The sequence below is a fragment of the Triticum aestivum genome, chromosome 4D (genome assembly GCF_018294505.1).
Source record: "Triticum aestivum cultivar Chinese Spring chromosome 4D, IWGSC CS RefSeq v2.1, whole genome shotgun sequence".
Taxonomy (NCBI): Eukaryota; Viridiplantae; Streptophyta; class Magnoliopsida; order Poales; family Poaceae; genus Triticum; species Triticum aestivum.
In genome coordinates this window covers 42,467,146-42,538,026 of record NC_057805.1, presented here as the reverse complement: position 1 = coordinate 42,538,026, position 70,881 = coordinate 42,467,146, and the positions used below count along the sequence as shown (strand labels likewise).

Sequence of the window (70,881 nt, the reverse complement as noted above, 5' to 3'; positions counted from 1 at the left end):
GACGAAATTTTACAGTGTTGTTGTTGACTCAATTCCGCACAATTCCACCGAAGGAATCGTCAAAGCGATGCTCGAGGAGGTGGTGGTAGCGGATACAAGTTCGTTGTTCGAAAAAACAACACGGTCGCCCAAGGGCAATGTTGACGTTGAGCCCCCGAGCTCCATGGATGATTCCTCCATGATCTTGACAAAGATTGGAGTTGATGTTGATGAAGGTCATCGTCCGAACATGACGATCTAACGCAGAGTGCAGTCCTTAGTCGAATCAAGGTGACCAGTTGAGCCGGTGACGAAGATGCCGACGTCGCAGTTAATCTGCAGATGAGCCATCGATCCTTCGTTGATCTCACAGCGGAACTCTCAATGAAAGCACCATTGTCGGTGTCAAAACCGGCAGATCTCGGGTAGGGGGTCACAAGCTGTGTGTCATGGATCGATGGGTAACAGGAGACAGGGGACACGATGTTTACCCAGGTTCGGGCCCTCTTAATGGAGGTAATACCCTACTTCCTGCTTGATTGATCTTGATGAATATAGAGATTACAAGAGTTGATCTACCTCGAGATCATATGTTGTGGTCTAAGACCTAAGGGTATGATGAATAATATCATAATGATCTAGCATATCCCTATCGACTAGCCCGGCCTCGGCTTATATAATGTACCAGAGGCCTAGGATAACAAGAGTCCTAGTCGAATACGTCGGTGGAGAGGAGTCCTTGTCTTTGATCACCAAGTCTTGTGGAATCTTCCTCGTGTATACATCGGCTGTCCGAACTGGCCCATGAGTAAACGGCCATGGGGGTCCTCGACCCAATCCAACTGATCGGGAGACAACGTGTTGGGTACCCCCGAGTCCAGGACACCGTCACCAAGTGATTCATAATCAAGTGATTTCAAAAGTCCATCAGAATGGAGTTTCTTCATGCGCTTTACACAAATATGACCCAAACAGCAGTGCCACAAATAAGTTGCACTATCATTATCAACTCTATATCTTTTGGCTTCAATATAATGAATATGTGTGCCACTACTATCAAGATTCAACAAAAATAAACCACTCTTCAAGGGTGCATGACCATAAAAGATATTATTCATATAAATAGAACAACCATTATTCTCGGATTTAAATGAATAATCGTCTCGCATCAAACAAGATCCAGATATAATGTTCATGCTTAATGCCGGTAGCAAATAACAATCATTCAGGTCTAAAACTAATCCCGAAGGTAGATGTAGAGGTAGCGTGCCGACGGCGATCACATTGACTTTGGAACCATTTCCCACGCGCATCGTCACCTCGTCCTTAGCCAATCTTCGCTTAATCCGTAGTCCCTATTTCAAGTTGCAAATATTAGCAACAGAACCAGTATCAAATACCCAGGTACTACTGCGAGTATTAGTAAGGTACACATCAATAACATGTATATCACATATACCTTTGTTCACCTTGCCATCCTTCTTATCCGCCAAATACTTGGGGCAGTTCCGCTTCCAGTGACCAGTCCCTTTGCAGTAGAAGCACTCAGTCTCATGCTTAAGTCCAGACTTGGGCTTCTTCACTTGAGCAGCAACTTGCTTGCCGTTCTTCTTGAAGTTCCCCTTCTTCCCTTTGCCCTTTGACTTGGGTTTTACTGACCATCAACACTTGATGCTCCTTCTTGATTTCTACCTCTGCAGCCTTTAGCATTGCGAAGAGCTCGGGAATCGTCTTATCCATCCCTTGCATGTTATAGTTCATCACGAAGCTTTTGTGGCTTGGTGGCAGTGATTGAAGAACTCTGACAATGACACTATCAACTGGAAGATTAACTCCCAGCTGAGTCAAGTGATTATGATACCCAGACATTTTGAGTATATGCTCACTGACAGAACTATTCTCCTCCATTTTGCAGCTATAGAACTTATTGGAGACTTCATATCTCTCAATCCGGGCATTTGCTTGAAATATTAACTTCAACTCCTGGAACATCTCATATGCTCCATGACGTTCAAAATGCCGTTGAAGTCCCGGTTCTAAGCCGTAAAGCATGGCACACTGAACTATCGAGTAGTCGTCAGCTTTGCTTTGCCAGGCGTTCACAACGTCCGGCGTTGCTCCTGCAGCGGGTCTTGCACCTAGCGATGCTTCCAAGACGTAATTCTTCTGTGCAGCAATGAGGATAATCCTCAAGTTACGGACCCAGTCCGTGTAGTTGCTACCATCATCTTTCAACATAGCTTTCTCTATAAACGCATTAAAATTCAAAGGAACAGTAGCATGGGCCATTGATCTACAACAACATAGACAGGCAAAATACTATCAGGTAGTAAGTTCATGATAAATTAAAGTTCAATTAATCATATTACTTAAGAACTCGTACTTAGATTGACATCCCTCGAATCATCTAAGTGATCACGTGATCCATCTCAACTAAACCATGTCCGATCATCACGTGAGATGGAGTAGTTTTCAATGGTGAAAATCACTATGTTGATCATATCTACTATATGATTCACGCTCAACCTTTCGGTCTCAGTGTTCCGAGGCCATATCTGCATATGCTAGGCTCGTCAAGTTTAACCCGAGTATTCTGCATGTGCAACACTGGCTTGCACCCGTTGTATGTGAATGTAGAGCTTATCACACCCGATCATCACGTGGTGTCTCGGCACGACGAACTGTAGCAACGGCGCATACTCAGGGAGAACACTTGTACCTTGAAATTTAGTGAGAGATCATCTTATAATGCTACTGCCGAACTAAGCAAAATAAGATGCATAAAGGATAAACATCACATGCAATCAATATAAGTGATATGATATGGCCATCATCATCTTGTGCCTTTGATCTCCATCTCCAAAGCACCGTCATGATCACCATTGTCACCGGTTTGACACCTTGATCTCCATCGAAGCATCGTTGTCGTCTCGCCAACTATTGCTACTACGACTATCGCTACCGCTTAGTGATAAAGTAAAGCAATTACATGGCGATTGCATTTCATACAATAAAGAGACAACCATATGGCTCCTGCCAATTGCCGATAACTGTGTTACAAAACATGATCATCTCATACAACAATTTATATAATCACGTCTTGACCATATCACATCACAACATGCCCTGCAAAAACAAGTTAGACGTCCTCTACTTTGTTGTTGCAAGTTTTACGTGGCTACTATGGGCTGAGCAAGAACCGTTCTTACCTGCGCATCAAAACGACAACGATTTTTCGTCAAGTGTGTTGTTTTAACCTTCAACAAGGACTGGGCGTAGTCACACTCAATTCAACTAAAGTTGGAGAAACTGACACCCGCCAGCCACCTGTGTGCAAAGCACGTCGGTAGAACCAGTCTCGCGTAAGCGTACGCGTAATGTCCGTCCGGGTTGCTTTATCCAACAATACCGCCGAATCAAAGTATGACATGCTGGTAAGCAGTATGAGTATTATCACCCACAACTCTTTGTGTTCTACTCGTGCATATAACATCTACGCATAGACGTGGCTCGGATGCCACTGTTGGGGAATGCAGTAATTTCAAGAAAAATCCTACGCACACGCAAGATCCATCTAGGTGATGCATAGCAACGAGAGGGGAGAGTGTTGTCCACGTACCCTCATAGACAGAAAGCGGAAGCATTATGACAACGCGGTTGATGTAGTCGCACGTCTTCACGATCCGACCGATCCTAGTATTGAAAGTACGGCACCTCCATGATATGCACACGTTTGGCTCGGTGACGTCCCACGAACTCTCGATCCAGCTGAGTGTCGAGGGAGAGCTTCGTCAGCACGACGGCGTGATGACGGTGATGATGAAGTTACCGATGCAGGGCTTCGCCTAAGCACTACAACGATATGACCGAGGTGGAATCTGTGGAGGGGGGCATCGCACACGGCTAAGACAACTATCAACTTTGTGTCTATGGGGTGCCCCCTCCCCCGTATATAAAGGAGTGGAGGAGGGGGAGGGTCGGCCCTCTATGGCGCGCCCAATGGGCGTCCTACTCCCACTATGGCCCTTCTTCTCTCTTCCACTATGGCCCAATAAGGCCCATATACTTCCCGGGGGTTTCCGGTAACCTCCCGGTACTCCGGTAAATGCCCGAACTCACCCGGAACCATTCCTATGTCCAAACATATTCATCCAATATATCGATCTTTATGTCTCGACCATTTCGAGACTCCTTGTCATGTCCATGATCATATCCGGGACTCCGAACTACCTTCGGTACATCAAAACACATAAACTCATAATACCGATCATCACCGAACGTTAAGTGTGCGGACCCTACGAGTTCGAGAACTATGTAGATATGACCGAGACTCATCTCCAGTCAATAACCAATAGCGGAACCTGGATGCTCATATTGGTTCCTACATATTCTACGAAGATCTTTATCGGTCAAACCGCATAACAACATACATTGTTCCCTTTGTCATCGGTATGTTACTTGCCCGAGATTCAATCGTCGGTATCTCAATACCTAGTTCAATCTCGTTACCGGCAAGTCTCTTTACTCGTTCCATAATGCATCATCCCGCAACTAACTCATTAGTCACATTGCTTGCAAGGCTTATAGTGATGTGCATTACCGAGAGGGCCCAGAGATACCTCTCCGACAATCGGAGTGACAAATCCTAATCTCGATCTATGCCAACTCAACAAACACCATTGGAGACACCTGTAGAGCATCTTTATAATCACCCAGTCACGTTGTGACGTTTGATAGCACTCTAAGTGTTCCTCTGGTATTCGGGAGTTGCATAATCTCATAGTCATAGGAACATGTATAAGTCATGAAGAAAGCAATAGCAACAAACTAAACGATCAAGTGCTAAGCTAACGGAATGGGTCAAGTCAATCACATCGTTCTCTAATGATGTGATCCGGTTAATCAAATGACAACTCGTGTCTATGGCTAGGAAACTTAACCATCTTTGATTCAACGAGCTAGTCAAGTAGAGGCATACTAGTGACACTATGTTTGTCTATGTATTGACACATGTACTAAGTTTCTGGTTAATACAATTCTAGCATGAATAATAAATATTTATCATGATATAAGGAAATATAAATAACAACTTTATTATTGCCTCTAGGGCATATTTCCTTCAAGAAATGCTACAGAGCTCCCACTCACTTTCTTGTAAATACAGGCTTCACCGTAAGTCTGTATAAAACCATATGCTTTGATCACCTCATCAAAGCGTGTATTCCAACTCTGAGATGCTTGCACCAGTCCATAGATGGACCGCCGAAGTTTGCACACTTTGTTAGCACCTTTAGGATCGACAAAACTTTTGGTTGCATCATATACAACTCTTCTTTCAGATATCCATTAAGGAATGCAGTTTTGACATCCATTTGCTAGATTTCATAATCATAAATGTGGCAATGGCTAACATGATTCGGATGGACTTAAGCATCGCTATGGGTGAGAAAGTCTCATCGTAGTCAACCCCTTGAACTTGTCGAAAACCTTTTTGCGACAAGTCGAGCTTTGTAGAAAGTAACATTACCATCAGCATCAGTCTTCTTCTTGAAGATCCCTTAATTCTCTATGGCTTGCTGATCATTGGGAAAGTCCACCAAAGTCCATACTTTGTTCTCATACATGGATCCTATCTCAGATTTCATGGCTTCAAGCCATCTGTCAAAATCTGGGCTCACATAGCTTCTTCATAGTTCGTAGGTTCGCCATGGTCTAGTAACATGACTTCCAGAACAGGATTGCCGTACCACTCTGGTGTGGATCGTGCTCTGGTTGAGCTACGAGGCTCAGTAGTAACTTGATCTAAAGTTTCATGATCATCATCATTAGTTTCCTCTCTAGTTGGTGTAGGCATCACGGGAACAGATTTCACTGATGTGCTACTTTCCAATTCGAGAGAATGTACAATTACCTCATCAAGTTCTACTTTCCTCCCACTCACTTCTTTCGAGAGAAACTCCTTCTCTAGAAAGGTTCCATTCTCGGCAACAAAGATCTTGCCTTAGGGTATCCTATGAAGATGCACTTCTCCGATCTGGGTTCAAGCTTATTAGGCTAAAGCCTTTTGACATAGGTGTCGCAACCCCGAACTTTAAGAAACGACAGCTTAGTTTCTTGCCAAACCATAGTTCATACGGTGTCATCTCAATGGATTTAGACGGTGCCCTATTTAACATGAATGCCGCTGTCTCTAATGCATAACCCCAAAACGATAGTGGTAAATCGGTAAGAGACATCATAGAATGCACCATATCTAATAAAGTACGGTTACGACGTTCGGACACACCATTATGTTGTGGTGTTCCAGGTGGCGTGAGTTGTGAAACTATTCCACTTTGTTTTTAATGAAGGCCAAACTCGTAACTCAAATATTTGCCTCCGCGATTAGATCATAGATATTTTATTTTCTTTTTACGATGATTCTCCACTTCACTCTGAAATTCTTTGAACTTGTCAAATGTTTCAGACTTGTGTTTCATTAAGTAGATATGCCCATATCTGCTCAAATCATCTGTGAAGGTCAGAAAATAACGATACCCGCCGTGAGCCTCAACACTCATCGGACAGCATACATTGATATGTATTATATCCAATAAGTCATCAGTTCGCTCCATTGTTCCAGAGAATGGAGTTTTAGTCATCTTGCCCATGAGGCATGGTTCGCAAGTATCAAATGATTCATAATAAAGTGATTCCAAAAGTCCATCTACATGGAGTTTCTTCATGCGCTTTACACCAATATGACCAAAAATGGCAGTGCCACAAGTATGTTGCACTATCATTATCAACTTCGCATCTTTTGGCATCAATATTATGAATATGTGTATCACTACGATCGAGATTCAATAAACCATTCACATTGGGTGTATGACCATAGAAGGTTTTATTCATGTAAACAGAACAACAATTATTCTCTGACTTAAATGAATAACCTTGTCGCAATAAACATGATCCAATCATATTCATGCTCAACGCAAACACCAAATAACATTTATTTAGGTCCAACACTAATCCCGAAGGTAGAGTGTCACGCCCAAGATGCGACCCTATGCTAAAGGAACTCGAAGGTCCCACCAAGGATAGAAGCGCATCTTGAAGACGCTTTTGCAAGGTGGATACCATTACATCAACATTACATAAAAGATGGGGATACATACAAGGCATACAAATGCCGCAAGAATACATCAATACATCATACACATGATCAACATCCGACTACGGATGAAACACAAACATGAAGCTCAAACGACATCCACCCTGCTAGCCCAGGCTGCCGACCTGGAACCTATCCCCTGATCGAAGAAGAAGCAGGAGAAGAAGTCCAAAACAAGAAACATCGCTCTCGCGTCATGGTCATCGCAAAACCTATACCTGCAAGTGGTGTTGTAGTAATCTGTGAGCCACGAGGACTCAGCAATCCCATTACCATGGGTATCAAGACTAGCAAAGCTTAAAGGGTAAGGAAGGGGTAAAGTGGTGAGGTTGCAGCAGCGACTAAGCAAGTATGGTGGCTAACTTACGCAAATAAGAGCGAGAAGAGAAGCAACGGAACGGTCGTGAAACTAGCAATGATCAAGAAGTGATCATGAACTCCTACTTACGTCAAACATAACCCATAAACCGTGTTCACTTTCCAGACTCCGCCGAAAAGAGACCATCACGGCTACACACGCGGTTGATGCGTTTTAATTATGGTCAAGTGTTAAGTTCTCTACAATCGGATATTAACAAATTCCCATCTGCCACATAACCGCGGGCACGGCTCTCGAAAGTTTATACCCTGCAGGGGTGTCCCAACTTAGCCCATTATAAGCTCTCACGGTCAACGAAGGATATTCCTTCTCCCGGGAAGACCCGATCAGTCTCGGAATCCCAGTTACAAGACATTTCGACAATGGTAAAACAAGACCAGCAAAGCCGCCCAGATGTGCCGACAAATCCCGATAGGAGCTGCACATATCTCGTTCTCAGGGCACACCGGATGAGCCAGACGTCGGGTTGGCATAGACCCTGGTTGCCCAGGGGGCGCCGGACATCGCTCGGTTTGGACTAGCACTCGAAGGAGCACTGGCCCGGGGGGGTAAATAAAGATGACCCTCGGGCTCCGGAAACCCAAGGGAAAAAGGCTAGGTGAGGCAAATGTAAAACCAAGGTTGGGCCTCGCTGGAAGAGTTTTATTCAAAGCGAACTGTCAAGGGGGTCCCATAAATCACCCAACCGCGTAAGGGACGCAAAATCAAGGAACATAACACCGGTATGACGGGAACTAGGGCGGCAAGAGTGGAACAAAACACCAGGCATAAGGCCGAGCCTTCCACCCTTTACCAAGTATATAGATGCATTAATAATATAAGAGATATTGTGATATCCCAACATAAACATAATCCAACATGGAGCAATCTTCATCTTCACCTGCAACTAGCAACGCTATAAGAGGGGCTGAGCAAAGCGGTAACATAGCCAAACAACGGTTTGCTAGGAAGGGTGACAAAGGTTAGAGGTTCATGGCAATTTGGGAGGCTTGAAGAGCAAGTGATGGTAGCGCAGCATAGCGATAGAACGAAGCAACTAGCATAGCAATGATAGTAATGAGATCCAAGGTGACGGTCATCTTGCCTGAAATCCCGCTAGGAAGAAGAACGAATCCATGAAGAAGATGAAGCCACGAAGACGAACGAATCCTCACGATCGCAACAACATGGGAACTATCGAGAAGCACACAACATGGTAAACACACCACACATGAACAAGGCATGATGCTCAATCAAGTATGATGCATCACAAGGCTACATGAAGCTACACACGGCAAGAGAGGATGCATACAAGAACAACACATCAAAGCAAGTTTAAATGAGGCCGGAAACGACCTATAACAATTCCTGAAAGTCCTCATATGCAAATTTCGAAATTGGTCCAGATCTGAATAAATCTTATGTTCAAGTTGTTAAACAGAAAGTTAAGATGCACCAAGATGATCTACACGAAATTCTAGTCAAGTTACATATAAATTCATTAGATTCGGAGCTACGGCCTAGAAGATATGAGCAAAACAAGTTAAACACGGCATTGATGCAAAAAGCATTCAAACATCAAGCAAACACACTCAAAACATGGGTGCAACAAGGTAACATGAAACTACATGCAAAACTAAGCAAGTTCCATATAGAGCACACTCCAAACGGAGCAACGGTGCAACACATACACTCCAAACAAGATATAACAACAATCTGTCCAAAACAGCAACTAGGCATCTAGCAAGCATCAAACCAATATGCTACAGCACCTCAACATGAAAACAAAAGGCATGGACATGATGTACAGGTAAAACATGACAAAACATGAACACTGAGCTATCTCCAGAAATCACTAGAACATGCTCAAAAGGACATGGCAAGATTGCAAATAATAACAGATTCACAGACTTAGCAGAAATCACTGGACATGGCAGAAATAACATCAGGTTGCAAAGTTTAGAGCTATCAAACAACATGCTACAGGAACATATCATAGCAAACAAAGCCATGGCATGATTCTACTACTTGCATAGAACAAAAATCCCTTACTGATCACGAGCCAAAAAGGCACAGAAGATATGATGGCACCCATGTAAACATAGCAAGTTCCATAAACAGATTCAGACTTGGAAGAAAAACAGAGCATGGCAGAAATAACGATAAGTAGACATGTTGGTGAGCTTGAATGACTTGTAGAAGCAGGTTTACATGGCATCACAACATAACAGACTCAGACTTAGCAGAAATGACCAAGTCACAGAAATCAGCAACATCACGGAGGCTACTTTGCATGCTTGTGCTAGTCACCATAAGGATCACAAAAATACAAGACAAGCACCACTGTAGAGATGGCATGATGCAGTTCAAAACACATGTAGAGCTCATGCTCATAGGATGCACACACAAAATGCAACGAAAAAGACAATTCATCAAGGATATTCCTTCTCCCGGGAAGACCCGATCAGTCTCGGAATCCCGGTTACAAGACATTTCGACAATGGTAAAACAAGACCAGCAAAGCCGCCCGGATGTGCCGACAAATCCCAATAGGAGCTGCCGGATGAGCACCGGATGAGCCAGACGTCGGGTTGGCATAGACCCTGGTTGCCTAGGGGGCGCCGAACATCGCTCGGTTTGTGTCGGGGATATACCCCGCGGTATGACCCGGCCGGAAGTATGACCCGGCCGGGCTTGGCGTTTTCATTGGTAACCCGTCGTGGTGGCGACTCACGAGGTGGGCGACTCAAGGATGGCCCTAACGGCGGGTCAGGTAGAAGACTAGGCCCAAGGTCCAGAAGGCTGGCTCATGTTATGGTGGGCCGGTTTACGAGGAAAGGCATAAGGAGTTTTCCCTTAAGGGGGCAGACTAGGATTCCACTTGTAATAGACTAGTCCTAATCCTAATAGGACTCCACATGTAACCCGCCCCTTCAACTTATATAAGGAGGGGCAGGGAGGGACAAGAAACAATCTCTAGGGCTAGACACCGAGAGCCGGTTCGCGGCGACTCTCCCGTGATCATAATGAGACCTAGCCTCAAACAGCATGTAGGGTTGTTACCGGATGATGTTTCCCGAGGCCCGAAGCTGTCTAAATCCTTGTCTTGTGTTGCGTCTCTCGATTCCGATCAACCCCTCTCAAGCTACCGCATAGATGCGTTGGCCTCACGACTAAGTCCTCACACTAGGACATCTGCCGTGACAATTCGACGATAGTTGGCGCCCACCGTGGGGCCGCGCACGGTGGTGTTGAGTTCTTGGAGGGATTTCTCCTAGGGATCGAGAAGCTCGCGATTGCTCAGATGGAGAAGAGTAGGCACAGAACAATCATGCAAGATAACCTAGCAAGGAATAGTTGCTGGACTCTTTTAAGAATTTCGTCGCCGGCCGGATCAGCTAAAATTCGCTGGTTAAACTTTGAAGCTTGGAGTACGAGATTTAAGTTCGGAAAAATATATATAGGATTGCATATTTTCGCCGTCACAGGTGCCATGGCGATCTGTTGATCTGGAGCCAGATCGATTTCGGGAGCGCTACTGCTATCGCTAGAAGTCCGGACCGACAGGGTTTTCCATCGTGTGCAAATCACCAGGGCAGTAGTCTTGTCCGTTGAAGTGGCTGCTGTCAAACCGCAAGCCGCCCCAACCCAGTTGTAGCTGGCACAATCAAGTCCCGAGACGGACTCGTACATCAATCACCAGAAGCAAGTCAACTTGCATGAGAAAGCTGCAAATCAAATAGCAAGTGCTACTTCTGTACGTATGGGCAAGACCATATCAATCAAACAAGTATTACTTTATTTGGTACTCCGTCCCGTGAAAGGAGTCCAAGATGAGATTTTTTAACTTCGATTGCTATGGACACGAGGAAATTACAGAAAGCCAATTCAGGATTCAAAGGAAGGAAAAGTCACAACTGATACGGGTATCATTGAAAAAAGAAAGAGAGAGGAAGACAACCATGACTCGGATTCGCCGGGACGAGCCGCCATTGCGCCTGGTTTCCTACGAGCTACTCCTCCTCGCTCCCGCGTGAACTCGCCCATGTGGCCTGGCGTGGCCTCATCTTCTGTAACAGCCGCCATCCGGGCCTTCTGGTGGTCTATGTTTCAGCCGCAGCCCGGTACCTCCAAATCGCACTCTTCCATGCTGAGCCGGGATTTTTATCGTCAACATCTGCAACAGCCGCCATCCGGGTTGTGAATCTGGCCTTCGCCTGCAGCTACACCAATCACCTGATTAGCTCCGCGCATAAGACGCCGCCCTGACGGATTGCCGAGCCGCCGTCGCGCCTGGTTTTCACAGCGAGCCGCCCCTGCTGGCCTCCCTTGCTACTGACAATTGCAACACATGGTAAAAGTAAACCTGACCGGAACCATCTGATCAAAGGAAATAGAGTACAGAGAAGAGGAAGCGGCCAAGCTGGCCATGTGATGTTAAGCAAATCATGCTTCTCACGTCCCATCAAATTGGCATTTACCTATGCTGTTTTTTCATCCGGGATATGTCTAGTATTATCAGACGGCAGCATCCATGGTCATCCGACAAAATATCAGAACAATTACAAAAGTGGTAATTATCGTGCATACGGAGTGCGCGCCAGCATTGTTTTGCCGGGTCGTCCGTGTCGCGCTGTCTGGTGGAAAAGACCAAGGCCTCTCTGCTTCGTTTCATTGTTGAGCCGCCTCTCGAGCGTTGCTTACGATGGACAACTATTATTGGGGGTAATAAAAACAATTCAAGTTACAACAGTACTAGACAAAGGAGGGTCACGTGGATGTTACTGCTACATCCGCTAGACGTACATACAAAGATGTTGCGTTGAGTCGCCGGGAACCGTTCTAAACCGTGGTCACACGATGAGCCGCCGCCTGCCCCGGGTTGACTCGCGTCCGTTTCAAGCTGTTCAAGTCGCCTCTGTTGTGTTGAGCCGCCCAGACTATATTGAGACGTCGGTCTGCCTGAGCCGCCTCTGTTGCGTTGAACGGATCATCCGTCATCCGAACAATCAGGTGATATCTATCCATTTTAAGTTTATTTTATTTAGCATATATTGCTTTTTGTCAAAGAACAATTGCTCTGGATCGCGATGTTTTCTTTGCAGGACAATTACTCACTGCAAGAATGATCGTTATGTCACGGATATAAAAGCTCGCGCCAATATTATCAAGCGTCAGCATCCAACCACACCGCATTGTTCAACTGATGTGTGTGCGCAAGCCGCCGCCTCTGTGGCTCAGTCTACAAAAACAACACGGCGGACGGCTCACCCGTCTGTGCCGGTTTACAACACCACAGACAACTCACCCGTCCGCCGCCCGCGGCCGACTCTGCCGCCCGCGCCGGCTTACAACGTCGCGGCCGACTCTGCCGCCCGCGCCGGCTTACAACGTCGCGGCCGACTAATCTGTCTGTGCCGCCTCTGATGCTGCGGTCATCTTTACCGTCTATTTCTCGCGGCCTGGTCTATATCAACATACCAGGCCACACATGTCTGCCCGTCGTCGGCGCTGGATGGTTCAAATGGGCAGGCGCACAAGTCGCCGCCACTAAAGTTTGCTTAACTTCAAACAGCCAGTTGGAAGGGACCATTGGCCGAGTTGCTGACACGGCTCATACATGATCATTTATAACCCGCCGCAGTCACCTCAACTTTCTATGGATTCACATCGCGCTATCAACACCAATGATATACACCTTATGCTATGGTCAATATAGAGAATCTCAAAGCCAACTCCTCGAGTCGTCTTGAGACTCGAGGGCTATAATGATATGACTCGGCAGCATTGGTCGGTTTCAATGCATTCAAGAAGTCCGGGTCATTGGAGGGAAAAATAACCCGGTCCCGGAGGCTACCGCCATATTGGTAAAAAGTTTAAAGGCCGTCAGAAAATTTCCGGCTTAAAAAGAAGGATTCCGGTTTAGATCCGGCTCAAGAGACTTGACATCTCCTACAAAGCACTGAAGCTCTTAAAATATCCGGTTTAAAATCCGGTTCAAGGGAAATTTATCTGCCACAAAGTTTTGAAGCTCTCAAATCCGGTTCAAAATCCGGTTCAAGGTAAATTTGTTTATCATAAAGCTTTGAAACTCTCAATATCCAGTTTTTTTCGGTTCAAAAAGAATTTATCTCTCGCAAAAGTTCGAGTTCTCAGGAAAAATTAAAGGGACCAAAGAGAGTCTGTTACAAAGCACAACTCAAATATTGGTACCCTGCTTTAATGACCATTGGGAGCTGATCGTATTCAAATTTAGCTTAACCCTTTGGGTGTGACCCTGATCGTATTCGAATCAGAGTCGTTAAATATTCTCATGATCACTAGGGGGCTTCCTGTTCAAACATAGGTCGTATTCGAACCAAAGAGAACATAGCTGTCGGTACCCTCTTGATCGGCACACTGCCGAGCTCACTAGGGGGCTTCTTAATCGTATTCGAATAATAGCTCAACCCCTTTTGGGAACCGACGTGGATCGTATTCGAATCAGCGTCGTTAAACAACTCTCAAGGTCATTTGGGGGCTTCCTGTTCAAACATAGGTCGTATTCGAACCAAAGAGAACATAGCTGTCGGTACCCTCTTGATCGGAAACGCCAAAGCCACTGGGGGCTATATGATCCTATTCGAATCTTAGCTTAACCCCTTTGGGACGGTTTTCTGATCGTATTCGAATCAGAAGCCTCAAATTTTTTGAAGTCTCTTTTTGCAAACAATTTTTGGATTTTATTTGAAGCTCTTTTGATCATATCTAAAGTGTATATGAGTGGTTGCTATTTAACCTGGTTTGACTTCGGATGATAAGTCGCCATCTTATGACAATCATAAACATTTGGAAGTCTTGATTTCTAAAGATTGGGTTATCACCCTTACTGCATAGGTCACATAAACTGGCAGTGAAAATTCAATATCACAGGTATAATATTATTATTATAGTTATGTTTCAAAGTTATGATTCATAACAGGCTTATCTGTGACTCCTTGTTACACATCAATGGTTATATGTGAGATATTATGACCCACCCTGCGGTAAACCGCCAAGGGATCTTGTGATCTAATTATGTGCAGGATAAGACTACATTTGGGTGGTTACCCGCCCTGGTTTTTGACGTTAAGTCGCCAGGGCATATGTTGTTTAAACTCTGCAGGATTTACAGAGTTATGACTTACATAAATGATTAAATTCAAGCCCATCATCAAAGATGGAAATTGATGTCTCAAAAGGGTTATCAATTCTTGATTTTCTCAAAGGCTATAAGCCGCCGGGTTGTACAAATTCCGGCTTACAATGGAGGCGTATTAAATCGCCATCAGCCAAGAGCCGGCGGGTATTTAAACTCCAGAGTTAATTATCAACAGATGAGGTATTCAAAGTCGCTGTGGCGCAATGGCTATTATTTTATCAATGTATATGATTTATTCTACAATGGAAGGAATAGTCCCGAGTCACTGCAGGCTTACGACCCGGGACTTGGGGGGCTACATTATTCAATTTGATATTACATCGAATATGCAAGTCCCATGTCACTGCCAGCATGTACCATGGCACTTGGGGGCTAATGCAAAGTCATTTTTTGCTCAACTTATTGAAGACCCGACTCATCACATTCTAAATGAGCCGGCCCTTGGGGGCTACCAATTGGTCCTGTCAAAAGTTCAAGGTACACAAGCATTAATCCATTATATTGAACTGTCCACTATTCAGTTGGTAGAGTACAAAGCTCTTAACCTTGTAGACGTGGGTTCAAGCCCCATGGTGGAGATTGTATTATATGATGTTATTATCAATAAATTATATACAAAGTCCCAGCTCAGTATTATCTTACTAAGCCGGCCCTTGGGGGCTACACATTGCTGTTCAAGTTTACATGGTTATATCTACAAAGTCCCTGCTCATAATTGCATAATGACCCGGCACTTGGGGGCTACAAATGATATGCATATAAGAGGGGAATAACTTCAAGTTCTCAGTTTTGAGCAAATCTGGTATTATATTATTATCGGAGAAATCTACAAAGTTTATGACCCGGCGTCATCTTAAGATTAACCCGGCATCAGCTACATGACCCGGCATCATTTGTTTATAACCCGACAATTTTGGCAGTCATAAATCGGCAAGATCTACATCTTTAAGCCAGTTGAATATCAGTTGAATATTTGAAGACCAATATTTTTGTCAAGTCAGATCATTGAAGGCCGACTCAAAAGGATTATTTCTTATAATATTTCTCTACAAGAGCCAATATCAGCAAATTGGTTATGAAGCTGGCCTATTGACCCGGAATTTTTAGAAGAAGTGCCTGGATTTTTTGCATTGGCAAGGTTTGCACATATCTGTTAAAGGAGATTTGCTATAAGATCTTGAGTAGGCATCCAGGAGGAAATGACAAGGACTTAAAGATGATCAGGTGCCGGTTCAGGAAAATATTTAACCCGGAGCACAACCTATCAAGTTTGTTCTTGTATTTATTTTACAGGATCAGTTTAACATGGATAAATCCAAATTAAACTGGGGGCTAATGTCGGGGATATACCCCGCGGTATGACCCGGCCGGGCTTGGCGTTTTCATTGGTAACCCGTCGTGGTGGCGACTCACGAGGTGGGCGACTCAAGGATGGCCCTAACGGCGGGTCAGGTAGAAGACTAGGCCCAAGGCCCAGAAGGCCGGCTCATGTTATGGTGGGCCGGTTTACGAGGAAAGGCATAAGGAGTTTTCCCTTAAGGGGGCAGACTAGGATTCCACTTGTAATAGACTAGTCCTAATCCTAATAGGACTCCACATGTAACCCGCCCCTTCAACTTATATAAGGAGGGGCAGGGCACCCCAAGAGGGACAAGAAACAATCTCTAGGGCTAGACACCGAGAGCCGGTTCCCGGCGACTCTCCCGTGATCATAATGAGACCTAGCCTCAAACAGCATGTAGGGTTGTTACTGGATGATGTTTCCCGGGCCCGAAGCTGTCTAAATCCTTGTCTTGTGTTGCGTCTCTCGATTCCGATCAACCCCTCTCAAGCTACCGCATAGATGCGTTGGCCTCACGACTAAGTCCTCACACAAGGACGTCTGCCGTGACAATTCCACGACAGTTGGGACCAGCACTCGAAGGAGCACTGGCCCGGGGGGGTAAATAAAGATGACCCTCGGGCTCCGGAAACCCAAGGGAAAAGAGTAAATTGCACAGAAGTACCACAATTGGGGCATTGGAAGCAGATTGATACCAAGATTGGTAATTTTTACGTGTCAGTACCAACTTTGAGGCGAGACGTTGCAAAAGAGGCTAAAAGTGATGTTTATACGTATTGACAGGGAAACTGACCGGTTGGGCCCGCCCGTCAGGCGCCACGCTGGCCAGTGCGCGCGTCGCCTGCGCTGGCTGCGCGCTGACTCGGACGAGGCCGGCTCGGCCCGTTTATGTGCGACCGAGCCAGACCCCGACCCCGACCGCGCTCGCTTCTTCTTTCTTTCTTCCTGCCTCGCCGTCGCCTGCGCCCGCCACCGCCGGCCGCCACAGCACGCCGCCGCAGCCATGGTTCTGGAGGACGAGAGCAGCGACGACAACTCAAGCCTCCCGTACATGCACTCCGAAACCTCCACCGATGGGCTGAACCAGGTAAGTTACTCCATTGGAGCTAGGGTTAGGGTTAGGTTTAGGAAATTTGGGGATTTTTGTGTGTAGGTGGTCTTTGTTGTTAGGATTTCGTTTGATTTGATTTGTCCTCGTCCTCTGCACATGATGGTAACTTGGATTTTGCTTGGGCAGGTGCCTTTCTCTCTTGAGGACCCGGATTACAAGGGTCTTGAGCTAGATCTGATAGTGTTGTGCGAGAAGCATGGGAAGCCATCAGAGAGGCTTGTTGCGTTTGAAGGAACAATGACTGGGAGAAGGTTCTTAGCATGTGCAGAGCCGGTAATTTTCTTGCCTTGGTGATTAAGCACTGGATGTGTTCATTGAAAGTGGCAGAGTCTTGTTTGCCACCTGTGATTCAGTTATGTGCATGCTAAATTTGTTAGGAATGATCATTATTAAGTTCAGTGGAATGCATTTCTGCTAAAATATATGCTCCTGTTGTGTGCACATGCTATTTATTTACACTTCTTTCCAAATGCAGTGTTGCTCAATATTAAGTTCAGTGGAGCCAGTTAGTAACAATTGCTTACTGCTGACAGTAGGTAGTCTCATTAGCTAGTTTGTTGCTGCAGGCTAGTGTAGTGTATTTAGGTGGGCAAAGTAGTTCACATTGTGTTGCTTATTACTGTTAGGATTTCATTATATTAATGGTCAATTCTTAGCAACTGCTGTTGCTTAGCACATGGCTGCTTAGCAACTTCTAAGTTGAATGGAGTGTTACTCTGGTGCCTGGTAAATATATGAGTTGATCATGCATTGTAGGATTACATTAATCTATTTTACAATGTGGTCCTGTTGCTTAGCAAATGGCTGTGCAAATCCAGTTAATGTCAGTGCCAACATTAGGTACTGCCATGAACTAACTGTTGCTTAGTACTCTTAGTAGTTGTATTGTACTAAATTTTGCCCTTCTAATTTTTCCAGGAAGGTCAGAATTGTGGGTTTGTTCAGTGGGTTGATGAGCAGTGGCCCCCAACAATGGAGAATGCATTGCTGAAGCTTTGGTCAATGGTTGAAGAGAGCAAGTCTGCTAGGGTGAATGATAATCTTCAAAGTGCTCTAACTATTCATCAGTTGACAGAAGAAAAGAACAAGCTGGATGCAGACTATGACAAGTTAGTGAAAGATGTGCATCAACTTGTGGACTTTCAGCAGGATAGGGTTGTGGATTTCAGTTATCTGCAGTCTGCTGTCACATATCAGCACCAATGCAGAGCTGAATTGGTGGCTGGTATGAATGCAGAAATGGCAAAGAAAGATGCAGCTGCACAGAAGCTTCAACAAAAGTATGAACTCCTGTGCAACCTGACAAGTGCTCAAGCAACTGTCATCCAAAACTTGAAGTTGAAGAATATGAAAGAGAAGGAATTGTTGAGTGAGGGTAGGATGAATTTGGAGTTGAAGAATGCAGAGTTCACAAAGTTTGAGGAGAAGCTCACCCAAGAGAAGCTAGAGTTGAAGCTCCAGGTTGCTGATCTGCTGAAGCTCAAGGAAAACCATAATGAAGAGAAGCAGATGCAAGAGTTTAAGATTACTGAGCTCATCAAGGCAGAGGAGAAGCTGAAGGAGAAGATCAAGGGGATCCAGGCCATCTTGCAGAACTGAACAAGATGACTTGAGATTAGTGGGCATTGCAGACCTTTTGGGAATGATGGTTGTGCAATGACCTAGTAACTTAGAATTATGGTTGTGTAATGTATGGTTCTAGTACTAATTGTGAACTCTGGTTGTAACTCTAGTAGTTATGCTATTCATCCTTTTGTGAGAAAAGGATGGATTGCGCATTTGAACTCCACTATGTAATGTGATCAATGTGAACAATGGATGTGTATTCTATAATGTGTTGAACTCCAGTGTTACTTATGTTATAGTGATGCTTAAATGCTTAAATGCATTTGCAAAAGTAATGCTTATGTTAGAGTGATGCTTATGTTAGAGTGATGCTTATGTTAGAGTGATGCCTTTAGGTGTTTTCGTCGACCCCGAGCCACCAAAACCCTAGTTGATGCCTTTAGGTGGTTCCCTCGACCCCGAGCCACCCTAGACCCTACATGATGCCTTTAGGTGGTTCCGTCGAACCCGAGCCACCAAAACCCTAGTTGATGCCTTAGGTGTTTTCGTCGACCCCGAGCCACCCTAGAGCCTAGATGATAGGTTTAGGTGGTTCCGTCGACCCCGAGCCACCCTAGACCCTACATGATGCCTTTAGGTGGTTCCGTCGACCCCGAGCCACCCTAGACCCTAAATGATGCCTTTAGGTGGTTCCGTCGACCCCGAGCCACCCTAGAGCCTAGATGATAGGTTTAGGTGGTTCCGTCGACCCCGAGCCACCCTAGAGCCTAGATGATAGGTTTAGGTGGTTCCGTCGACCCCGAGCCACCCTAGACCCTAGATGATAGGTTTAGGTGGTTCCGTCGACCGCCCCAGGCTAAGGTTAGGGTCCGCGACCCCGAGCCACCCTAGACCCTAGATGATAGGTTTAGGTGGTTCCGTCGACCCCGAGCCACCCTAGACCCTAAATGATGCCTTTAGGTGGTTCCGTCGACCCCGAGCCACCAAAACCCTAGTTGATGCCTTTAGGTGGTTCCGTCGACCCCGAGCCACCCTAGACCCTACATGATGCCTTTAGGTGGTTCCGTCGACCCCGAGCCACCAAAACCCTAGTTGATGCCTTTAGGTGGCCCCGTCGACCCCGAGCCACCCTAGAGCCTAGATGATAGGTTTAGGTGGTTCCGTCGACCCCGAGCCACCCTAGACCCTAAATGATGCCTTTAGGTGGTTCCGTCGACCCCGAGCCACCCTAGAGCCTAGATGATAGGTTTAGGTGGTTCCGTCGACCCCGAGCCACCCTAGAGCCTAGATGATAGGTTTAGGTGGTTCCGTCGACCCCGAGCCACCCTAGACCCTAGATGATAGGTTTAGGTGGTTCCGTCGACCCCGAGCCACCCTAGACCCTAAATGATGCCTTTAGGTGGTTCCGTCGACCCCGAGCCACCAAAACCCTAGTTGATGCCTTTAGGTGGTTCCGTCGACCCCGAGCCACCCTAGACCCTACATGATGCCTTTAGGTGGTTCCGTCGACCCCGAGCCACCAAAACCCTAGTTGATGCCTTTAGGTGGTTCCGTCGACCCCGAGCCACCCTAGACCCTAGTTGATGCCTTTATGTGGTTCCGTCGACCCCGAGCCACCCTAGACCCTAGATGATGCCTTTAGGTGGTTCCGTCGACCCCGAGCCACCCTAGAGCCTAGATGATAGGTTTAGGTGGTTCCGTCGACCCCGAGCCACCCTAGAGCCTAGATGATAGGTTTAGGTGGTTCCGTCGACCCCGAGCCACCAAAACCCTAGTTGATGCCTTTAGGTGGTTCCCTCGACCCCGAGCCACCCTAGACCCTACATGATGCCTTTAGGTGGTTCCGTCGACCCCGAGCCACCAAAACCCTAGTTGATGCCTTAGGTGTTTTCGTCGACCCCGAGCCACCCTAGACCCTAGTTGATGCCTTTAGGTGTTTTCGTTGACCCCGAGCCACCAAAACCCAAAGTGCTTCTTTTTTAGCCTAGACCTTAACAACATATCCAACAATGTATACAACAATATATCCAGCAATATATCCAGCAAAAGAGTTACTCTATCCAATAGTATGCACCATTGTCATGAACATATCAATCATAAAAAGATATAAAAAGAACCATCCACATGAACATAGTCCATTCCAGGCATTGATTAACTAATAAATAGCAAGATCACATCCATCCACATGAACAAAAGCCAGCTCCAGAAATGGCATTAACTAATAAATAAATCCATCCATCCACATGAACAAAAGCCATATATGGCATTGATTCTTAAAGTACACCAGCAAAGTACAATAAGAGCACCAGCAAAGTACACTGAGAGCACCAACAAGATCACATTGTACCATAGGATGCAAGAACACACATGAAGTATCTAGTTTTGAACATTACATGGCACATGTGCCATTTAGTGGTTACCACTTGCATAGAAGTAGGCTCTCCATCCTCTGTTTCTACCACCAGAAGGTGGAGTAGCAGTAGATGTAGAGGGAGCAGTAGATGTGGAGGGACCAGATTGCCTTGGGGCAGAGAATGTACCTCTCCCTCTCCCAGCACCTCTCCCAGCACCTGGTGCAGCACCTCTACCAGCACCTCTAGCAGCACCAGTCCCAGCAGCTGCAGCTGCAGCCCCTCTCCCAGCTCCTCTCCCAGCTCCTGTTCCAGCTGTTGGTGTTGTTGTAGGAGTTGGATGAGAAGTTGTTGATGCTTGTGTAGTAGCAGCAGCACCAGCATTGGAATTCCTTGCAAGAGGCTTGCATAAACAAAGAAGGAAAATGAGTTAGTACTTAAAAAAATAGAATGTACAAGAAGGAAAACCTGTTACTACTTATTAGAGGATTACCACATGTTTGTTCTTCCTCAAAGCCAGCTCAGGCTTCAACTGCTTGTTGCAGCTTGTGTACCTATGTCCTTGCAGTCCACAATTGCCACATGTTATAGTCCCCATTCTTGATGTCTCCTTAGGCTTTGGGACTTCAAATTTCCCCTTGATCCTCTTCTCTTTCTTTCTTCCTCTCTTCACTTTAAATGCAGGTGGGTCAATGTCTGGACCAGGTGTCCTTGTCCAGTCATGCTCACCAGGAACTGGATAGATCATTGGTTCATAAGCTGCCAGATAAATTTCTTTCTTGAAGAACTTGCTGACATAATCCTCTGGTTTTCTTTTGGCCTTGTTTATTGCTGAGATGGCATGGTTACATGGGATGCCACTTAGGTCCCATTTTCTGCACCCACATGTGTGCATTTGCAAGTTAACAGCATGGGTTTGCTGCCCACTTGTAACTTGCCACAAGTCCACACCAGCTTGAATTGGTTTGCAATATTTGGCCCTCTCCTTCTCAACCTCTAGCTTCTCACTATAATGGGGTGTTATGTCCCATCTAGCTTTCTTTCCACTCTCCCTATTCCTATGCCACCTCACCATCTGCTTATCCTTTATTCCATCACACATTGTCCTAATTGGTTTCTTCCTAACATCTAGGACATACTTGTTGAACACCTCAGATAAATTGTTAACTACAAGGTCAGTCTTGCAGTTTGTGTCAAATGCATGCCTTGCCCATGTTTTCTTGGGTATTTGACAAAGCCACTCCCAAGCTTGCTCACACTCAGCTCTAAGGTCATTCATTGCAATGTTAAATTTGTGTTCACTATATGCATAGGCAGCATTATCCATACACTTTTTCAGATCTTCCCCCCTAAACCCAGCATTTTGGAAGTTTGCATAGATATGCCTAAGGCAGAACCTTTGGTTGCACTTAGGAAAGACAGCATTCACTGCATTTAGTAGGCCCTGGGACACACAATTAAACTAGCTAAGCTACTATCTAGCACAAAACAACCATATAGGAACAATGACATAAGATGCAAGCACATACCTTTTGTCTATCTGACATTATTGTATATGGACCAAACCTTCCCACTTCTCCTCCTAGGCAGATTTTAAGTTGGTGTAGAAACCAACACCAGTTAGGTGTGTCCTCTTGCCCAACAATACCAAATGCTAGTGGGTATATATTGTTGTTGCCATCTCTACCAGTGGCAGCAAGTAGTTGAGCACCAGTAGTTAACTTAATGAAGCACCCATCAACACCTGAGCAAGCAAATTCAGTATTAAAAACATTCAAATGCATTTCTAGATGAAACAATATGTAACTAATGCACAAGGTGAACAAACTAACCAATGAATGGTCTGCACCCCTTGAGAAACCCCTCCCTTGCTCCATTGATGCAATAGAACATAGCATGGAATCTTGGACCTGGATGGGGGATTTTTTCAGTGGGTGTTGGAGTTACAGTAGTGACTACTACTCTACTCCCAGGGTTTGTATCCATCACTGTCTGAGCATAGTCTTTCAACCTAGGGTATTGCTTCTTGTGGTCTCCTAGCACAGCATCAATAGCTAGGTTCTTTGCCCTATATGCCATTGACTTGGGCACATCCACACCATACTTCTCCATGCAGGCATCAATCAAAGTCTGAATGCCAGTTGTTAGATCAGATCTGAACAGTGACTCATACTTCTGTGCAAGCCACTTGGCACTTACCCTTGTTGTCTCTGTACTAATAGGGCAAGTGTGCTTAATTCTCATCTTCTTAATTACAAAAGTAGTTTCACCTTTTATAACTGCTGCCACCATAAAGAAGTTGCAATGTTTTTGGTTGCATTCTACAATTATTCTTTGATCTGAGTTCCTATGATATTTGAAGTTTCTGCCTTGAGTGATGTGTAAGTTCAACAAAGCCTCTCTGAATTGATGTTGATCCTTGAAACACATCTGTAGACATAATTGCTCATGTGGTGCCTCCATTTTCTCATTGTACCATTTTCTAGGAGGCCTCTGCTTTGCCCTGCTCTTCCTTTTCTTTGGCAGCACAAATGCCAATGGCTCATAACCATCATCATCAGCCTCCTTCAACAATCCTTTCTGTTCTTCATCAGATGAAGGTTGGAAATCAGGTTCCTCCTCTTGAACTACACTTGAATGTGTCCTTGTTGTAGGCCCTTTCCTAACTGGAAGCTTCTGTTTCTTCTTCTTCTTCTCTTCATGTACAATTACAGTTTCTTCATCCTGTGAAACAACCTTGTCATCTTCATCCATTTCAAAAGGTTCCTCAACCTCTGTGTCACCAGAGTAATGCACCATTTCTTCCTCCTCAGATTCTTCATCATCTGTTTCTTCCTCTTCTACTTCATCATACTCTCTCTGTTTCTTTCCCTCATCCATCTCTATGTCATCAGCATCACCCATATAAAAAGGGTTTACATCACTGTCATCTTCACCTTCACAATCAGAACCACCACTGCCATCATATCCCTCTTCTTCTTCTATTTCCAAAACAGCTTTCAGTTTTCCTTTTACATTCTTGCTCTCTTGTGTGCAAACACCAGTACCATGAGCTACTAAACTGCAGCTGCTACTCTGACTTTCAAAGGCAACTCCTTCTTCATCAACAGCATAGATGGGTGGCTCACTGAGATCATATAACACAACAGTGGATAATTCTTGCCTCTGAAACTTGCTGCAAGGAGGTGGACATGCCCTCACTAGCAAATTTAAAACCTTACACTCCTCAACCTGCTTCTTTACTAGTTGCAACTCAGCATTACTCTCTACCATCTCCAATCCTTTCTCCCCTAAATCTGGATTCTCAATGTGAAACAGCAGATCATATTCACTAAATCCTTGGGTTTCCATCACTGCAATCATATTCAGGTATGTTACATCTGAACTGCAGAGCTTCAGCTCTAACATTTCTGAAGCATCAAAAAAGAACCTAACATCCAAAATGTCATCATACAAATTGCAAAATGAAATAACAGACAAAATTGGTTAATAAACAATTTAACTTAACATATTGTCTAACATATAAACAAAGATTTGTTTCAGTTAACATATAAACAGAGTTTTGTTTAGGTTAACATATACACAAGTTAACATATAAACAAAGCTTTGTTTAAGTTAACATATAAGCAAAGCTTTTATTTACCCTAGCTAGGTAACACCTAATGCTGCTCTAGTTAGGACTCATGTAATCCACTATACTACTCTGCTCTAGTTAGGCCTAGCAATTAGAGTGCTAAACATGCAGGCAGTACACTCTAACCCTAATCCCCAATTTCAGTGACCAAGAATGGAGCAAGAATGGAACAGTGGAGCACTTACAGAACACCACCGAAGCCATGAGTCCAGTGATGGGCGGTGCTAGGGTTGTCCACCCAAATTCGCGCCATCTGCAGCCTCTGCTCCATCGACAACGCCGGCTCCGCAAAATCTTCCTCCGCGCTACTGTACTCCGAGCTGGAGTAGCCGCCACTGCCATCGAAGCAGGGGAGGTCGCCGCCGCTAGCATCGCCCAGGCCATCGCCGCCTGCCGGAGTCGCCGAGGCCATCGTCGCCTAGGGCACAGCAGCCGCGGGGGAGAGGAGGGCACAGCGGCCGCGGGGGAGAGGAGGGCACAGCGGCCGCGGGGGAGAGGAAGGCACAGCGGCCGCGGGGGAGAGGAGGGCACAGCAGCCGCGGGGGAGAGGAGGGAGGTGACAGCGCCTGAGCTGTTCGATCGATGGCTACGGCGGCGTGGTGCGGCGGCGGTGGGGCGGCCGGGAGGCAGCCGCCGGCGAGGTGCGAGGAAAAGGACAGGGCAGAGCGGGGTCGGGGTCGGTCGCACCAACGGGCTCGGTCGCACATAAACGGGTCGAGCCGGCCTCGTCCGAGTCAGCGCGCAGCCAGCGCAGGCGACGCGCGCACTGGCCAGCGTGGCGCCTGACGGGCGGGACCAACCGGTCAGTTTCCCTGTCAATACGTATAAACATCACTTTTAGCCTCTTTTGCAACGTCTTGCCTCAAAGTTGGTACTGACACATAAAAATTACCAATCTTGGTATCAATCTGCTTCCAATGCCCCAATTGTGGTACTTCTGTGCAATTTACTCAAGGGAAAAAGGCTAGGTGAGGCAAATGTAAAACCAAGGTTGGGCCTTGCTGGAAGAGTTTTATTCAAAGCGAACTGTCAAGGGGGTCCCATAAATCACCCAACCGCGTAAGGGACGCAAAATCAAGGAACATAACACCGGTATGACGGGAACTAGGGCGGCAAGAGTGGAACAAAACACCAGGCATAAGGCCGAGCCTTCCACCCTTTACCAAGTATATAGATGCATTAATAATATAAGAGATATTGTGATATCCCAACATAAACATAATCCAACATGGAGCAATCTTCATCTTCACCTGCAACTAGCAACGCTATAAGAGGGGCTGAGCAAAGCGGTAACATAGCCAAACAACGGTTTGCTAGGAAGGGTGACAAAGGTTAGAGGTTCATGGCAATTTGGGAGGCTTGAAGAGCAAGTGATAGGTAGCGCAGCATAGCGATAGAACGAAGCAACTAGCATAGCAATGATAGTAATGAGATCCAAGGTGACGGTCATCTTGCCTGAAATCCCGCTAGGAAGAAGAACGAGTCCATGAAGAAGATGAAGCCACGAAGACGAACGAATCCTCACGATCGCAACGACATGGGAACTATCGAGAAGAAGCACACAACATGGTAAACACACCACACATGAATAAGGCATGATGCTCAATCAAGTATGATGCATGACAAGGCTACATGAAGCTACACACGGCAAGAGAGGATGCATACAAGAACAACACATCAAAGCAAGTTTAAATGAGGCCAGAAACGACCTATAACAATTCCGGGAAGTCCTCATATGCAAATTTCGATTGGTCCAGATCTGAATAAACCTTATGTTCAAGTTGTTAAACAGAAAGTTAAGATGCACCAAGATGATCTACACGAAATTCTAGTCAAGTTACATAAAAATTCATTAGATTCGGAGTTACGGCCTAGAAGATATGAGCAAAACAAGTTAAACACGGCATTGATGCAAAAAGCATTCAAACATCAAGCAAACACACTCAAAACATGGGTGCAACAAGGTAACATGAAACTACATGCAAAACTAAGCAAGTTCCATATAGAGCACACTCCAAACGGAGCAACGGTGCAACACATACACTCCAAACAAGATATAACAATCTGTCCAAAACAGCAACTAGGCATCTAGCAAGCATCAAAACAATATGCTATAGCACCTCAACATGAAAACAAAAGGCATGGACATGATGTACAGGTAAAACATGACAAAACATGAACACTGAGCTATCTCCAGAAATCACTAGAACATGCTCAAAAGGACATGGCAAGATTGCAAATAATAACAGATTCACAGACTTAGCAGAAATCACTGGACATGGCAGAAATAACATCAGGTTGCAAAGTTTAGATCTATCAAACAACATGCTACAGGAACATATCATAGCAAACAAAGCCATGGCATGATTCTACTACTTGCATAGAACAAAAATCCCTTAATGATCACGAGCCAAAAAGGCACAGAAGATATGATGGCACCCAGGTAAACATAGCAAGTTTCATAAACAGATTCAGACTTGGAAGAAAAACAGAGCATGGCAGAAATAACGATAAGTAGACATGTTGGTGAGCTTGAAACACTCACTACAGAGCATTGCATGGCATGGCAAGGTAACCAGCAGTAAGAAGGCATACATATGAAGCTAAACATGTCAATAGCGTAGTCATAGGGTGCATGGATCACTAATAACCACCATGGCAAAATTGATTAACATGTAAACAATCTGCCAGGAACATTTTATAGCAAAGGTAGAGCAAGATTAAGACAATCTACAGTAGGCTATAAATGCAAACAATGGCATGGATGGATAGAGCATAACATGTATAACAAAACATTCTTAGTGAACATCTCCAGATTATGCATAGAATGACTTGTAGAAACAGGTTTACATGGCATCACAACATAACAGACTCAGACTTAGCAGAAATGACCAAGTCACAGAAATCAGCAACATCACGGAGGCTACTTTGCATGCTTGTGCTAGTAACCTTAAGGATCACAAAAATACAATACAAGCACCACTGTAGAGATGGCATGATGTAGTTCAAAACACATGCAGAGCTCATGCTCATAGGATGCACACACAAAATGCAACGAAAAAGACAATTCATCAAGTTCTGATAAAAGACAGCAGTTAATATCATATAGCACTCTTGCAATGATGATTAGGGCATCAAGATGATCTCAAACAAGCATGGCACAATGTAACAAAATGAAGAGCATCTCATGGCGAACATTTCGATATATTATATGCATGAAACGGAGAAGTATGCAAGAAGTTATGGCATGTCAAAGGGGGCACCAGAATGCAACAATATTCGGGACTTGGAAGAATATATACCCTCCGAAACTGGACGGGGTGATCCCGGGACAACGAGATCCGGGGCGGACATGGACGCGTTTGGATCGGGGGACGGGTGGATCTCATCCACCCCGACCCGATCCGGCGAGGAGGCGGCGCCGGCGAGCTTAGACACCGGCGACGGAGGAGATCCGGCGGCAGGGAAGGCCGGGCGGTGCGGGGACGGCGCGGGGCACGGCGAGGGTCGGCTGGCAGGGCGCCGGCGGAGGCGCGCGGCCACAGGCGGAGCGCGCGGCGGCTCCGGTCGCCGACGGGAGGAGCAGGGCGGCGGAGAGGCGCTAGCGGCGGCGGTGGCCGGAGGATGGGACGGCGGCGCAGGATCCGGTGGCGCGGGCGCGGGGCACGGCTCGATGGCGGCGGCGGCGTCCCGGGCCGGGGAGGGCCGAGCGCGGGCCGCGGCGGGCCGCGGGTGAGGCGCGGAGGCTGGGGCACCGGCGGTGCCACATGGCGAGAGGCGATTGGGTGGGGGCGGCGGCTGGACGCGTCCGGACGGCAGCGGACATGTCCGGCGGCGCGGAGGGGAAGTTTGCTAGGGTTTGCACCGCGAAATTCGGGGGAGAGGGCATATATATAGCTAGAGGGAGCTAGGAGAGTCCAAATGAGGTGCGGTTTCGCCCACACGATCGTGATCGAACGACCCAGAGCATGGAGGGGGTTTGGATGGGCTAGTGGGCTGTGGTGGAGAGGTGCTGGGCTGCAAAGAGAGAGGGGTTTCGGGCTACGCGGTTAAATGTTGGGGCATCAAACGACCTCCAAATGGAACAAAATTTGACGGGCGGTCTGTCGGTGCTATACCAAGGCCACTCAGCAAATCTTGGTCCATTCCGAGAACGTTTTTCTCCTGCTCATGAAACAAGGTCTGAGAGGGGCGACGGGCGCGTGCGAGAGTGTCGGATCTCGAAATGGACAACGGGGAAAAGGGCCGGATGCAAGTTTTGAAAGACATGCAGATGAAATGCAGATGATGACATGGCAAAATGCAACACGCAAGCAAAAGACATGGCAACAACGACGAATAACTGGAAGACACCTGGCGCATCGGATCCGGGGCGTTACATAGAGGGGGAGTGTGCGATGGTGATCTTATCAACCTTGGAATCGCTTCCAACACACATCGTCACCTCGCTCTTAACTAGTCTCTGTTCATTTTGCAACTCGTGTTTTGAGTTACTAATCTTAGCAACTGAACCGGTATCAAATACCCTGGGGTAATTATGAACACTAGTAAAGTACACATCAATAACATGTATATCAAATATACCTTTGTTCACTCTGCCATCCTTCTTATCCGCCAATTATTTGGGGTAGTTCCGCTTCCAGTGACCATTTCCTTTGCAGTATAAGCACTCAGTTTCAGGCTTAGGTCTAGCTTTGGGCTTCTTCACGGTAGTGGCAACTTGCGTGTCATTCTTCTTGAAGTTCCCTTTCCTTTCCTTTGCCCTTTTTCTTGAAACTAGTGGTCTTGTTAGCCATCAACACTTGATGCTCTTTCTTGATTTCTACCTTCGCCAATTTCAGCATCGCGAAGAGCTCGAGAATCATTTTCGTCATCCCCTACATATTATAGTTCATCACGAAGTTCTAGTAGCTTGGTGATAGTGACTAGAGAACTTTGTCAATCACTATCTTATCTGGAAGACTAACTCCCACTTGATTCAAGCGATTGTAGTACCCATACATTCTGAGAACATGCTCACTGGCTGAGCTATCCTCCTCCATCTTGTAGGCAAAGTACTTGTCAGAGGTCTCATATCTCTCGACACGGGCATCAGTTTGAAATACCAATTTCAGCTCTTGGAACATCTCATATGCTCCGTGGCGTTCAAAACGTCTTTGCAGCCCCGATTCTAAGCCGTAAAGCATGGCGCACTAAACTATCAAGTAGTCATCATACCGGGCTTGCCAAACATTCATGACGTCTGCATCTACTCCTGAAATCGGTCTGTCACCTAGCGGTGCATCAAGGACATAATTCTTCTGTGCAGCAATGAAGATAATCCTCAGATCACGGACCTAGTCCGCATTATTGCTACTAACATCTTTCAACTTATTTTTCTCTAGGAACATATCAAAAATAAATGGGGAGCTACTTTGCGAGCTATTGATCTACAACATAATTTGCAAATACTATCAAGACTAGATTCATGATAAATTAAGTTCAATTAATCAAATTACTTAAGAACTCCCACTTAGATAGACATCCCTCAAGTCATCTAAATGATACGTGATCCAAATCAACTAAACCATGTCCGATCATCACGTGAGATGGAGTAGTCTTCAATGGTGAACATCTCTATGTTGATCATATCTACTATATGATTCACATTCGACCTTTCGGTCTCCAGTGTTCCGAGGCCATGTCTATACATGCCAGGCTCGTCAAGTTTAACCCGAGTATTCCGCATGTGCAAAACTGTCTTACACCCGTTGTATGTGAACGTAGAGCCTATCACACCCGATCATCACGTGGTGTCTCAGCACGAAGAACTGTCGCAATGGTGCATACTCAGGGAGAACACTTATACCTTGAAATTTTAGTTAAGGGGTCATCTTATAATGCTACCGTCGAACTAAGCAAAATAGGATGCATAAAAGATAAACATCACATGCAATCAAAATATGTGACATGATATGGCCATCATCATCTTGTGCTTTTGATCTCCATCTCCAAAGCATCGTCATGATCTCCATCGTCACTGGCTCGACACCTTGATCTCCATCGTAGCGTCATGGTCGTCTCGCCAACTATTGCTTCTACAACTATCGCTAACGCATAGTGATAAAGTAAAGCAATTACATGGCGTTTGCATTTCATACAATAAAGAGACAACCATAGGGCTCCTACCGGTTGCCGATAACTTTTATAAAACATGATCATCTCATACAATAACATATATCACATCATGTCTTGACCATATCACATCACAACATGCCCTGCAGAAACAAGTTAGACGTCCTCTACTTTATTGTTGCAAGTTTTACATGGCTGCTACGGGCTCCTAGAAAGAACCGTTATTACCTACGCATCAAAACCACAATGGTGTTTCGTCAAGTTTGCTGTTTTAACCTTCAACAAGGACCGGCCGCAGTCAAATTTGATTCAACTAAAGTAGGAGAAACAGACACCCGTGAGCCACCTTTATGCAAAACTAGTTGCATGTCTGTCGGTGGAACCGGTCTCATGAACGTGGTCATGTAAGGTTGGTCCGGGCCGCTTCATCCAACAACACCGTCGAAACAAAATAAGACATTGGTGGTAAGCAGTTTGGCTATCACCGCCCACAACTCTTTGTGTTTTACTCGTGCATATCTACGCATAGACCTGGCTCTCATACCACTGTTGGGAAATGTAGCATGCAATTTTGAAAAAATTCCTACGCACACGCAAGATCTATCTAGGAGATGCATAGCAATGAGAGGGGGAGAGTGTGTCTACGTACCCTCGTAGACCGAAAGCGGAAGCGTTTGACAACGTGGTTGATATAGTCGAACTTCTTCTCGTTCGACCGATCAAGTACCGAACGTACGACACCTCCGAGTTCTGCACACGTTCAGCTCGATGACGTCCCTCGAACTCTTGATCCAGCAAAGTGTCGAGGAAGTCGATGAGTTCCGTCAGCACGACGGCGTGATGACTGTGACGGTGAAGTGATCCACGCAGGGCTTTGCCTAAGCACCGCGAGAATATGACCGAGGGTGTAATCTGTGGAGGGGGGCGCCGCACACGGCTAACAGATGTTGTTGTGTTGTGCTAGGGGCGCCCCCCCCCCCCCTCATATATATAGGTGGGAGGGGGAGAGGAGGCGGGATGGCGCACCATGTAGGTGGCCGGCCGGTCCTAGGGCTCCTGCCCTGGCCGTGCCCCCCTGCCATGTTTGGACAAGGGGGAAAGGAAGGAGGGGGGAGGGGAAGGAAGTAGGAGTCCTACTTCACACTTTCTTTCTCCTCCTCTCCTTTCCTTTCCTCCCCATATGGCTGGCCCTATAGGGGGCGCACCAGCCCCTTGTGGGCTGGTGTGTTCCCTCACTTGGCCCATTAAGCCCATATTTTTGCCGGTGGATGCCCGGAACCCCTTTCGGTGACCTGATATGTACCCGGTACCCTCCGGAACACTTTCGGTGTCCGAATACCATCGTCCTATATATCAATCTTTACCTCTCGACCATTTCGAGACTCCTCGTCATGTCCGCGATCTCATCCGGGACTCTAAACAACATTTGGTCACCAAATAACATAACTCATAATACTAAATCGTCATCGAACATTAAGCGTGCGGACCCTACGGGTTCGAGAACTATGTAGACATGACCGAGACACCTCTCCGGTAAATAACCAACAGCGGAACCTGGATGCTCATATTGGCTCCTACATATTCTACAAAGATCTTTATCGATCGAACCGTAATGACAACATACGTTATTCCCTTTGTCATCAGTATGTTACTTGCCCGAGATTCGATCGTCGGTATCTTCATACCTAGTTCAATCTCATTACCGGCAAATCTCTTTACTCGTTCCGTAATACATCATCCTACAACTAACTCATTAGTCACTTTGCTTGCAAGGCTTATTATTATGTGCATTACCGAGAGGGCCCAAAGATACCTCTCCGATACTCGGAGTGACAAATCCTAATCTCGATCTATGCCAACTCAACAAACACCTTCGGAGGTACCAATAGAGCATCTTTATAATCACCCAGTTACGTTGTGACGTTTGATAGCACACAAGGCATTCCTCCGGTATTCGGGAGTTGCATAATCTCATAGTCGAAGGAATATGTATTTGACATGAAGAAAGCAATAGCAATAAAACTGAACGATCATAAACTTTGTCCATAGCTTTCTATACGTGCTACGCCACCTTATTTTTTGGTAAGTCCCATGTAATTTCGAATACCAGACCATAGGATGTTTTAGAGTCTGTGTGTATGGGGGAAAATGACATAGGTTGTGATTTAGTCCCACCTCGCAAGGATGGGAGGGGTGGGAATGGGGACGGACCTAGGGTTGCATCATTGTCCAGGTTAAATACTCAGATTTGGTCCCTTGAGCAGCACGCCGAAAAGGCGACATGAATGCCAAAAATGCATCTAATCTCCAAGGTGGATTTTGGTAATTCATGTGAACACATTCGAAGAACTAATTGCATTTCAAGTATATTCAGAAAAGTTCTTCATAGGAACAACATTGAAAAGGAAGGTGACCCCTAAAATGCTTAAAGACAGGTGTTGGTCGAGCCATGGGATTCTTCATTTTCATTTTAGTGATCCAAGATCATATTGAGTCAATAGGCATGCCGATAATATCAAAAGGGGATAGGATGTGACAATGAGCTCTTTCTTCATGTTCTTAAAGATCAAACTCTAAATAACTTCTCAAATTCCTGCAAGAATTTCCACTATACCTACCTATTCAAGTTCACCTTGGTGCCACTAAAGCACTCTCTCTCGGAGTCACTGAGCCAGCCAAATATAGTCGTTGCTCTAAACCCTAGTTCTATCAGAGCCTCCAACATTCTGTTTGGAGTCACCAAAGCAACGTGGCAAACCTTCTATCATCACGTCATTCCGAGTGAAACCATTTGGAACTTCCAAAGCGATTATAGAGAGTGTGCCAAGTGCTACTCACCTCGAAGCCACCGATCAAAACGTTTGAGATCTACCAATGCAATCTAAAGTTGGCAGTTATGTTCAACTCCAAGCCACCGAGAAAAACCAGTCGAAGCCTCCGAGATGTACGAAAAGGTGTGTAACGATTACATTTTTTGTCTAGCCTGCATATACCCCCACCTATCTCTCCAGCAAAACCGGCCAAACGGGTCGTGCTTAGCTAGGCTAGCCTGGTAGTACGTCTGGCACAACACAGCCCAGGCACAACACCACACGGACTAAATGGGTCGTGCCTGGCATGTGGCACGCCAGGGGCCGTGATTGGGCATGGAGGCTGGGCCACGGGTCGGCACGACCGACCCATTTTTAGGATTTGTTTTGTATATATGGCCTGAAGAACAGCCCAATAGGCCAAATCTGGCCCAAAAACAGCCTAACAGGTCGGTGGCCTAGCAAGTCTGGCGTGCCGTCGTATCGGCCCGTATAGCACTTGGCCCATGCCTGGGCTGGAGGGTGCCGCACGCGGGCCGGCACGTCACGGCACGTTTAGTAAACATGCCCCCGCGGTTCGTGTCGTGCCAAACATGATCACGACGGGTCGGGCCGTGTCGTGTCGTGCCGGTCTGTTTGGCCACTGCCCACCAATTCAATTCAAAGCAAACTCCACTCCTATCATTTGTTCTAAGAGATAACCAAGCCAACTCGTGCTGATTTCAAAGCACAATCCACTCCAACCATCCAATCACTGATCCTTTCGAGATCTAATCCCCTCTTTGCTTTCCACTCCAACATTTTCCAAATCCATAGCCAAATCTTGAGTACCTGGTGCCCCTCCGCTTGTATCGTAGTCTCGTCCCCTTGTAGCGCCGACGACATCGCCTTACAACACAACCTACGTGCCTTTTGCAACACCGCCGGCGCGAGACCAACATAGAGTAGTGGAGCACAATCGGAAAAGAGGAGAAAAGAGAAAGGCGGGCGAGAGGATAACACAGGGACCGAGCGAGCGAGAGGATAAGGTTGTGTGGAAGATTCTTGTTCCTCCCGTCTCACGTCTCGTGTTCAATCAAAATTGATCCAATAGTTCTGCGCCCGGCTACCGCAAGAGCACTATAAACAGGCTGAAAGCGAGGCTTTTTCCTAAAAAAAACCCAAATGGGCAGATCCAAACCATCATAGTCATCAAATCACGGGATCTAGTGGTTCAAAACGCTTCAATGTTGATCAAACACGTTTATAGTACCCTAATTGCCCACCTGCCACTGGTTATAAATACGTTTAGATTCAACGCCATCCCATGAAATCTGTCACACAATTAATATTCAACCAAATATCAACGTGCTGAATATCCAACCTAATATCAACAATTCAACATGCATTAATATCTTATTGAATATTAACGTCCATTGCACATATAAGAACTGCCAGGCGTAGATGTAATGCACATCTGTTTTTTTCCTCCTTCTGGAACCATTATTCCGCCTCCAATTTTTTTGAGCCCCAACAATAAAAGTTACTACAAAATAATAGGAACATTATACTCTTACCTCTAGCACTCACATAAAATCGTCAAAATCATGGAACTTGCAGATTAGTTGATACCAGATGTTCGTGGTTCGAATTTTATATACATTTAGGGTCGCATAAATCCCAAAATAGATGATACTCTCTCCGTTCCATAATATAAAAGTGTTTTTTACACTAGTGCTCCTACTACCCAGGCTCGGTTGCTATTACATAGTACTATTTGACGTCTGGTTACTCGATCACTCTAATTTTGGATGCTTGTTAACATTTTGCCATGTTATTTGTGATGCTGCCGTGCACTATTTGTGTGAGAGATATGCAGGGGTATCTTCTATATCTAAATAGCTAGCCCCCACTAACTATTTCTCTCAACATGCAAGCATGTCACATCATCGCACAACATGCATGAGAAAAGATCCACCCGGCCTATCATATATCATATGTCTCTCAACATGCAAACATGCCACTTCATCAGACTACCCACAATGGGAGTAACATAGATAGTAACATCACACATATCTAGATAAAATAGATGATGTGACAAGCAATAAATGAAGAAAGAGAGAAAAATGGTAACATAGCTAGTTACTAGTAATATGAGTAACATCACACATATCAAGGCAAGATGAGTCTATAGCCTAATAAATAAAGTGTTGCATGTTACCACACATATGTTACTCCCCACTATAGAGGTAGTAACATAGACTAGTAACATATGCATGTTACTAGTCTATGTTACTACCCATGTGGCTAGTCTCATGGCATGCATGAAGAAAAGATTCATCTCAACATGCAAACATAAATGAGAATATTCATACTGTTATGCTATATATATTTAGTACTTTTTTACATCAAACATAATAAATTGTATGTATTTTTAATTTTATTTTTTATATTATTACTTCAAATATTCATGTTTCATACAACGAATCACATTGAAATATGTTGAGGATATTCCCGCAACAACGTGCGGGTTATCATGTAGTTTATCAATAACGCATCAGCTGTGTGGCAACGCTACATAATGAGTAAGTAGGCCAAAAACATTATCATCACTTGTCCACCAATGTTCAGGAGAGAACTGAATTCACATCTTAAAATGCTTGAGAAAGGCACCAGTGCAAAACAAGGTTTGTGCTACAACTACCAAAAGCTGATTTGTCGGTAAAGCAGGGCAAAGCTTCAGCTACTGAAAAGTATAGCAAGAAGAAAAGCGCGACAAGGTGTTGCAACAACAAATCTCTCCAGATCTTCACGCATCCTTGTTAGGAGGCCGGGAAATTGAAATTCGTGCACTAGCTTCTTCGACCATTTGACGCCTACAAAAATGGAACAGAAGTACAAAAGGAGATGTCAGATGATTGATTATGCTTACACCAATGTAATCAAATATAAACATGTGCAAAGTATAGCAAAATCTGCAATAATTTCAGTCCAGTTAGCACAATTCACTGCTAGCATAATATCAATTACCTTGTTTCTTCTAGCATAATCATTTAGCTTGCTCCGATAGAAGTACTACTCCTAGCAGACTGTGAGGTCTCTCAACAAGACAGATTTCAGGAAATTATCTTTGCACAAGTTCTTGAGAGATCTATCTAGCAATATTTGTGCCAACAATAGCACACCTTAAAAGAGTACCCCAAAAAAACTTGCACATGATAACAACACTAGCATAACGCCCGTGTGTTGCTACGGAATCACAAGATTGATTAAGTTGTATTGAATCAGTAGCACTAGCACTAGCATAACAATCAATGCCCGTGCAACACTGCGGAGAAGAAACTCAATCAAACAGCTAACACTACGCTTGTGTAACTGCCGCATCGATGGGAGCACCCCTACAAGATATGATTTTTTTAAATAGAAGGGTCTGGTAGGTTCTAGATTGATGGAAGAGATTGGGGGAATGAACTCACCACCACCAATAACAACAAATCTACAGTAATTTATATGGTACTAGAGAATGTTGGCCCAGATCACGATGCTGCCGAGTACCTTCCGACAATATACGTGTACGAGCTTGTCCGATTAGCTTCCGAGTCGCCGGACGACGGAGACGCAATACGCACGTACTAGCTAAGCTAGCAAGCAGGCAGCCTGGTGGATGCTTTGGATGTCTAGCTAGCTTAGCACAAGAAACAAGCACAGGAGACACGCTTGAGTTGATCGCAAAAGGCTCGTGTCGAGCCTTTGGATTTTTATTGCTTTGTTTGATCTGATGTTACAACGTAGGGGTACACGAGTATTTATATTAGCTGCGAGCCTATTACAAAACCGAGTCGGTGACTGCTCCTAGTCCATACCGGACAGGACTTCTACTACGTGGTTGATTCCAACAATCACCCCCCCCCCCCCCCCCCCCCAATCACAATGTCCTCACTTCACAGCTTGGATGCCGATCCTTCCCCGCATCTCCGTGAACTTTTGTCGTCCCAAAGATTTGGTCAGGATATCTGCAAGCTGATCGTCGGTGCAAATGTAGTTGACTTCAATCTTGCCTTCTTCCACGCAATCCCGTATGTAGTGATACCTTATATCAATGTGCTTACTTCTATCATGATGCACTGGATTCTTACATAGAGCAAGCATGGACTTGTTGTCAACGTAGAGCACCACTCCTTCCGGTTCCTTGTCAGTGAGGTCACCGAGTAGCCTTTCTAGCCACACACCTTGACCTGCCGCGGTTGCAGCTGCAATATACTCCGCTTCACAGGATGATAATGCGACCACCTTCTGCTTTTGTGATAGCCAACTCACTATGCTTCTTCCCAAGAAATATGCCTCTCCTGCCAAGTCGCTATCACTGTAGCCAAGTAGCTCCACCATCTCCTTCCGCTTCTCTCTCAAATAGACACAACCGAAGTTAGTTGTCCCTTTGATGTACCTGAGTATTTGTTTCACAGCTGCCCAATGTTCTGTCGTGGGTGCTTCCATAAAGCGACTCACTACGCCAACAGAATATGCCAAGTCTGGTCGTGTATTCACAAGATACCTTAGGCTTCCAACCACACTTCTATACTCCGTTGCATCAACCGCGGGCGTTTGGCTTTTCTTGCTAAGTTTAAGTCGAGGCTCCATTGGAACATGACTTGGATTGCAGTCCTCCATGCTACAGCTTTCAAGAATCTTCTTTGCATATGCCTCCTGGCATAGTGTGATTCCCTCCGGCTTTTGATGTACCTCGATCCCGAGATAGTAAGTCAAGAGCCCTAGATCACTCATCTTGAAAAGCTCCTTCATTTGTAGCTTGAATCTAGCAATCTCCTCCTCATCTGCTCCAGTTATCAAGAGATCATCAACATAGATGCCCACTAGGAGACGATCCTTGCCTTTACCTCGCTTGTACATAGCATGCTCAAGTGGACTTTTCTCAAAACCAAGAGAAACTAGTGTACGATCAAGCTTGATGTTCCACGCCCGAGGAGCTTGGCATAGCCCGTACAATGCCTTGTGTAGTTTCAACACCTTGTGCTCCTCTCCCTTTTTGATGTAACCCGGTGGTTGCTTCACATATACTTCTTCTTTCAACTCCCCGTTCAAAAAAGCGGATTTTACATCCATGTGATGTAGCCTCCAAGATTCTTGAGCCGCGAGAGCTATAACTAGCCTCACCGATTCCATCCTTGTGACAGGAGCGAACACTTCCTCGAAGTCTACACCTTGCTCTTGTACGTATCCTTTGGCTACGAGCCTTGCCTTATGCTTCACCAAGTTTCCTTCGGCATCTTTCTTGACTTTGTACACCCACTTGAGCCCTATGATTTTATGGTCGTTGGGTGGATCCACGAGCTCCCATGTTTTGTTGTCTTGGATCGATCCCAACTCCTCATCCATAGCACGACGCCAACACTCCTCCGTGTTTGCATCTTCAAATTTCGTCGGTTCCTCGACGCTAAGCAGACACCGCCGTCCTTTTCCTTTAATTTTCACAGGATTTACTTTTGGAAGCACTTCCTTTGGATATAAATCCACCACTGGTCGAAGACGTACTGGTGTCGGCGGACGTTCCCTTGTCTCCTGTACAGTCGAAGACGAGGAATCATCATATGAAGTTGCCACACTTCCGTTTTCAGGCGATTGGAGCACCCTTGGGCTGGCTACACGTCCACCGGGTGAACCACGTGAGATTGGTGTACGTACAGGAGAACCAACAATCCCATGCACGTGGCCTTCTGGCCCTCTTGACGCAACGTGAGGGCTACGTCCTGGGCTGACTTCTCTGGACTCTGACTCGAGCCCATCTTCAGGTCCATCAGTTGGGCAACTGGATGGGCCGCTCCCCTCTGACACGTTCTTTTGGCCAGCTGAGCGAGCGCTACCAGGGGCGTTGCGTGCGTTGCTGCCTGGCGTGCCGTACGCAGCTTCGTGCGCGTCGGCCGCCACTGCTTCTGGCGCGTGCCTCGCGCCATCGTTTTCTGCCGCGTCGCTCGCGATGCTTGAAGTCTTCGGTTGATCACCAATGTCTGCATGCTCGTAATCATCGTAAACAACGTTGAAAATTTCATCGGAAGACGGGTATACCGGCTCGGTGGAGTTCCAATTCCATGACCTCGCTTCTTCAAAGACCACGTCACGCGTCACAACCACTTTATTGGTCGAGGGGTTGCACGCACGGTATGCCTTTGTTCCCTTTTCATAGCCAACCAACACCATTGGAGTACTCCGATCCGCCAATTTGCTAGTATGCCCGGTCACTGTCTTCACATGCGCCACGCACCCGAAAGTGCGAAGATGATCAACCGTGGGCTTGTGTCCGTACCATGCTTCGTACGGCGTCATCCCAACCACACTCTTGGTTGGAGCCCGGTTCAGCAAATAAACGGCCGTATTGACCGCCTCACCCCAAAACTTGCCCGGCATGCCTTTACTCTTCAGCATGCTTCGTGCCATCGCTACCACAGTCTGATTCCTCCGTTCCACAACACCGTTTTGCTGCGGTGAATATGGCGCCGTAAGATACCTCTTGATCCCTTGAGCTTCGCAAAATTCCGTGAATGCACGAGACTTGAACTCACCCCCCCCCCCCCCCCCGATTGGTACGGAGGGCCTTCGGCTTGGCTTCAGATTCTACTTCAGCCGCCATCTTTATTATCCTGAAGGCTTGCAAAGCTTGGTCCTTTGTCTTCAACAACACGATCCACATGAATCTGCTGAAGTCGTCGACGACGAGCAAGAAGTATCTATTTCCGGCAGGGGTAGCCGGTGTAATCGGTCCGCACAAGTCTCCGTGGACCAACTCAAGAGCTTTACTCACTCTAAAGTTTCCCTCTCTTGGGAACGGGGCTCGCCTTTGTTTCCCAATGAGACAACCGTCGCACACTTGGTCAACATGATTGATGCACGGTAGACCACGTACCATCTCCTTTTGTCCAAGTTGCCGAAGAGCCTGGAAATTTATATGACCGTAGCGCGCGTGCCACTTCCATGCCGAATCGTCCATGCTTGACAAGAGACATACTAGATCCACACGATCTAAGTTGAGGACGTAAAGCCTGTTCGGTGACCTCTGCACCTTCATAATTAGCATCCTCCGACGGTCATACCCCCATAGATAGCCATCTTCGAGCACAATCTTGCAACCACGCTCCTCGAGCTGACCAAGACTTATGATGCTGCTCTTTAGCTTGGGAATATAGTACACATCCGTGAGTACCTTGTGACCGCCGTTCTTCAACTCAAACAGGACAGTACCTCGCCCTGCGATGTCAACGGTCCGTCCGTCGCCGAACCGAACCGTGCCTCCCACCGAAACACTGAGCTCAGAAAACTGGTCCTTGTCGCCGGTCATGTGGTTGCTAGCGCCCGTGTCGAGGTACCACACGTGCCTCGACGTGTTCATCCTCTTCTTATCGTGAAGATAAACTGCCTCCTCTATGAGCGTGACAACCTCTGTAGCCGGCGCCTTTGGAGCTGGACTGTCCTTGTCCATTAGCTCGCATACTTCGACCATGAGCATCATGTCTCCATCATCGCCTCCTTTGGCCAGGAGAGCTTTCTCCTTCGGTGGTTTCTTGCACTCCGACTTGAAGTGCCCCATGATGCCACAGTTGTGACACTTGATCTTGCGCTTGTCGAACTTCTTCTTCTTCGGAGCGCCGTCGCCGGCGTTCTTCTTACTTTGTTCTTTTGGCGCACGATCTTGGCGAGTGTTGCTGCTAGAGCCCTCGCCTCCTCTCCTTGAGTCCAGCGCCAGCCACTGAGCCCGTGTGAGCATGACATTCTCATCGTTCCTCCCATCCCCGAGACTGTACCACATACGCTCGTCGTGAGCCTTGTAGCGTCCGACGAGATTGTCGATGGAGAGTCTCGAGATCGACGCACTACTCGATCGCCGTGACAATTTGCAGGTACCGGGGAGGGGCTGCGCGCAAGAACCGCCGGACAACCGAGGTCTCCGTGAGGTTTTCACCAAGCGCGCGGATCTGATTGACGAGAGTAGCCACCCGTGAAGCGAACGCATCCACGGACTCATTGTCGCCCATGACCAAAGTCTCATAGTTCCTTAGGAGAGTTTGGAGATTGGCTTGCTTGACGCGGGTGTGTCCCTCGAACATGAGCTTCAAGGTATCCCACGCTTCCTTCGCCGTTTCTTTGGCGATCAGGTGTTGGAGGACATCCATCGGCATCACCGAGTAAATCGCCGACGCCGCCTGCCGATCCTTCCGGTGCTCGGCTCCCTCCTTCTTGAGCGCGTTGCCTCCTGGGTCGACCGCGTCCCATAGCTCGTTGGCGCGGAGACCACACTCCATGAGGGCCTTCCAGACCCCGAAGTTCTCGCGATCAAATCGTGGGTACGACGAACTCGCCGGAGCAGCAAATACTTTAGCCACACCGGAGTATTCTGCCAGTTGCTTGTTCTTATTGTCGTCCGCCATGATCCTCCGTTACTAGAAGACCAACCTTGCTCTAGATACTAATTGTTGGCCCAGATCACGATGCTGCCGAGTACCTTCCGACAATATACGTGTACGAGCTTGTCCGATTAGCTTCCGAGTCGCCGGACGACGGAGACGCAATACGCACGTACTAGCTAAGCTAGCAAGCAGGCAGCCTGGTGGATGCTTTGGATGTCTAGCTAGCTTAGCACAAGAAACAAGCACAGGAGACACGCTTGAGTTGATCGCAAAAGGCTCGTGTCGAGCCTTTGGATTTTTATTGCTTTGTTTGATCTGATGTTACAACGTAGGGGTACACGAGTATTTATATTAGCTGCTAGCCTATTACAAAACCGAGTCGGTGACTGCTCCTAGTCCATACCGGACAGGACTTCTACTACGTGGTTGATTCCAACAGAGAAGATACACTGCAGCAAGTATTTTTCAGGCACTAATTTGACAATATATTAGACAAATTACATACAAATCTGTAAAATTCCTCTGACATAGAAGTGGATAAACAGCTGATTGGTGCCACAGGAGCAATCTCATCGAGTTGTTTGCGAATTGGAAGATAATAACTGATAGAGTTAATCAAGGCCGCCACACAATAGTAGTATGTTAACAGAGGAATAAGTGGTGAGCAAAATTTACCCAGTGACGGAACTTTTTGTTGACTTTCCAAAGGAGCCATCCACGCTTCATTTGTTCCTTTTCAGAATAAAATAGCCCTTTATTCCTACAGGGGCACAATGAGCACATATTAGCTTGAAAAAACGCATGCTATCTGTGCATCCTCCGCTTCTTTGGAACGCCCCCGCGTCGTCCGGACGGACGGCACGGGCGGCGCCCCCGATCTCCTCCACCGGCCGCCTCCTCTGTGCTTCTTCCCTTGCCGCCGCCGGATGACGCCGTCGGGCAAAGCCCGCGGCGGTGGGACGTTGTCTTTCTTTTCCGAATCTTCCCTTCTAGCCCGACGGCGACGACTAACTGCCCAAGGCGCTCCTCACCGGCGGCTGGTTGATTCGAGCAGTGTTCATGATGGTTAGCCACATCATCCCATGCCTTGTGAGATGGACTGCATCTCCTCCCGTCCGTGCGTGTGATTTGATTGCAGCGGAAAACGGATCTGAGGCGGACTGCATCGGCTCCATGTCCATGCGTGCTCCTGCTGGACGGCGAACCTTCCACCTCTTGCCACGGTGGCTCAATCATGGGCCTCTGGTGCTGAGGGTGCCTCCTTTACATCGCTGGCTGGCGCACATTAGAGAGCATGTCCGCCATATGTGCTCACTACGGCGCACCGCTAGCCCAGTCAGCTCGGCAATGGGCATTGTCTTCACAGCGACGGCGACGGTTGCCAAAAGGCTCGACCGTGGTTGTGACGCTTGGAGCGCGTGGGCGGTTGCTCTGTTGACGGTTGCATGGATCCTGGATGGCCTGTGGAGCTCGTGGCCAAGATCGCGGCGCGATCCCGGCGTGGACAGCGGCGTTCGGTCACATTCTGGCGACGCGCGTGCCTCCAGCCGCGGTCGTCCATTGTGATGGAGGTGAGGGGCATGATGCCATCTGCGGATGCCTACAGATGTTCCTTGTCTGGTACCCTTGTGTGGCGTTTCCTGAGATCTTCGGCGCTGTGCACGGTTCACCATGACAAGGTACAAGCGGCGGCGCCACCACATCGCACTATCCGCCTCGTCAGCAGGGATCTAACGGAGGTGGGCATGTCATTATGGAGCGAAGGCCAGAGGTTCTACGCACTTATATTGTGTGAAACTTCTTGGTAATGGCGGTGATGTATGAAGAAGACTGGATGGGCTAGATCGGAAGAAGTTTGCGTGTCGGACGATTGGAGCTTAGCAGCAGTAATCTCGGCGAGTGGGCGGCGACACTGGCAGACTTTGTTCTTGGTGGTCTCAGTTCCGGGGTGAAAGCCCTAGGTCTTGTACCTGGCAATGGCGGCCTCATAGTCGTTTCCTTGTTGAAGGCATTGTTTGGAGATTGGACCTTCTTCAGGGTGAAAACCCAGGATCTGACTAGGATGGTCGGACGGTGTTTGTGCACTATAACCTTCCTGAAGGCGTCGTTTTTGGAGAATCTTTTTCGGAGTCTAGGTGTTGCCACCATTGATGGTGCTCTTGTTGTTGCGAGTCTCTCTTTGTTTTGACGAGGCTTTCGTTTTTTCTTTTTTTCATTTTTTTGCTGTGTGCATCCATCATGTCTAGACTTGCTCTGTACATGATGTTGTTGCAGAGGCCGGGTGTAATTGATATCATCTTGATATTAATATATTCCCTTTATAAAAAAATGATGACGGGAGAATAATGTCGAGAAAAACAAAGTAAGGAACATACGTACCAAACACTGCGAAGGAGGCAGGTAATGATATGGTGGATGAGGCTACGAGGACCCGGGTCATAGCCTCTGAGGGCGCATTCGTCGACTGCTTGAGACCAAGTGCCGCTCCTGAGGTGGTACTGAGCAAATTCGCGAGACTTTATCTTTCTGTAGACGATCGAGTCGGCCATGATGGTAGGCAATGCCTTAGAGGAGACATAGAGAGTTCTTTCATCGATGAAGAGGGCATGATCTCCAATGCTCGTCACCGGGATAAACCTTCCCAACATAATGTCCACAAGTTTGTAAACTAGAATGTGAGAAAAGGAAAGGTCAGTATGGCCGACAACCAAGATCTCCGAGTCACATTCTACCAGGTAGGCAGGGTATGAGAGAATGTCTGCCGGGCATGTGGCGATCAACTTAGGTAATGCCGGCTGCCGAGAACCCAATTCCCCTGCCTCATCCTGCAGGGGTGGAGGATCTATCTGGAGAAACTGCGTGGCACCTATTTGCTTGCACACCAAATATAGCTTGCCACGGAATGAGAAGGGTTCGATACAAGGTGGAACTGCCCAGCTTGCCATGGTCCACTGCCGATCCTGGGAGGTAGCAAAGGCCAATTGTCGTAGACGGTGAAACAAAAGCATGACGGTGCAAACTCCAGAACTGAATGAGGCAGCAGCACATATGCCGTATCTGATGTAGTACCAGATATCCTGCTCAGGTAGTCTGTCAAGATTCCTCTCCAGCTGCGTGTGGAGGGTGGACAGCGGCGGGAGCTCGGGGATGTCGCCGGTGAAAGGGTGGAGGAGACGGACGGCGGTGTCTTCGTCCCTCTGGAGGAGGAGCAGGCCGTCGACGGAGTCCAGGGCGCAGTGGTTCTTGAACAGCGGGATCTTGGCGCGGACGAAGGCCCCGTGTCGAGGTTCAGGAAGCGGACGCGCCCGCCGAGCTTGGTGTGGCCGGGGTGGATGCCGTGGCCCTCCGGCAGCATCATCCAGCGGCGCGGGTGGAAGCGCGGGTCGCCGACGCCGCGGCCCCGCGGGCAGACGGTGTCGGATCGCCAGCTTGTGCAGACGGCGCGGAGACGGACGTAGTCCATCACGTCGACGGCCAGAACGCGCCATGATACCAGGCGAAGCAGGTCCCCGGGCAGCGACGGCCAAAGGGGCGAGGATGCGCCCGTGCTGGCGCCAGGAGTTGCCGCCGCGGAGCGGCGGCGGCGTTTCCTTGCAGTCGGCGTTTCATGAAACCTTGATGACATCCTGCGTCTTGCGTCCTCAAGTTCTCACATTTCATTAAATTAAAGAGATCTGATTGACAAATTAAGAGATCCTCAAATTTTGGATCTGATTGACAAATTAAGAGATCCGCAAATTTATATACTGGATATTACACCGGTCAGTCCGTAGGGTGTTTCTCTAGGTTGCAGTCAGTAAGTATAGAATTTTTGTTTCCTGTATTATTTCACGCATTTTGGCAAAGGAAATGATTCCCATCAACCGACCGATCTCGTGCGAACGTCCGCCACCTCCGTGTCCATTGGATGGCTCTTAATCAGACGGTTAGGAGCCAACTCCTCCGTGTTCACGTTCTGCAACTGGTCCATCGTTTCATAAAGGGTTATGCAACTAGGCCCTTGTTGCAAATCGACCATGGGTTAGATCCTGCAGTGGTTGGGACTATGGAGGGTGTCGGCGGCCGGGACTAGGGAGGGCAGCGGTGCAGGCCTACCGGGTGACCCGGGCAGACCCCCGCGGCGGCGATGATGGTAGGATCTCCGCCGGCGGTGGCCGGCCTCTATACGGATCCAGAGATCCCTTTTTCCATGTTCCTGTAAGCCGGTGTAAGTGGTAGGTGGTGGCAGTGATGGTTGTGGTGCTCCCCGGCGACGATGATTTGTGCTCCCCGGTGTGCTTCTGAAACAGCGAGAGCGGCGGCGTTATTGCTCTGTTGAGGTTGGCGACGCCCTCGACGCTAGCAACGACACCGGTGTTTATGCACATTTTTCAGTTTTAAATTTGGATTTCCTCCACTTAAATTTGAAATTTACCCAGCCTTTTGAGTACTAGGTTCTCCCCCTTATCCTAACAGATCGGTACCCAGACCATATCCTTGGGCAGCTCGGATGTACTATCTTTTCGTTCAGATCACATCATCTCAAGCACGGAATCTTATTAGTGGATCAGAAGACTATGATGACCCGTAGATCTTCAGATGTTGATTTGCAGAGCAGGGCCGGAATGCGAGGATTGCTTTCTTCGAAAAGTATCATATCTTCTTTCCCTATGGAGAAAGCAGAAACCAGAAACGTGTGGAGGTTCGATCTCTTACCCAAAGCAATTGAGGCTGGTGGAATCTTCCCCTATAGACTCTGAAAAAGCAGTGTGTACCTTTCCCCTATAGACCCCGAAAAAGCATCGTGTACCTTTCCCTGCAACATTACATATGTTGCAAAAGTTCTCCCACCACATCACCATTGTTGCAAAAAAAGTGAAGACAAGAAGAAAAAAATCTGCAACACCACCTATGTTGCAAAAAAAATCTGCAACACAATCTATGTTACAAAAAAAAAATACAACATAACCTCTATTGTAAATGTTTCTGTAACAAGACCTCTATTGCAAAGTAAAGTAAGACGTTGGGCCACTTGATTGAGTCAAAAAGATCCGTCGGCCGACGCGTCGGAGCCCCCTTTTGGCAATGTGCGTTCAGTGGAAAACAACAAAGGTGCCCATAAGGTAGGATGTGCATGTGTGCCTTCACGGGTGAGTGTGTGTACATGCATGTGAAATAAAAAAACACAACAAGTCATGTTTTTTTAAGAAAATGCCATCATGGCGGTTTATATTTCATGTGAAAACAATGATACATCGTTTGTCAATACATCAAGCATTAAATCCGGAGGCTCTGATTTCCACACGATAGTTCGAGGGACCTCCAAATTCCTAACCAACAAATCTGCTGCCATATTAGCTTCCCTAGGGCAATGAGAAAAAATTAAAGAAATAAAATTACGAGCTAAGAAAGAGCATTCTTCATAAATTGCTGCTGCCGGTCCAAGCGAATTTCCTTCGTTTTGCATGATTTCAATGACTTCCATGCAATCGCCTTCTACGTATATCTTGTTGCATCCAATTTCACTTGCGAGGAGAAGTCCATCTCTTAAGCCTCGTGCTTCCGCCGTGGCCGCTTCTTCAACAAAAGGGATGTTGTTGCAAGATGCCGCCACAAAGAAACCGGAGTGGTCTTGAAGTATAGCACCTGTAGCGCTAGTGCCACTGTCAATGTCGAAACCAGCGTCCACATTCAGCATGATTGTGCCCTCTGGTGGTTTCTCCAGCCATGTCTCCTAATTCTGCTGTGCTTGAACTTTGCTCTTGAGCAATTTTTTGTGAGTGCCGATATTGCTTGCGCCGATCTGGTAGGCTCGTGCAGTCGCTCGCCGTGTGTATACCTGCGGCGTTCCCACCACTAAGTACCACATAGCCGTGGCAACAAGGTCATTGCGCTGAACATCATTAACCAATGGAAAATGTTGGCAGCCGGTGCGCCGGCCGAATGAAGCGTCGGTCGCGTCCACGCACGAAGCGTTATCCTCTCGTTTAGGCAGCCACGTGGCGCGGTGGCCCACCAAGCTAGTTTTCCTCCCCTTTTTTTCTCTCCGTTCTGCGCCTTATCCCCTACCTCAGCCTCCTTTTCTTCCAGCGAGCCGGTACGCCGGCGTAACCAGCGGAGACAGTGCGCCGCGTACCACTCGATTCCACCGAGCGCATTCGCCATACCCCCTCTGCCTATCTCCCCCCCCCAATCCTCCTCCACGCCATGGTCGTGCACCACATCCGCCTAGTCCTCCTCTCGCCGTGGTCATGGCGCCCGCCTAGATCCTCCCCGCCTGGCTGTGCTACAACCATCAACCATTCATGCTACAACCGGCCATCGGATATGCTGCATCCGGCGACGGGGAGGTCGCGGCTGCCGCCGCCGACAATGCACTTTTTTCCTACAACCGGCAATGGAAAAGCTACCAGCGGCCGACGGATTTGTTGCAACCGGTGTTGCAATTTGCCAGAACCGGCCACGTTTGCTGGAAGCGACCGTCGCAAGATTGATGAAATGCTGCGACCAGCCTGCTAATTTGCTGGAACCATTGTCACGGTTTGCTGGAACCGGCTTTTCCTCCCTTGATGGTGACCATGGTGACCGTGGTGACAACGGCGCATGCAATGCGTTTTCCCCTCTCTATTTTTTTGCTAGAACCAGTGTCTTTTTTTGCTTGAACCAGACACATTTTTTGCTACCATCACTTTTTGATTTTCTGGAACAGTCCAAATTTTGCTACCACCGTATTTTAATTTTGCTGGAAGCAGCCTTATTTTTTGCTACAACTGTCTTCTGGTTTTGCAATGGCGGTCATGTTGGAAACCGTTGGTAGCGGGAGGGCTGCTACCATTGGCGACCGTTGGTAGTGAGGCGGAGCTGCATCCATGGCAGTTGATTGAAGCTCTCTCTATCATCTGGTTGAAACCTTTTCAATGTAAGGTTGAAGCATTTTGCGCGAGCGGTTGCATCTCTCCCCTGATTCGCAGTGCCGATTGAAGCTTTTCCATATAGGGGTTGAAGCTTTTCCAGCCAGGGGTCGAAGCTTTTTTTTCCAGCGTTTGCAACACAGGGGGTTTGCGACGGTTTCAATAGCGTCGACTGACTGGGTGGCCGTCGTGGTTGGCTGCAGCGAGCATCAACGGCAAGGGGCGGCGGCGGAGCTAACCCCGTCGCCATTGAGAGCTCCAACGGCAGGTGTAGCTGTTGCATAGGTCGAGGCGACGACGAAGACAACCGACGAGGATGGGGACTAGGATGGCCAGCTGGCGAGGATGGGGACTAGCGAACGAGGACGAACGGCGAGGGTCGGGACCGGCGACGAGGACGGCCACCAGAGGGGATTGGAGGCGCGGCGACGAGGACGCCGAGCGGGAGCTGCAGATCTAGCCCGAGGTAGAAGAAGGCCGGGACGGATCTTTTTTTTGCTGCATCCAATGGCCACGCGGGCTCGCATCCAAGGGCTGGGGCGCGACCGGCCGAAACTTTCGGCCGGCGCGCCGGCGCCTAGCATCGCCCTTAACCAATGCCTTAGTTGGATTCTTGGACAAGAGGAGGTCAACCATCACCGAGACATCCTCTCATTCCACCATGCATACCTCATTCACCACTGCTACCATACCTAGTAAACGTCACACCTCCTGTACTCGAGGGCACAAGAATAAAGCATGCCGGCCGGATGTTCTCACAATCTGAACTGCATAAGGGGCATTGAGAACTCGTAATTATATGTCTGTTCGCTAAGACTCATTGACATGAAAGAGCTCCAAGCAAAGTTTTCCACACATGAATTTTCACTTTTAAAGGCACACCGTAGTTTCTAAATGGTCCTCCAAACTGGACTAGTACTTGAGGCTTGTATCGAATTTGTCATCCTCAACTTTCGCCCGTGTTGGTGTTCTCATTCTTCATGATAGGCCGACCTCACTGTAAAATTTCCACTTCTGTTAAAATGCCAAGAAACAAAATCATCCATCAACCCCAGAGCCAAGGGGATGTTGAGGATACGTTGTGCATCAATTGGCCAAAACATATCATTAATTAACTGTTCATCCCAAGCTCTATTATCCGCATCAATGAGTTCCGGCACGTGTTTAGTTTGCACAAAGCTAGTCTTTTATCAAAAAGAGATGTGCATGTGCGGTGATTTTTTTTGAACTATAACCACAACACTTATTTTGAACGGAGGGAGTAGCATACAGGAGTATGTGATGCATCTGAATTTGGCATTAGGAGTCTTTGGGATAAATGCGAAGGATACAAAGGGTGACTGACAATCATCAAGCCAGCCTTGTATCATTCTCCCAAGACAAAAAATAGCATATCCTTCAATGTTGTCTCCCCATGTGCCGGAGAACTAAGGGCCTGTTCGGTTCCAATAAGTCATAAGCCAGGTGACTTAAAACCAGTGACTTATAAGTCACGCCTGTTTGATTGTCACCTGACTTATAAGTCATCTGACCACACCTTCCCACCTTGTTTTTTAATGTAAAGGTGGTGGGACCCACGCAAAAGGGGGTGACTTATAAGTTTTAAGTTGGGGTAGAGCAACTTATGACTTATAAGTTGGGGTGACTTATAAGTTGGGTCTGTTTGGCAAAATAAGTCATTTTTTCATTTTTCGACTTATAAGTTGGTGACTTATTTGAAACCAAACAGGCCCTAAGTTACTCTAGTAATAATGTTTTACACCTCAAAGTTTCTCTCCCCTCGCGCCCAAGATTTAAGCCTCCCTAATAATAAAATTATTGAGTTACAAAAAGCACAGCACTCGCTGGCGCAGGACGTGCAAGGTTACAGTAAGGCGCCTCATCCGAAAACTGTCTGTCCTTAGCCAAGACTTAGGCTGGTGAGGAGATCCGCTCAGCATCACTGATCCGATGGCTGGATAAAGTCGGAATTGAAATCGCATCAATCGAAGAGCTTGAGTAGAACTTGGTTGCATGATAAAGCAGCTAACGCGCCTAGCACAGTACAAGTCCTTGCCACCAACTGCACGATTTCTTACACAGCACAGCTGTCCAACTGCACGATTTCTAGCTGTTGCTGCGGAGAAGGATTATGCGGCATCAATTCAGATGCAAGAACTGGAAAGAACATCGTCAAACATGTGTGTTGGTGTGCAAGCTACTTACAGCTGGGCATCACTGGCAGTCCTTTTCGATTTGTGCTTTGACTTCTTTTCTTTCTTCTTGTGGCTGTAGAAGTTTTCAGATAGCAAGTATGAGTACATGATGAGGGTAACAATCATGGAGGGCATGCAGGCTTGTGGAGTTGAGAGAACTTACTCATCATGAGAGCTTGAGCTTGGATCCAAACAATGCTTCAGCTTGCGATCAGCATGCCTCATTTCTTTCGTACCAGGTAGTTGAAGCTGGCTAACCTGCATATTTACATACACAGATAATAGAGGCAACGCCAAAGGTACTGTTAAGGGCATCAATGTTCAAATACCCTCCTAAACAGTGGCATATGTTCAACCAAGAACCATCTTGGTTAATCCTTTTCTGTTAACACAAAGTGTTCATGCAGACCGGTGAAATGAAACACACAGTTCAAGAACAACTATTGGTGGGAGTTTACATGATTGTGTTATAAACTGTATCTGTGCCAAGCCAGGTGAACATTCTTACCAGGTGATTGATTGAACTGATTATCTGAATAAATTGTTCGACAGGACAATCAAAGTGTTGCCTTGAAAAAACACTTTCCAAGTATCTGTGAACAATCAATGAATTTACCAAGATCAACAATGAGTAAATGTAAGATAAAATATTGCATCATGAAACGCAGAGTTCTGACAAATTAAGGTCATAATAAACAAAGATAAGTTTACGACCTTTCAAAATCGAGGACACTGAGTGCACTGTTGGACTTGTACAGAGCAGCCAAAGCCAACTGTAAAAGTTGGAACATACTATCCAATCAGATCGCATAAGAAATTGGTTGAAACTCTGGGGTCTGAATACCCTAAGCTTGATGCTGAGGATTAAGCTTTCTTAATCGATGCACATTAACACACTAACTGAAGATTAACCATAGAATTTATAGTTTAAGACTACCTGTCCAGGAGTATAGAGAAGAGGTGCATCAGTCAACATCATTGTGTCAACCTCAGAATTCGCAGTTTGATGCAAATCCTACAATACAAACATCTGATGCATAAGCAGGGCAGTCATAAAGCTTGCATGTTTTGTTATTCATATTAGCTTTCTTTCCTTCCATGTAAGAAATAAGGTGAAAGAGCTTCTTTTACATTAAACTGGTTTTATAAATTTGGCAATGGATGCTTTAGTTATTGTTTGAGAAAGTCACACAAATTAGTTCACAATATTTATTTGCCTTATTTGCTTATGTGGCGAATTGGTGTATGATGTGTCTTACTATCTAGTAGAAAGAAGTGAAAAAAGTTAATGTTCAGCACTAGCCATAGTGTGACATTGTAAAATCGATAAGACTTGATGGTTCATGTTTTCTGTATCCTTCTGTTGATGCAATTCCAAAAGCCAATGTGGCACCAACTCAATTTTCACAACTAACATTCATGCATTATCCTATCAATGTTTTGACGGTCACCTAGGAAACCCAATGTTGTAGATAAATAGTTCATTATTTTCCTTATTCTGATATCACAGCATTTTAAACTAATGCTTAACTCAGAAGTTTATGCTGGGATCTTGGTATTATCAATTAGTAAAAACCCCAGTATTCTCAGTTAACCTTCATCTACAAGTTTAGGATTAAGCAAACCAGACTTCTATCTTGAACTCACATTATTTTCTCAGTGATTGGGACATAGAATTTGTGACTGCCATTCATAAGATACTATGGTTATGCAAGTGATTGTCGAGAAACATCGGGTAAAATATAGAAGATAATTTACGTAGACATGTCAGACAAGGCTAAAACAGTAAACATTTTATTAATTTGTTCTTGAACAGTATGGCAAAAGGGTGAAAGGAATGTATGACCTTCAACCGTTGGTGTGCACCATTACCTGCCCTACAAAAATCCTTCGTAGAACAAAAAAGAAGAATGTCATTAGCCAATGCAGCCATAGGATAAGCTAAAATACGATGGACTTATAATGCTGAATATAACGGAATGTTCACACAGAACTTACATCCATGTCATCAATAAATCCTTCGATAGAACGATATGGAGCATAAACGATCAAATCAAAATCTAAAGACTGCAAGAAAGCAAGAAATTTAGTGTCACATTCTGTTTGCTTGGAGGTGCTATAAAACTTGAATATGGAAATGGCATACTTTCAGAACAATCATCTCATTATTTAGAATGATCTGGTGGTCCTGCTGAATCCCTTTGCCAAGTTCCTCAGCAGAAACATGATTTTCTTCCACTTTGCAAGAAGCATATACACAAGTTAACCTGTCAAAATAAAATTGTTAACTTGGCCACTGGCAAATACTAGGGTCAGGAAATAACATGATAGGAATATAAGACACTAAAGACGCTCATACTTTTAACTTTGATTAGGATACACATATTCACTTTGCACAGAACTATGAAGGGTCCCATTCGTTTGCCTAGTTTTCTAGTTACATTTGAGAGGGAAGTAAACCCATAGCTGAGTATTCATAGACCAGGATTTTATGTGTTCTGAACCACGAAACTATTCAAGTTATCACCGCTGCTTACATAATATGCTTTGGGTGGTGCTCCATTACAGACCACTGTAGATAGAATCTCTTGAAATATATGATCGCTGTAGCCTGCAAAGCACAACTGACTGTCAGCACTCGATCACTAAGCTAGCAAAGGCACGGTATCTTGGAAGAGAAATGTTTTACCTGAATTTTATGGGGGAATTTGAATGCTCTGCACACTTCTTGAATCTTTTGCTCGTAAAATATCCGCATCACTTGCTCCTCTTCGCAGGATAGAGGCTTCACACTCGAGCTCCCAACAACTGAATTCAAAAGAGTGGTTTATAACACTATAATACATCTAAATGCGAGTAGTCGAACAAACTCTGCAAAAACTTACTATGAACATTCGCCAACAAAGAAACAAGCACAACTATGAAAGAACAAAACTTTTAAGTGAAATCAGTGCATAGACAGCGCTTCTGATGCTCATGGCTACTCATAGAAACATATGGGCAGCATATAAATCATCAAAGGCGTGTACCATGGTCGGGCACGGGTTCTGGGTTCGATATCGAGCCATCAACAGGGTCCACCTTCAATCGCGTCGTCCCATACTTCACAAAGAAAACGAAGGGAACACAAAATGAGCAGCCACACATAAGCTAAATAAACAAGTGAAGGAATGCAATGGCGCTGGGAGAAGCCAACTTGGGCGAGGATCTCCGCTGAACGCCGGTTCGCCGTCGTCCACTTATTCACCTGCAAAGTAGAATCGCAGGCATCAGCATACCATTAACATGTGATGTCCAGAGCATATGCTATAGTATAGGGTAGCCGTCCCAGGCCAAAGCAAACCCTGGGCACCAAGCAGGGAAGAAGAATGAATGGACCGGAGAGGGAGGGCTACCAGGTCCTGCGGCTGGAAGATCCACCGCTCCCGGTGCGTGGAGGTCTGGAAATCCGACATCTTGGCCGCTCCTCCCTCAGCTCTCAGCAGCCGAATCGAGCCCCCCTCCCCCCTGCTGGTGAACACCGCGAGATGCCCACCGCCTGATGGAAGCGGGTGTGAAGGGGATGCCGTAATACTATGGAGTCCTGCCGGTGGACGCCGAGGAGGGGCGCGGCGACGGGCGGCAGCGGCAGCGGCAGCGGCGGTCCGGCCGTCAAGGGGTTTCGGTGGCGCCGGTTGGGGAGCAGAACCCTCCCGGTCTGGTGTTATGGAGCCCGAGTGGTGCGGGCCTGACCGGCCCGGACACGGCGACGAACACGAAGAGCCCGGCTCGCTCGATTGGACCGGCCCGGTAGAGATTACCGGGACGGGATGGGCCTGGCCGTCTGGTGTTTTCACCACCATCCTCCACGCGTTTTGATCTCGTCGTCGGCATATCCTTTCTTTTTACCTGCCCCAGCCGAGCGCCGTTGAACCGGGCGACCAATCCCTCCCTGCCGCCGGCGAGCAATCTCCGCCACGGCCGCCGCAGCAGCAGCGAGGAGAGGAGGAGGGGTCCGGCCGTCCGGGATGGGCGACGAGCGCGTGAAGGCGGAGGCGCTGCAGATCCTGGGCCTGTTCCAGGTGCTCCCCCGCCTCGTCGTCTTCGACCTCGACTACACCCTGTGGCCCTTCTACTGGTACGCCCCGCTCCTCGGCCCCGATTCCGCTGGGTTCCGCCGGTGATCTGACGCTCGATTGGGCTTTTCCGTTCGCCAGCGAGTGCCGCTCGAAGAGGGAGTCGCCCAGCCTGTACCGCCACGCCAAGGGCATCATGTGCGCGCTCAAGGAGAAGGGGGTCGACATGGCCATTGCGTCGCGCTCGCCCACCTCCGACATCGCCAGGGTCTTCATTGACAAGCTCGAGCTCCAGCCCATGTTCGTCGCACAGGTAAACCTCGCCCAGCAGCTGGTTTTAGTACATCCTCGGCGCACCGGAATTCAGTCAGCTTGTTAGCAATCAGCCCAGTGATGTAAAAGTAGCTAAAATTGGGCATGTGCATGCGTGCAGAATGGTTCTTCGATGCACAAAGCATGGAGCACATTCGAAACGGATAATGTTTTCCTTCCTTTGATTTGACCATGAAAGCCTTGAGCTGAATGAGACCAGAATCAAGAATGGGCAGGCCCTTGAGAATGTTGGATGCTGATCTTGTTATTTCATCTTAAGCTTAGTACACAACGAACATGTCTCATTAAATCACAGAAAGACTCACAGAATATAGATACAAACTGCATACAGATTTAAGGTATGTTGATGAGAAAGTTGACATGCCAATATAATTTTGTTAACATCTTAACTTTAGACTTAGTACACAATAAACACCACATATAATTAATCTAGTAGAAGAGCACTGCGGAATTACTCATGCTCTTCTTTGTACAAAGTCCCAGAAAAAACATCATTTGAAATATCTCTTATGTGCGATCATCTATGACAATGCATGGTATGCACCTTTGTCTTCAACTCATAGATCCTAGTTAAGCATGTGCACATTTTTGTAACAAGAACTGGACGTATTGCTTACTCTTGGACTCTTGGTCTGTATGAAGGAAATATTCTCCAGCTGGACTCACAAGACGGAGCATTTCCAAAAGATCCACAGAAAAACTGGGGTTCCGTACAAGTCCATGCTGTTCTTTGACGACGAGGACAGGAATATTCAATCGGTAATGTCCTAATTCTTAGTGCAGTCATCTTTATCCACAAGTACTATAGATAAATGTTGAACGTCTTAATACAGAATATTCAGTATCTGGTCTACAGTGGAGTTTTATTCAACTTGCCAGGTTTTGCATTAAATTTGTGGTGCATATATATTGTTGGCTCTTAGTCTGTTGATTTAGTATTTGCTACAAGGTTCAAAGTTCTTACGCTGTCTGTTTTCAGGGGCTAGGTTATTGTGGTTTTGTCTTACCATTGCTCTTAGGCTCAGCTGCGGTTGCTGAACTGTGTTTTGTCCTTCTTATTTTATAATTTACTTTGGAAAATTAGCCAGAAAAGTAAAGTGGGTCATACAAACACTAAAATAGGGAAGAGTGGGTGGGGCAAACAGGATTGTGAGAACCCACCTCAATGCCGAACACAGCCTTAGTGTGTAGAATAAATATTTTCAGTAAGCTTTATAATTTTTTCTCATTGTTCACGGTCTAGCTGAAGCTTGTTTGGTAAACTAGATTATTGTGGTTTCATCTTGTAACTGCATGCCCCAATCTGAGTTTCTGAGTAATATACAAGAATACTTTTGTAAAAAATAAAAAAAAACATGACCCAAGGGTCAACTGCTGTTTTTCAAAATTTCAGTTTATATGGGACCTCTAGTGGAAGGTATCCTTCAAAAGAAGCCATGTGATCTAGCTTTAAGATTACATACGCATGTAAGCTGAGACTGTGTTGGTTCTTTCTTCCAAGGGAGACATCTCTCCCACACTCATGTACTGTGGTTGGTTTTCCTTGAACAATGTTTTCATTCAGTAAGACTGGTTCCTTGATTTGAACCTTTGTAGCTTAGTCCTGTGCCAGATTTTTATGCTCCTTTTATTGTTCAGTTCTAGCTAATGGTCCTTCGATGTGATATCCAGTCTGTGATTATTATGCACGTGTAAATAGTTTTTTTACAAATCAGGAGCATGTTTTCGAGCGGCCTTAACTAATTTCTGTACCTCTTGCTTTCAGGTATCGAAAATGGGAGTTACTAGTGTTCTGGTAAACAACGGGTTGAATCTCGACATGTTTAAGTTGGGCCTCAGTAATTTTGCTACTACTGCTGCTGCACCTGAACCCGCACCTGCACCAGAGGACAAGTAACCTTATATTGTACAAGTAAAAACAGCAGACAGGGAAAACGCCCATGATTTACGGATACTTGTGAAAAATAAGCCTGTATTTCTTGTAGTTGATTGCCCTTGCTCATGGGCAGTAAAGCAAGGATGACTACTACTGAAACCATTCTGTGTGTAAGCTTGTGTTACTTGTGAAAGTGCGTTCCTTGTGAAAGGAAATGAATTTGGAACCATTTGGTTGACGATGTTAAAGATTGTTTGGCCAACTTTTGCTGAATGCTCATTAATCGTTACATTTTGAATATATCGCCTTCCTATCGTGTACGGTTAGCCCAGCGTTTAAATACAGTAGGACTTAATCGTTTTGAATCACCTTTGTCCTTCCTTAGGTTCACGCCAAGCTTCGCTTCATTTCTGTAGTCAGTATGGGAATGGGCTGGCCTGCTCCGGCCGTACGTGGTTCCTGCTGTCCCCTCTGTTCTGTTCAGGGACATGGAGTTGAGTGGCCTCATCGTTGGGCAACATGGTCCGACCTATTTTTAAGACTAGATTGCACAAAGAATAAGAGCATTTATCCAACCCCATTATTTTAACTAGCATCATTTTAGCTGTTGTGAATTTTAGTAAGCTAAGATATTTAGAATTTTTTTGTTGAAATAAAAAAAGAAATATGCAGTTCCGTTTTGATTTCTACCATGAATAGTTTGCATTATAAGGTTGATCAATAGTTTGGAAGTTTTCATATAAACACAAGGGCAACAACTTTGCAAATGCATCTGCATTGTAACGGCGGACTAAACCTTGGGCAACTAAATTTAGGTCGACCCGCTTGTCTCGATGGGAAGATGGTGACCGGATCCCCCTGGCGCATTTTTCTTATGAAGCCGACCCAAAGGACCCAGAGGCCATGAAAATATGGGTCGGACAAATGTCCCAATGGGTAACATCGACCATTCCCATCATGACTTCCTAGCTCCAGCTTGGATTAGCTCCATTGAAACTGAGTTTCAAACTTCCAATAGGATACTTTGTCGGGCTCGGTGTTGTCATGGCGCCTTCTCTGCCACCGCACGGTTTAAGAGATATTGAAAAAACAAATCTATAAAAAAGGAAACTCTCAGGTTTCGATAAATGATGCACATGCAGCGCACCATCGGAGAACCAATTTGCAATGGTACACCTTTTTTTAGAAACACCTATAACTTTATTCATACTCATAACAATTATAGATACACTGATTTGGACCTAAAATCAAAGAAAATACAAAGTAACTCCTATGACTAAGAATTACAATGAAATCTCTCGAAATCACCTTCTTCGTGGTATCAATCTCTACTCGAAGAAATACTCCAAAGACTTTGGTAAAGAAGCTGTAATTGGACTGGAGTAACGGTGTTGTCACTGTTGGGTTCTACGGTAGGGTGCGTCGACTGCCAATTAAAATTTTCCTACGCGCAGAACAACCAGGAACATGCTATGGGAATGGATCACAGATTGTTACCACTAGACGCGCAGTGCCGTGCAGCGGAAGAAGATTTGGGGCAGCGCGTCCGCGTGGATCGTCTCCTCCTCGTCCGATCTCCCTCGAACAGCCGGTCGTCCGATCCCACGTACAAGTTCGCCGGAGCGGCGCAGGTGCATCGCCTCTAACGGTATCCGCGCGTGCAGGAGGAACACCGTGCGACGGACTGCTAGGTCCGATCACACAGTCGGCGGCGAGCGGAGGTGGTTATTCGCAACACATGCAAACCCTAGTGACAATGCCGAAGTGATCCACCAAATGAGTGTGCCGCACCTCCACTTTATATAGGCGTCCGTCGCGGGCTCAACACTTGGGCCTCGCACGGACCCTAAAGCCCAAAATCTGTTCGGCTGGGATCCGAGTCTGAGTAGGATCACATCTGACTCGTGGAGTCCGATCCGGCCTCACGGGTTCCTTCCCTTAAGCGCGCGACCCCTTAGGTTCAAGTCGGCTTGGTCGCAGGTCAGATCACCTCTGACCTGCTCGGCTGGTAGCGGCCTCTAGCAAGGCGTGCCAACCACCAAGTAGACAATGAAGCTGGTTAGGCGAACCTGTACATCACACTTCTATTCCTTTTGCCACACGATATATGTTGTCGGGCTCAAGGCGAGTCTGTCATCTTTGTGCTAGCCCGACCTCTTTCTCGTTCCAATGATGCCGACCACAAACCGGATTATCTCACAATCCTTGTCGTATGGCCATGCTTATCCTGATCTGATCACACGAGGGGCCCAGAGTATATCTCTCCTGATCGGAGGGGAAAATCTCATCTTGCTCGACCATGTCTCGCAGCATGGGTCTGGACAAGCCCGAAACCTACCTTTGTAACTACCCAATCACGGAGTAGCGTTTGGTCGGCCCAAAGCAGGTCTGTCACCATCCTGAGTACATGTGCCAGCTCAGGTCATAGAACGTATGTTGTACTAGAGACTCACAGATGACATATCGCTGCGTCTCATAGTTGGGTCTGTCCAACTCGGACCTTATCTCGACTCGGATCCGACTACGTCGAATCCGACCAGATCCTTCCAAGTCCATATTATCCGGTTAGCATCCAATGCTCCATGGCTAGTGAGACCAAGCCATCGACCGTGTCATATGCTAGTCTAGTCGGTTGCGCGTCCAGATAGCCCTTTCAACTAGGGACCTTTTAGGACAGTCGTCATACAATGCATAGTCCCACAAACAAGTCACGTACTTGCTGATACACATCATTGATAATGTCCAAGGACTATCTTTATTCATAAACACATAGGAAATATCATCATACATGATTGCCTCTAGGGCATATCTCCAACAGTCTCCCACTTGCACTAGAGTCAATCAAATAGACATCGAATGCCCATAGCTCTAACGTGCCCCTCATGCTTGGGTTGTGGAAGCGGCTTAGTCAACAGATCTGCAACATTTGCATCCGTGTGAATTTTGCATAACTCTACATCACCATTCTTTATGATCTTTCGTATCAGGTGATATTTCCGATCTATGTGTCTAACCTTGTGGTGATTCCTTGGCTCCTTGACTTGTGCGATGGCACCAAAATTATCACAATAAAGGTCCAACGGTTTTACCGAGGCTGGGAAAATACCAAGATCATCCAGAAAATGCCGGATCCAAACACCTTCCTTTGCAGCTTCACAAGCCGCAATGTATTCGGCTTCTATGGTAGAATCGGCCACCGTATCTTGCTTGGAACTCATCCAGCTCACTGCCCCTCCGTTCATGACGTACACGAATCCGGACTGTGATCGACAATCATCTCTGTCAGTTTGGAAACTAGCATCGGCGTAACCCCTTACGACGAGCTCTTCCTCACCTCCATAAACTAGGAACATCTCTTTAGTCCTTTTCAGGTACTTCAAAATAGTCTTTACCGCTGCCCAGTGACTCTCACCTGGGTTGCCCTGGTATATGCTTGTTAGGCTTATTACAAAAGCAACATCAGGCCTTGTACATATCATGGCATACATGATGGATCCGATTGCCGAGACATACGGAATCCTACTCATCCTGCTTCGCTCATTAGATGTCGAAGGACTCTGAGTCTCGCTTAGCCTTATACCATGTGAGAGTGGCAAGAACCCTTTTGATAGCGGCTTGAAGCTACGTCGGTATTTCCTCAAAGAGGAAGGGATGATGCAGCACAGCGGCGGTAGGTATTTCCCTTAGATATGAAACCAAGGTTATCGAACCAGTACGAGAACCAAGCAACACAACGTAAACAACCCCTGCACACAGATAACAAATCCTCGCAACTCGACATGTAAAAGGGGTTGTCAGTCCCTTTCGGGTAGCGGCGCCCCAAGATGGGCAAATGGACGTGAATAAAATTGGAGTAGATTGATAGATCGAACGCCAAACAAAATAAATAAGAATAAATTGTAGCAAGGTATTTTTGTATTTTTTTGGTTTAATATATCTGAAAATAAATGCAAAGAAAAAGTAGATCGCAAAGGCACATATATGAGAAAGAAGACCCGGGGCGGTAGGTTTCACTAGTGGCTTTCTCTCGAGAAAAATAGCAAACGGTGGGTAAACAAATTACTGTTGGGCAATTGATAGAACTTCAAATAATCATGACGATATCCAGGCAATGATCATTATATAGACATCACGTCCAAGATTATTAGACCAACTCCTGCCTGCATCTACTACTATTACTCCACACATCTGAAGGAAATATGCCCTAGAGGCAATAATAAAGTTATTATTTATTTCCTTATTTCATGATAAATGTTTATTATTCATGCTAGAATTGTATTAACCGGAAACTTAGTACATGTGTGAATACATAAACAAAACAAAGTGTCCCTAGTATGCCTCTACTTGACTAGCTCGTTTATCAAAGATGGTTATGTTTCCTAACCATAGACATGTGTTATCATTTGATGAACGGGATCACATCATTAGGAGAATGATGTGATGGACAAGACCCATTCGTTAGCTTAGCATTATGATCGTTACAGTTTCATTGCTACTGCTTTCTTCATGACTTATACATGTTCCTCGGACTATGAGATTATGTAACTCCCAAATACAGGAGGAACACCTTGTGTGCTATCAAACGTCACAACGTAACTGGGTGATTATAAAGATGCTCTACAGGTGTCTCCGATGGTGTTTGTTGAGTTGGCATAAATCGAGATTAGGATTTGTCACTCCGAGTTTCGGAGAGGTATCTCTGGGCCCTCTCGATAATGCACATCACTATAAGCCTTGAAAGCAATGTGACTAATGAGTTAGTTGCGGGATGATGCATTACAGAACGAGTAAAGAGACTTGCCGGTAACGAGATTGAACTAGGTATGATGATAGCGACGATCGAATCTCGGGTAAGTAACATACCGATGACAAAGGGAACAACGTATGTTGTTATGCGGTTTGACCAATAAAGATCTTCGTAGAATATGTAGGAGCCAATATGAGCATCCAGGTTCCGCTATTGGTTATTGACCAGATATGTGTCTCGGTCATGTCTACATAGTTCTCGAACCCGTAGGATCCGCACGCTTAACATTCGATGACGATCGGTATTATGAGTTTATGTGTTTTGATGTACCGAAGGTAGTACGAAGTCCCGGATATGATCACGGACATGACGAGGAGTCTCGAAATGGTCGAGACATAAAGATTGATATATTGGAAGGTTATGTTTGGACATCAGAATGGCTTCGGGTGAGTTCGGGCATTTACCGGAGTACCGGGGGGTTACTGGAACCCCCCGAGGAGTGTATGGGCCTTATTGGGCCTTAGTGTGAAAGAGGAGGAGGCGGCCAAGGTGGGAGCGCCCCCCTCCCCCCAAGCCCAATCCGAATTGGGGTGGGGGGCGGCCCCCACTTTCCTTCTCCCTCTCTCCTCCTTCCTTCCTCTCCTACTCCAACTAGGGAAGGGGAATCCTACTCCCACCGGGAGTAGGACTCCCCCCTTGGGCGCGCCATGAGAGGTGTCGGCCCTCCCCCTCCTCCACTCCTTTATATACGGGGGAGGGGGGCACCCCATAGACACACAAGTTGATTGTTTAGCCGTGTGCGGTGCCCCCCTCCACAGATTTCCACCTCGGTCATATCGTTGCAGTGCTTAGGCGAAGCCCTGCGCCGGTAGCTTCATTATCACCGTCATCATGCCGTCGTGCTGACGAAACTCTCCCTCGACCTCAGCTGGATCTAGAGTTCGTGGGACGTCACCAAGCTGAACGTGTGCAGATCGCGGAGGTGCTGTACCTTCGGTGCTAGGATCGGCGGATCGTGAAGACGTACGACTACATCAACCGCGTTGTCATGACGCTTTCGCTTACGATCTACGAGGGTACGTGGACAACACTCTCCCCTCTCGTTGCTATGCATCACCTAGATGGATTTTGCATGTGTGTATGAATTTTTTTGAAATTACTGCGTTCCCCAACAGTGGTATCAGAGCTAGGTTTATGCGTAGATGTTATATGCATGAGTAGAACACAAAGAGTTGTGGGCGATAATGGTCATACTGCTTACCAGCATGTCATACTTTGATTCGGCGGTATTGTTGGATGAAGCGGCCCAGACCGACATTACGCGTACGCTTACGCGAGACTGGTTCTACCGACGTGCTTCGGACACAGGTGGCTAGTGGGTGTCTGTTTCTCCAACTTTAGTTGAATCGAGTGTGGCTACGCCCGGTCCTTGTTGAAGGTTAAAACAACACACTTGACGAAAAATCGTTGTGGTTTTTGATGCGTAGGTAAGAACGGTTCTTGCTAAGCCCGTAGCAGCCACGTAAAACTTGCAACAACAAAGTAGAGGACGTCTAACTTGTTTTTGCAGGGCATGTTGTGATGTGATATGGTCAAGACATGATTATATAAATTGTTGTATGAGATGATCATGTTTTGTAACACAGTTATCGGCAATTGGCAGGAGCCATATGGTTGTCGCTTTATTGTATGAAATGCAATCGCCATGTAATTGCTTTACTTTATCACTAAGCGGTAGCGATAGTCGTAGTAGCAATAGTTGGCGAGACGACAACGATGCTTCGATGGAGATCAAGGTGTCAAACCGGTGACAATGGTGATCATGACGGTGCTTTGGAGATGGAGATCAAAGGCACAAGATGATGATGGCCATATCATATCACTTATATTGATTGCATGTGATGTTTATCCTTTATGCATCTTATTTTGCTTAGTTCGGCGGTAGCATTATAAGATGATCTCTCACTAAATTTCAAGGTATAAGTGTTCTCCCTGAGTATGCACCGTTGCTACAGTTTGTCGTGCCAAGACACCACGTGATGATCGGGTGTGATAAGCTCTACGTTCACATACAACGGGTGCAAGCCAGTTTTGCACTGCAGAATACTTGGGTTAAACTTGACGATCCTAGCATATGCAGATATGGCCTCGAAACACTGAGACCGAAAGGTCGAGCGTGAATCATATAGTAGATATGATCAACATAGTGATGTTCACCATTGAAAACTACTCCATCTCACGTGATGATCGGACATGGTTTAGTTGATTTGGATCACGTGATCACTTAGATGATTAGAGGGATGTCTATCTAAGTGGGAGTTCTTAAGTAATATGATTAATTGAATTTTAATTTATCATGAACTTAGTCCTGGTAGTATTAGCATATCTATGTTGTAGATCAATAGCTCGCGATGTAGCTTCCCGTTTATTTTTTTATATGTTCCTAGAGAAATATAAGTTGAAAGATGATAGTAGCAATGATGCGGACTTGGTCTGTGATCTAAGGATTTTCCTCATTGTTGCACAGAAAATTTATGTCCTTGATGCACCGCTAGGTGACAGACCTATTGCAGGAGCAGATGCAGACATTACGAACGTTTTGACAAGAGCTCGGTATGATGACTACTTGATAGTTTAGTGCACCATGCTTTACGACTTAGAACCGGGACTTCAAAAATGTTTTGAACGCCACAGAGCATATAAGATGTTCCAAGAGTTGAAATTGGTATTTGATACTCATGCCCGTATCAAGAGGTATGAGACCTCTGACAGTACTTTGCCTACAAGATGGAGGAGAATAGCTCAACCAGTGAGCATGTTGTAACGCCCACGATGCGGCTATATCTCCCACGTGTCGAGGCACGACTTAGAGACATATCCGCATTGTAGGTTTTGTCGCAAGAAGGGTCATCTTCACACAATCCCATGTAATGAACAAGAATGGGATAAAGAGAGTTGGCTTACAATCGCCACTTCACACAATACTTAAATAAATCATACATCATTCAGAGTACACACGTAGACCGACTACGGTCAAAAACAAATGAAAAGGAAGATAACCCCAAATGCTAGATCCCCGATCGTCCCAACTGGGCTCCACTACTGATCGCCAGGAAACGAAACATAGTAACGACCAAGGTCCTCGTTGAACTCCCACTTGAGCTCGGTTGTGTCACCTGCACTGGTATCAACAACACCTGCAACTGTTTTGGTAGAATCTGTGAGTCACGAGGACTCAGCAATCTCACACCCGCGAGATCAAGACTATTTAAGCTTATGGGTGGGAAAGGGGTAATGAGGTGGAGCTGCAGCAAGCGCTAAGCATATATGGTGGCTAACATACGCAAATAAGAGCGAGAAGAGGAGCAACGCAACGGTCGAGAAGCTAGAAGTGATCAAGAAGTGATCCTGACACTACTTACGTTCATACATAACCCAAAACCGTGTTCACTTCCCGGACTCCATCGAGAAGAGACCATCACGGCTACACACGCGGTTGATGTATTTTAATTAAGTCAAGTGTCAAGTTCTCCACAACCGGGCATTAACAAATTCCCATCTGCCACATAACCGCGGGCACGGCTTTCGAAAGTTTATACCCTGCAGGGGTGTCCCAACTTAGCCCATCACAAGCTCTCACGGTCAACGAAGGATATTCCTTCTCCCGGAAGACCCGATCAGGCTCAGAATCCCGGTTACAAGACGTTTCGACAATGGTAAAACAAGACCAGCAAGACCACCCGACTATGCCGACAAATCCCGATAGGAGCTGCACATATCTCGTTCCCAGGGCACACCAGATGAGACATCCTACGAGTAAAACCAAGCCTCAAGTTTCCCCGAGGTGGCACCGCAGTCTACTCGGTTCGGACCAACACTCAGAGGAGCACTGGCCCGGGGGGTTAAATAAAGATGACCCTCGGGCTCGCGAAAACCCAAGGGAAAAGGCTTAGGTAGGCAAATGTAAAACCAAGGTTGGGCCTTGCTGGAGGAGTTTTATTCAAAGCGAACCGTCAAGGGGGTCCCATAAATCCCCAACCGCGTAAGGAACGCAAAATCAAGGAACATAACACCGGTATGACGGAAACTAGGGGGGCAAGAGTGGAACAAACACCAGGCATAAGGCCGAGCCTTCCACCCTTTACCAAGTATATAGATGCATTAAATATATAAGAGATATTGTGATATCCCAACATATCCATGTTCCAACATGGAACAAACTTCAGCTTCACCTGCAACTATCAACGCTATAAGAGGGGCTGAGCAAAAGCGGTAACATAGCCAAACAACGGTTTGCTAGGAAAGGTGGGTTAGAGGCTTGACATGGCAATATGGGAGGCATGAAATAGCAAGTGGTAGGTAGCGCGGCATAGCAATAGAGTGAACAACTAGCAAGCAAAGATAGAAGTGATTTCGAGGGTATGGTCATCTTGCCTGAAAGAACGAGCCCATGTAGAAGGCAAACGGACGTAGTCGAACGAATCCTCACAATCGCTACGTTACCGGAACTATCAAGAAGAAGGAACACCGGAAAGAAACAAACAACATGGTAAACAACCATCACATACACATGGCATAATGCACAATCAAGTATGATGCATGCCCGGTTTAATGAGGCATGACATGGCAAAGTGCAACAAACAACACTACAAATTAAGTGGAGCTCAATATGCAACGAGTTGCATATTGACGAGACACCACATCAATTATTTAGTTCCCTCTCAGTTATGTACCCAACAATATTAAACGTTATTAAACATATCAAGGGGTGAAGCATAAGTAAACTAATTATTTAGACAAGTTTAAATGAGGCCGGAACAACCAACAACAATTCCGGAAAATCCCCATGTGCATATTTTAGATTTGGTACTGTTCTGCCCTAAACCATATTTTAGAGTTGTTAAACATGCAAAGTAATGCTACCATGTTAATCTATGCATTTTTCCACCCAATTTACATATAAAGAACATTTAAAACCGAGCTACGGTTATTTAGTTATGAAATAAAGCATTTTAGCATGGCATTTATACAAATTTAAACAAACAGCAAGTTTAAACATTTTAAACATGGATGAAAGCGGCATATTATTAAACTACGCAAATTTCTGAGCATTTTACATATTTAAGACATTTTAATTTGATGCATGGTTGTGGAGTTATTATATGCATGATCTAGAGGGACTTTTCTGTAAAACAGTAAAACTCTGGATAATTAGCAAATCGTCTAGAACTGGAGAAAAACGTCCACGGGATGAAACTTGCTGACCCATTAGTGCAAGGCGGGGCGCTGGATCTGGGCTTCTCACCAGAGGGCTTGGGGCGCTGTTGGGCAGCGGCCTGGCGCGCTGGAGGCGCGGTCAACGCGAGCGAGGCAGGGTCAAGGCGCTCGTGCGGGACGAGCGAAGCTACTCTGCTCGAAGCAGAGCAAGCAGAGGCCGGCGACGGTGGACTTGGGGAAGGGCGGCGCGCCGGCGTGGGGTAGCGGAAGCAGACGCGAAAGCTGGTGGCATGAGAGGCACGGATCCGGACGATGGAGGTAGCAGGCCGGCGGGGACGACTGCTGTTACAGAGAACCAGAGAGAGAGAGATTGGGAGTGAGTAGCGGCAGGGGGATGAAAAAGAAAGAAGAACGGAGGTGGGGCATGGCAAGGACCTGGCGGCGGTGGACCTTGCGGGCACGCAGGGGAAGGTCGAAGATGGTGGGGCAGCGCCGGATCTGGTGCACGGGTGCAGGTGACGAAGCTTCAGGCAGAGAAGGTTCCATGGGGCGGCGGCGTCCTTGTTCGTCCCTGAGAGAGAAAGAGAGCGAGAGCGATTGAGATAGGGGGAACAGAGGAGGACCGAAGGACGGCAAGAAAGGGCCGGCGACCTGCGGTGAGGTCCGACCACGGAGACGCGCCGACGTCAAGGTGCGGTGGCGACGGCGAGATCTGGCGAGGACGCGACTTGGACGAGGCAGCGGCTGTCCATGGAGGTTCTCTGTCCGAGAAAAAAAACAAGACAGAGATGTGAGAGGGAGAAGAGAGGAGCGGGAAAGGAAGGAAAGGGCGGCGCGGGGCTCATCTGCTGGTGATGCTCGACGACGGAGGGAGCTCCGGTGGCCTGACTGGCCGGAGGGCTGCTCTCCTGCTCGGGAACGAGCAAGGAGGAGACTACAGGGATCGAGGGAGGGGGATCCCGAGGGGATTTGGTGAAGTGGCGGGGGGATGGGACATCTCCCTAGAATTTAGGGTTTGTCCATATTTGGATTAGGGGTCTTTATATAGAGGAAGGAAGGGGTATTTGGATCATTCGATTAAAATCGGACGGCTGAGAAAATATAGGTTAGGAAGTCCAATTAAGAAAATGAAGATGTTTTATGGATGTCTGGGGATGATCCGAATCCAACGGTGATGACTGAGCGGGTCGGGTTCGGGGAAGTTTCGGACACGGGCGAGGGGTCGATGCACTGTGCAAAGAGACTTTGGTTTGGCAAGAGGGAAAAACGAAGAACAAGCTTGGTCTCGAAACGGTCAACAAAAGCAAGGGGACGCGGCAACTACGAGCGGATGCAAGTTTTAAAAACAATGACGGCAACGATGCAATGCGGATGATGCTATGAGATGAGATGCAACTAACAAATAAATAACACAACTGACTCGCAAAACAAGGAAGGCATCTGGAGCATCGGTCTTGGGGCGTTACAACACTCCACCACTACAAGAGATCTCGTCCCGAGATCTAGGGATGGCACCGGAGAGAAACAAAAGAGGAAGAGGTAAAACAAAGTTGCTTCTTCGACAAATGAGTGAAACCAAAGAACCTTGGGAGGTTAAACAATTTGAAAAAAAGAATACAACGGAGATGAACGAAATTAAGAGCACTCCGGTAGAAAAGAGAAAACAAGGAACACCATGTGAACCTTGGAGGTTGCAAAGCTATGAATGACGAGCACAATGGAAAAGAAGGAATTGAAACCACTCTGGTTGAAACGAGATAAACAAGGGACAAGGAAGAACAAATTCAAACAACACTCCGGTTAAATGGATAAGCAAGGACAAGATCATGAACTTGACACAACGAGACGATGGGTCAAAGAGAGCAACATCACCATGCCTCCAGAATGAAAGAATAGAAGCTGGATTGATGGAAAGAAAAGAACGGAAAATAAAATGACAACTTCTGCCACAAATGAGCTAGGAAAGCCTCCTTGCAAGAAGGTTAGAACGGAGTTGTTGGAAAACTAGCAACGAAAAGAATAAGCTTGAAGTGGGCTTATGGAAACAACTCAAAACTTAGAGGTGTATACATGCCACTATGGAAAACAATTGATTGCTTGAGAGCAACACGGAGATGAAAACTTGATTCGCCGAGAGAATAGGAGAAAAACTTGGATCATTGATAAGCACCACGAATAGCAACATTCCCAATGGAAGGCTTTAGGTGAAATATAACCCAAGATAACTCCAATGAAGAAACGATGGGTTTAAATATCTCATTCTTGACAACATGTGAATCATGAACCACGAAGAGAAGTTGTCAAGAATGATATAACACCACTTCAAAAGATAGGTAGAAAGAATTGCATTTCGGAATGCAAGATGAAGAATGCTTGAACTCCTCAAAACAAGACATGTGTTGAACACCATGTTTTTTTAGAGTATAGCTTGGCGGATCTTAACTCCGAGAGAAAATCTTGAAGAACAATTGAAGAATGAAAAGAATCCTTGACGAACTACCATGTAGAGCCTCCATGAAGAACTCCGGTAATAAAAGGATGATAAAAAGAAAGAGAAGTTGAAAACACAAAGTGAAGCCTTGCAATGATTTAGATGGAGCTTTAGGATGATATAATTGAGAGCTTGGAACTCCGGAAACAAAAGATGAAGCATCTCGAACCGAGAAATGTGACATGATGGGCAACTCTGGAACGGAGAAACTAGATCACTTGGATGAAAGAATAATAAGAATTACGATATGCATATCCTTCACCAATTTAAATTGATGATAAGCAACGGATTTGGCATACTACTTATTCTCGTAGAAAGGATTAAGAGAGATATAGCGTAAACTTGAAGAAGGTGTTGATGGAACCACCGGTGGGATTTGGAAACAATGAATGAATTGATATGAGAACAAAGAAAGAGGAATCTTAGACGGACCACCGTAAGAATTGAAAACAATTGAAGAGAAGAGGACGAAACACCGTAAGAATTAAAGAACGAGCGAAGATACTAGAGGGAATTTAGATACATGAGAACGAATAGATCATGAGCTGACTAGAGGATACTTGAACGATGCACCGGAAGAATATGGAGATGAACGAAGAGACATCAATTTATAATAATTGGAGAACGAAGCTGAAAACTTAGAATGAAGAAATCTTCTGAAATGATGGCCTTTGGATGATCAAGAAACGAAAACAACTCATGAAATGCTCCGGATGGGTAAGAAAAGAATTGCGCGATTGGAAACAATTTGAGAGGATGGCAACAAGTTAGAACCCTGCATCTTTGAGAGAACGGATAAGATTGAAGAGAAACTCTTCTTCGGTCTTCAAATGTTGAGAATGATGACGAGAAACACCACCATGAATTGTTGAGGTACTCCGGAATGAAAATTAGAAAGGTTGAACTAACGATGGAAAGAATTTGAAAGATCTTGGAGAAAGACATTTGACTGATGATAATTCATTCTTACGTGAAACTTTGCAATGAATTTGAGAATAAGTCCGGAAAGAATTAGAAGAGTCAGGTAAGATCCTGAAAAAGACCTGTGGGTTAGGGCCCACTCAAAAGATACACCGTTGAACGATT

General features: G+C 46.4%; 4 protein-coding genes, 1 long non-coding RNA gene and 1 pseudogene across 7 annotated transcripts; 2 read left to right on the top strand and 4 right to left on the bottom strand.

Moving 5' to 3' along the window:
• The first annotated feature begins 17,015 nt into the window (after window positions 1-17,015).
• Window positions 17,016-18,722, top strand: LOC123096635 (uncharacterized). The gene is made up of 3 exons (XM_044518398.1): window positions 17,016-17,099; window positions 17,166-17,396; window positions 18,042-18,722. The coding sequence occupies exons 1-3, from the start codon at window positions 17,016-17,018 to the stop codon at window positions 18,720-18,722; spliced, it is 996 nt and encodes a 331-aa protein (XP_044374333.1).
• Window positions 18,723-21,098: 2,376 nt separating this feature from the next.
• Window positions 21,099-25,086, bottom strand: LOC123096634 (uncharacterized). Its single transcript, XM_044518397.1, has 5 exons — window positions 24,860-25,086; window positions 22,873-24,470; window positions 22,570-22,784; window positions 21,534-22,484; window positions 21,099-21,443 (listed from the first exon to the last, which is right to left on the bottom strand). Exons 1-5 carry the CDS (start codon window positions 25,084-25,086, stop codon window positions 21,099-21,101), a joined length of 3,336 nt encoding a protein of 1,111 aa, XP_044374332.1.
• Window positions 25,087-36,212: 11,126 nt separating this feature from the next.
• Window positions 36,213-37,469, bottom strand: LOC123099544 (uncharacterized). Its single transcript, XR_006448177.1, has 2 exons — window positions 37,133-37,469; window positions 36,213-36,453 (listed from the first exon to the last, which is right to left on the bottom strand). It is a non-coding gene; the product is annotated as an uncharacterized lncRNA (long non-coding RNA).
• Window positions 37,470-43,966: 6,497 nt separating this feature from the next.
• On the bottom strand, window positions 43,967-45,636 carry LOC123099542 (uncharacterized; annotated as a pseudogene).
• A 4,524-nt stretch (window positions 45,637-50,160) lies between these two features.
• LOC123096046 (cyclin-H1-1) lies at window positions 50,161-54,784 on the bottom strand. 3 transcript variants are annotated; one of them, XM_044517629.1, is made up of 14 exons: window positions 54,472-54,784; window positions 54,273-54,323; window positions 54,106-54,178; window positions 53,766-53,884; window positions 53,614-53,687; window positions 53,223-53,343; window positions 53,075-53,143; window positions 52,923-52,964; window positions 52,014-52,091; window positions 51,791-51,849; window positions 51,585-51,669; window positions 51,240-51,334; window positions 51,087-51,149; window positions 50,161-50,997 (listed from the first exon to the last, which is right to left on the bottom strand). In XM_044517629.1, the coding sequence occupies exons 1-14, from the start codon at window positions 54,529-54,531 to the stop codon at window positions 50,988-50,990; spliced, it is 999 nt and encodes a 332-aa protein (XP_044373564.1). In that variant the 5' UTR covers window positions 54,532-54,784; the 3' UTR covers window positions 50,161-50,987. The 3 variants fall into 3 exon arrangements, with proteins under 3 accessions (XP_044373564.1, XP_044373565.1, XP_044373566.1); XM_044517630.1 differs by having other exon boundaries at window positions 50,161-50,991; XM_044517631.1 differs by lacking the exon at window positions 50,161-50,997 and having other exon boundaries at window positions 51,083-51,149.
• A 156-nt stretch (window positions 54,785-54,940) lies between these two features.
• LOC123096047 (magnesium-dependent phosphatase 1) lies at window positions 54,941-57,604 on the top strand. Its single transcript, XM_044517632.1, has 4 exons — window positions 54,941-55,193; window positions 55,273-55,444; window positions 56,107-56,223; window positions 57,230-57,604. The coding sequence occupies exons 1-4, from the start codon at window positions 55,084-55,086 to the stop codon at window positions 57,359-57,361; spliced, it is 531 nt and encodes a 176-aa protein (XP_044373567.1). The 5' UTR covers window positions 54,941-55,083; the 3' UTR covers window positions 57,362-57,604.
• The last annotated feature ends 13,277 nt before the right edge of the window (window positions 57,605-70,881 follow it).

What these genes read in the sequence shown, in the direction of transcription:
- LOC123096635 (XM_044518398.1), top strand. Translation starts at nt 17,016, where the DNA reads ATGGTTCTGGAGGACGAGAGCAGCGACGACAACTCAAGCCTCCCGTAC. An exon ending in CCACCGATGGGCTGAACCAG is followed by an intron (nt 17,100 to 17,165) that starts GTAAGTTACTCC and finishes TTTTGTGTGTAG; the next exon opens with GTGGTCTTTGTTGTTAGGAT. An exon ending in TCTTAGCATGTGCAGAGCCG is followed by an intron (nt 17,397 to 18,041) that starts GTAATTTTCTTG and finishes TAATTTTTCCAG; the next exon opens with GAAGGTCAGAATTGTGGGTT.
- LOC123096634 (XM_044518397.1), bottom strand. Translation starts at nt 25,086, where the DNA reads ATGGCCTCGGCGACTCCGGCAGGCGGCGATGGCCTGGGCGATGCTAGC. An exon ending in CATGGCTTCGGTGGTGTTCT is followed by an intron (nt 24,471 to 24,859) that starts GTAAGTGCTCCA and finishes TTTGGATGTTAG; the next exon opens with GTTCTTTTTTGATGCTTCAG. An exon ending in TGAGGAAGAACAAACATGTG is followed by an intron (nt 21,444 to 21,533) that starts GTAATCCTCTAA and finishes TGTTTATGCAAG; the next exon opens with CCTCTTGCAAGGAATTCCAA.
- LOC123096046 (XM_044517629.1), bottom strand. Translation starts at nt 54,531, where the DNA reads ATGTCGGATTTCCAGACCTCCACGCACCGGGAGCGGTGGATCTTCCAG. An exon ending in AATTCCCCCATAAAATTCAG is followed by an intron (nt 53,688 to 53,765) that starts GTAAAACATTTC and finishes TGTGCTTTGCAG; the next exon opens with GCTACAGCGATCATATATTT. An exon ending in AGCTCAAGCTCTCATGATGA is followed by an intron (nt 51,150 to 51,239) that starts GTAAGTTCTCTC and finishes AAACTTCTACAG; the next exon opens with CCACAAGAAGAAAGAAAAGA.
- LOC123096047 (XM_044517632.1), top strand. Translation starts at nt 55,084, where the DNA reads ATGGGCGACGAGCGCGTGAAGGCGGAGGCGCTGCAGATCCTGGGCCTG. An exon ending in ACCCTGTGGCCCTTCTACTG is followed by an intron (nt 55,194 to 55,272) that starts GTACGCCCCGCT and finishes TCCGTTCGCCAG; the next exon opens with CGAGTGCCGCTCGAAGAGGG. An exon ending in AGGACAGGAATATTCAATCG is followed by an intron (nt 56,224 to 57,229) that starts GTAATGTCCTAA and finishes TCTTGCTTTCAG; the next exon opens with GTATCGAAAATGGGAGTTAC.